Source organism: Triturus cristatus, chromosome 4_1, assembly GCF_964204655.1.
Source record: "Triturus cristatus chromosome 4_1, aTriCri1.1, whole genome shotgun sequence".
In the NCBI taxonomy this organism is placed as follows: Eukaryota; Metazoa; Chordata; class Amphibia; order Caudata; family Salamandridae; genus Triturus; species Triturus cristatus.
Window position 1 is genome coordinate 127353195 of NC_140585.1, and position 72089 is coordinate 127425283.

The following is a 72089-nucleotide window of genomic DNA, read 5'->3' on the forward strand; positions in this document are numbered from 1 at the left end:
TCCCTGACCGGGAATCGAACCCGGGCCGCGGCGGTGAGAGCGCCGAATCCTAACCACTAGACCACCAGGGAGCATAGCAACGTGTCACAGTAACATTTGTTAATATCTCATAGTCACTATAGTGAATCCCTGTGTGCACACAATCCGTGACACTGGTAGCTTTGGTGTAGGTTTTAACCGTTTTGCAAATCACAAAGTTCTATCAACACTCAGCACAGGAGCAACCCCTGTACAGTAAAGAAGGAACAACACGAATAAACAGCCGCCGCACGGATGCCTGCATTCAGAATACCCGAGCAGAAGCTAATAGTGTCCATCAGAGGAACATATGTCTAGAAGTATCCAAGAGTCGCGGAAGTTTCAGACAGATACCACAAGAAGAATGCGCGAAAAACCAAAGCACTCCCAGTAATCAGGTCTCTCGTCTTTTTATTGCAATTTACATCTCATGAAAGAAAAGTGCGTGATTATTATCGCCACTTAAAAGCTCATTTCTGTCTCTAATCTTTTTATTATGAAGCGTTATGCACTTGTTAAAAGAAAAAGCAGCGCCATGAAAACAAACTAAAGCGAGAGCGATAGGAGGCTGAACTACACCGTAAAAGTGGAGGGTAAATGCATGGACACGAAAGAAACACTACAAAGGCACCGACCGTGAGGAAAGTAAGACTCTTCCGGGAGTGCCGGGCCGAGCTCAGGGCTCCCTGCAGAGGGAGACCTGCTCCTTCCTGCAAACACTGGGACGGGTGGTGAGCTTGTTTCATTTCAGCCCTTTGAGGGGTGCCAGGGGGTGTTGCTGTGGAAAGGAAACTCTCCAGTGTGGGGTTTGGAGCTTTATCAAGGCCTTGAGTTGGTGTTTACAAACAGAACGCTGCTCAAATAAGTAAGCTCTGGGCCCACTACTCATGCCATACAGAGCGGTGTTAGGTTTAGTACGTCGAGCCTTCGATAGCTCAGTTGGTAGAGCGGAGGACTGTAGTGGTAAAACAGACATCCTTAGGTCGCTGGTTCAAATCCGGCTCGAAGGATTTTTGCAAACGCTTAAATCTTTTTTTTTTTGCTTTACAATAGAAATCGCCTCTTTCTCAGGCACACACACACCTCGGCTTTACCTGCCTCCTTTCTTCACCTTACAGCCCAGCTTTCTCCTTTGGCGCGGGCTGGTGGGAGCGTCTCCCTCCCCACTCCCGTGTGCAGCCCCCGCTGCAATCCTCCAGCATCAGACAGAGCCAGGGGCCCCTGGGCTGAAGAGCCAGGCCGGCCCTGTCAGAAGCAGCCCTGGGAGCTGGTTGCTGTGACTCTGGCATCAGGTGATGCTGCTGAGAGCGCTGCTGAGAGTGTCTGCTAGGAGGTGAGAAGGTTGGTGTGAGGGAGGAGTGTGTGTATTGTGTCAGGAAGTGTGTGTGTGTTTGTTGAGCCTGTGGCCCTCTATTGGTGGGGTCAAGGAACTGGGAAATTGAAAAGATGCTCTATAGGCGGGAGAGGGCGGGTTATAGAGCTCCACAAGTAGGTGCTCATGACCAAAAAGGTCATCAGTTCCTCGTTAGTATAGTGGTCAGTATCCCCGCCTGTCACGCGGGAGACCGGGGTTCAATTCCCCGACGGGGAGGGTACATTTTTTTTTATAGTCAGCCTATATTTGAAAGCATGACGGTTGGAATGTAATCCTGTTATTGTTTACTGACGCTTTTCATTAGTGACATCATCCCCTATAAGTAAAACATTTACTAATGCGGTCTCATAACTTTTCCAATCAATCACGGGCAATTTTTAAATCAGACACTTTTTGGGAAGGATTCCTGCCTTTTCATTTTAGGCTTCTGTGTACTTCATTGAAAAAAGAAACGTGCACAAGGGTTGTTATTTACATCAAAATCAAAGTACTACATGATGTATAAAATGCATTTACGCTACTGGTTTTTTTTGCAAGCTACATAAATGAAAGGATGGATCGGGCTCTGAATGAGGAATTGTTTTATACGTCGGTGAAACTTTTTTTATCTTTATTTTAGTGTACTGCTTTACAACGTACAGGCACAAAGTGGATGGATGGATGGATGAGTGAAAGGGTGGATGATAGGCGAGTGAATGGGTGGATGGATGAGTGAACTGATGAGAGGATTGATGAATTGATACGTGAAAGGATAAATGGATGGATGGATGGATGAGCTAAAGGGTGGATGTAAGGCTGGATGAGTGAGTGAAAGGGAGGGTAAATGGACAAAAGGGTGGATAGATGGGTGAAGGAGTAAAAGGGTGGATGGATGAGAGAAAGGATGGATGAGTGATGGAGTGAAAGGGTGGATGGATGAGAGAAAGGATGAATGGATGAGTGATGGAGTGAAAGGGTGGATGGATGTTCGAAAGAATAGATGGATGAGTGAAAGGATGGATGAGTGATAGGATGGATGAGTGATAGGGTCAGTGGGAGGATTCATGCGTAGATGAGTAGATAGATGAGGGGATGAGTAGATGGATTGGTGGATGGAAGGCTGGATGACTAAGTGAAAAGAGGATGTAGAGAGAAAGGGCGGATGGATGGATGACTGGAAGGGTGAATGGGTGGAAAGATGAGTGACTGGGTGGAAGGATGAGTGACTGGGTGGATGAATGAGTAAGTGCACGGATAGCTGGATGGGTGAAAGGTTAAATGGCTGGATGGATGAGTGAATGGATGCATGAGTGGATGGATGAGTGTACGAATGGATAGGGTGAAAGGATGAATGGGGGGATGGATGAGTGAAAGTGTGGATGGAGGGATAGATGAGTGGAATGATGGATGGATGGAAGGATAGATGGATAGGTTTGCAAATGGTTGAATATTGATATGGACTAACGGACACCGCTCCATATTCTGCAGGGGCCCCCCTATGATCTTGTGTTATACCACTGGTGACAACTCATTATTCTTTACTTACGAATCAGCTCGCGAGCCTATGACCCGCACAGCTGCTGAGGCACGACCCGGAAGGAGGTTCCGGAGAGGAAAGGGAAAGGAGGTCCAGAGAGGAAGGGGAAGGAGAGGTGCCCCTGCAACGCCTGCCCGGCTCAACGCCAGTGGAATTGCTTGGCGGCGCCAAAAGCTGGAAGATCGTACTGGGGCTGTAACGCCCGATCAAGAAGATCAAGATGATACGCCAGACAGGGAGAGGAGAGTTTGCCGGCTGTTTACTCCGAGAGCGATAAGAGTGACAAGAGGAGCCGTTTGTATAATTTGCCCTCAGTTATTTGTTATTTGGTTCTTTGTCCTGTTGCTCTGTTGCCTTTCGCGCTTGGAGCGCAAGGAGGTTCCTGTTGGCTGGTCCCTTCCGCTGCTGCTTACTGTGCTATTTTGCGGCCGCTGTGCTGGGGAACTACAGCCCCCAGAAGCCATTGCAGGACATCCCCGCTCACTCACGCCCACTTCCACGCCCAGAGGCGCACAAAATACCGGGGTCTCCCTTGCGTCGCGGGCGGCGCCGGGCTAATTGAACAGTGGACTTTGTTATCTTCGGTACTCTAGGTTCGGTAAATATATTTGTAGTTATATTTGTTCTGGCTGTTCATTGTTCTGGTTGTTTTATTGTACTGACCTGTACTGACCTACTGCAAATTTTGTTGTATCTCCTGGCCCACCTGAGGTTTGTCGACTACTATAGGGAAAGGGAAAGTGAAAGAGAAAATAAGCGTGACTAGTAGCATTGAAGGGTCTATTTCAAGGACCATGGATCAGTTTTTTACAAGGGCTGCGGTCGTGCTGGAACGAGAGATAGCGCTAACCGAGAAGAGACTGTCGTTAGATCCCATCTTCTCCAAGCGCTCCTCACTGGGTACTATTAGGGATGCTGTTACCCCAGAGCAGTTGGTCACCGATTCACCCCACGATGATACCAGGCAGGTTATTAGCAGAGATTTGGAGGCTACTGATGTATCTGACGCTTGTTCTTCAGTAGCTCCTATGATCTCGAATTCATTACCAGGGGACAGCTCCATAAAAGCTACTGTTTTACCTTCCAAATGCGGGAAAAGGAAGAGAGGGGGTGAGGCTCATACGGGCAGGTGTCCTAAAATAAAACCAGTAAATATGGAGGGGCCTCAGTCATAGCGCCTCATTTGGTAATTGAGGATACTCTGCCCAATCCTGAAGTTTTGGGGAAACAGTCTACTGAGCTGCCTAAGCGCTGGCCTTTGAAAGCACAGTATACTGATAGCTTCTTTGACCAGATAGAGCATTTGATGAAGTCGTTAATGCTCCCCCTATTCGAAAGAATTAAACTAATTCTCGAAAATTTGGGGAAATTGGGAAAAATAGTTATGGCGAATACTATTGCATTAGAAAAGGTTGTGGGTTGCACTATAGTCCCGAATTGTGTAGCAGAAGGAGGACCAGCGTCGGAGTTGGATGGTTTTCTTGCTGTCAGCTCCAATAATATCCCACCCCAAAACCCCATGCATCCAATACATCATGATAGTAGGGACACTACAGGGGTAATCAAGAATAGTCACCACAATAGTACGAGAGTTGATGTGCCAGGGTGGGAGGGTAGGAAGGAGTCTGAACATGCCAAACTGGCAGTAGAGGTTATCCATAAGGAGAAGGAGGCTGTAGGAACTGTTGTCAGGAAAAGGAAACATCCCTGTATCGATTTCCCCCCCGATTCAGTGCCGTACACTGTGATATTGGCAGGGGTACCAGAGATCGAAGAGGAGAAACTGGAAAATCACAGGGTGCTGAAAAATAAAGTCATTTTTTGGCTTAGTAACAATAGACCACTCCCTGGCCACATTAATGGTGAAATACTTCATGTAAGGAGGGTAAGCTGGTTGGGCAGTAGATGTAAGGACAAGGTAGGGGATTGTATTAATGTAAATTTTAGAGATCCCAGAGCAGTAAGGTTTATCTGTGAAGGGAGGGTCTCTAGAGGAGGGGGTGGGATCCAAACGCTTACTCTAAGTCACTTTTTTCCTCGATCAACTTCAGGTACCCCTCTGCTTACATGGAATAGGTTTGAAACACCCTATAGACATTCTAATCTTGCTTTTAGGGTAGAGAGTCACCTCCCTCGGGCCCACCATTTTGATACCTTATCTAATCACCCTATTTCTACCTATAACCAATTTGCCCCCTTCTACACCCTAGAGGAAAATGATTGACATGGGGATGGAAAGAATCTGGATAGGTTATCGCTATATGGGTGCCAGTTTCAAACCTCTGGGGTAAATGGTTGTAGTTCAGTATCACCGCCTCATGACTCCCTCTCGCTCCAGTTCTCTCCTCCTATCTTCAATAATGTCGTGATGGGGAGTACTACCTCTTGTAATATGCTGGATAGTCAGGCGGCTACTTCTAGCCCTGTTACTCCTTCTGCAAAGGTAGCATCATGGAATATTGCGGGGCTGAAATCCAAATTACATCTACCAGACTGGGCTAGTTTTATTAATAAGACTGATATCTGGTCCTTTCAGGAAACTTGGGCAATAGCTCCACTTTTTCTCTCAGGCTACTTGAACTTTTTTAAACCAGCAGCTAAGGGTACTAGGAGTAGACCTGTGGGTGGTTTGTCGATCTGGGTACGCCAACAAGAGGGTGTGTCAGTAGTGGAGATTCCGATAGATAGCCCAGACATTATGGCTATTAGGGTCTGCTCCACTAAGGGGGTTAACATCATTATTATTAATATTTATTTAAGGAGGCTCCCAGGTGGTAGATGTTCTTCAACAGCCCTTATATTAGAGGATTTCTTAGGAACCATAACTAAAAACGTTAACAGGGTTGTTGTTGGGGACTTCAACACCTGTTTTGAGCCTCTTGGCGTGGATGATGGGAAGCTTACAGATGCTGAAGACTATGTGGGGCATACCTCAGTTGGAGCTGATACCCATTAAAAAATAGACGCAAGCGGCTTTGTTTATTAAGGGGTAAAGAACCAGAACCTTTTGGGCCTGGCGGCGCAGGGTACGCCTTAATCTCCTGGGTTCTCCTGCTCAGCTACACAGAGACACGGGACACTCTGTCAGGCGTAAAAGATCGGATTTATTAGCTGCAGCTAGTACAGTTGTCCTAGAAGTACACACGGTATGTTCTCAGGAGACTGCCACTTCACTCCGTGGCGCACAATCTTATATAGTATAGTACATATATGAAATATACATTAACTAAGAACACACCTAAAACATATAAAAGGAGCCAATAAGAATAGTTCGAAAATAGGATAGAGCTAATAGGAAAAGTTGGAAAACAAAGTATCGAGTAACTCGAAGAAGCCTCTCCTCCATCTGTGTTTGCCACCCCTCCCCACGAGTTAAGGTATTAACCAGGTCTGTAACTGACTTGCAGGTGGCGAGATACATTTGTGTGTTTTGGAGGACAGTTGTGAAACAAGAGAATACGAACAGAGGACAGCGAAGGCCAGATGATAAGATAAAGTCAGAAGAGAATAGTGTGAACCAACAGATAGTTAAGACAGGGATTAGAGGAACCAGACAGGGATTAGTGTACTCGGCCAGTCTCTAACACCAGCTTTGTAAACAGAGGCACAAGGTTATTTCGACACAATATTGCAGGAAAAGCAGAAAAGACTTCGATCGTCGTGCTGCCTGAGTGAGGGCAACACAAATTGGCGGCGGAGCACGAAATGGCGAGTCAATTCGATCACGATCGAAAATTGAATTTTCTCAGACCCTCCTTTTGCCAGAACTCAGGCAAGATACATAGACTCACGTCAATCTGAGTCAATATCGATGGCCATGAGGTCATCGAGTTGTTGCTGTACCATCATTTTAATATTTTCTATTCTTTGTGACTTGGGTTTAGGGATGCACACAGTAGCACAAAAGTCTCAAATGGCGGGGCCACAGTGCATACAAAGGCAACAAGAGAAAATGATGGTCAAAACTACTCCAAGGAATGTCAATACCTTCCAACCCCATTTGGACAGTAGTCCCCAAAACCACTCCAATAATGACCAATCTCCTTCGTCCTGATGAATCGACTCGGAGATTATATGTAACTTAGAGATAGCTTGGTATACTGTCGGAGCGTCATCAGGTATGAAAATACAGCAACTTGACCCGATCAATTTGCACACTCCACCACGGTCCGCAAGAACAAAGTCTAAGGCAACTCGGTTTTGTAAAGTCATAAGACGATCCGCCTGTAGTTCTGCCGTGATATTACTTAAGGATCCTACAGTGATGTCTATGGTGGTTTCTACGACACGAACCAATTGCCTTATATTTCTGCTGTTGGCCATTGGACCCCAAAAAGGAAGAAAACCTTTGAGGAAATCTCCTCCCTCTTGTCCTGCTGTATCTTTAGAATTAATAATCCCTCTGCCATATCTGTTTCGATGATGATTTGCAGAAGCGGTGTATGTAGGGGGAAGAAGAAAAGCTATATAACAGGTACCAGAAAAACCAGTTGGCAACCACGTGTAAGCCCTATCGTGACAGATGAAATATGTACCCTGAGATGGTACTAGGGGCGGCGAGTTCTGAGAGGAGTAGACGTATGTGTGGGAACAGCTATTTCTTTGTACGGTGTCAGCAGACTGACCATTTATTTGTAGACAGAAATTGCCCTGATGTGGTATAGTCCAAATCGGTGGAGATTTTCTCTGTTTAACCTTATCACTAAGGCTAGTGACATAATGGGTGACGTTCCAGTTAGTGTACGCTTTTCTTTCGTCAACGGAAATCTTACTATTTTCCATGATTTTAGCCTTAGCTACCATTCCCTTTATCAATGAACTATGACTAAAATCCGGACCACCAATATATGAATTAACGGAACGTCTGAATTTGCTTTGATAAGCATTGGAGAAGATAACAAAATAAGCCCAAGCAGAACCCTCATAAGAGAACGGGAGAACTAAATACAGCATTCCTTTTTCTGTGGTATGTGGCGTAAGTCCACACACCCAACAGTCATTTGTATTGATCACTAATTGGTGTTGATGTAATAACTGGACAAATGAATTATTATAATACTCGGTTCGTCTGATGAGTTCATGTTGAGGAAGTGTATGAAATAGATGTGGAGAGATAGTAGAAAAAGACGAAGAGGTAGAAGGAGAGACAACTTTTTGCTGCAGAGCATAAATAATCCAACTTATACACGCCAAAAGGATACACAATAATATAATGATACATAAGGCTATACTAAAACGACTATACATTACTTTACAATGATTAATTTTATCCTTTCTTTCTCTTTTGCCTAATGTAGTCTCCATCTTTCTAAGTGGATGCTCACGGCAATCTTCCTCAATCACTTAGTCACGATTGTCTGCCGTCCTATGACACTGCAAGTCCTGCAGGCCTATTGCCACTACTCAGGTCGCAACGAAGACTCCTACCATGACCCTGCAACCGGGATAGAAAAACTACATAGGAGAGAGAAAATCTTAAGTGTTCTTTAGTCTAGGTCTTAGGTTATAGTGTTCTTTATCAGGTGCAGTTTGGTCTCGGAACAATGTGCGCGAATTTGTAGTATTCAAGCGACGATGTGGTGTTATCGCTTCCTGAAGAATGTCGTCGTCCTCTTTCTCAGACAATGTTCCACTCAGGCGTGCATCACTAAAAGGTACAAATCGTGGAACCTTTTCGCTCTCAGAGTCACTAATGCCCTTATGTACCCACTGATCAAAGGGTAGAGGCAAAGGCACTTTTTTACAATGCACGCCATGAATCCAATTTTTCTTTCCTTCGACTCTCACTGCTGTTCTCGTCGCTAGGAGAACCAACCGAGGTTCCTTCCACCGAGGCTCCAAATTTTTCATCCTTCGGAAATTCTTTTCAGGCCCCTGATTCAATCCCTCCAGAAATGGGACGCAGTTGTTTACAACTACGCCGATGATCTTCAGATCATCTTCTCCCTTAACTCCCCTCACGACATCAAAACATTTCATTCCGTGATGATTCATATCCAATCCTGGATGAACCAGAATCAATTGAAGCTAAATCCCGGAAAAACTGAGCTTCTCCTCCCTCGACTCAGTCACATCCACTGGGGCCCACAGTTCTGGCCCTCGGAGCTTGGTCTCCCTCCAACCCCGGTCAAATCAGTGAAGAGCCTGGGAGTGATCATTGACTCCGAATTATCCCTTAAAAATCAAGTGGGTGCGGTCACTTCATCATGCATGTATCAGCTTCGGAAGATTCGTAAAGTTCGTCATCTACTCCCACCTGCCGCGCTCACCCAAGTCGTCATTTCACTTGTGCTTTCCCGGTTGGACTTCTCGAACTCCCTCTACTATGGCCTCCCACAATCTCTGTTATATCGCCTTCAGATAGTTCAGAATCAAGCGGCCCGACTAATTCACAAAACCCCCAGATGGCAATCGGCCAAACCTTTACTTCATAAATTACACTGGCTACCAATAGGCCAAAGAGCAGCCTTTAAGGTGGCCTGCCTCACATTTAAAGCTCTCCATTGCCCCGGCCCCGCGTTCCTCAAATCCTTAATCATCCCTCATCACCCAATACGCAACCTTCGATCTGCTTATCGCCACTGTGAAACGGCGTCCCGACAACCCCAACCGGAACACCGTCTTTCCCCGAATTTACCTCCTTCGCCAGCCCCGGGACTGTATCCCCGGCTTCATAATGCCCCCATAAGGACTTGACCTGAGACGCCAGCAAAACACCGGAAAATCACACCCTTCCTTTCCCCACAGAGACCAACCAGAACATCGGGTCAGACAGCCTCAAATATCGCGGACTCCGGAAGCTCCGCCCCTATGGCAGCGACAGCACCGGATAAAAAGGAGAACCCGGAAGTGTGAAGGGTCGGAGATTTGTGGCAGGAACCTCGGACTGGAGGACGCGAAGGAGAAGAGGCAAGAGACGGAGAGCAGACGACTGAAGCAGACGTGTGGACCGAAGAGTGGTGGAGTCCACAGGAGGTGGCTGTAGAGCGGCCGTAACTCAACGGGAGAGTTACGGCGGACCGCGTGAGTGCCTTTAACCTCACTAGTTTACTCACTAGGAGTCCCCTGTATAGTCCTTGTATACATTCCCCTTCTCTTTAGCATTACGTTCCCTGCACTGTATTATAACTGTATAGCACTGCACTGTGTGCCCTGCCTCGTCCTTCACGTCCCGACCGAACACCCTTTCTTTTTTCCGCCCCGTATTCCTTTCCCCCGGTCCCTTCCTTTCCTCACTGTCTCGTTTTTCCGCCCCTTCCCCACACATCCGGGTGACGGTGACGGGAGCAATGATCCTCCGAAAAGGATAGGACTAACGGTCCCTTTTGTTTCTCTTCTTGCTCCCTGCCCTCCGTGGATTCTCCACGTCGCCGAAACCTCCATTGGAGCCGCCGAAGACCGCAACCAGCATCGCCGGCCTAGAGTGGATCCAGCACCCGGACGTCCTCCTTGTTTACCTTGTGTTCTACCTTTGTGACTCTTCAATAAATCCCTACTATAGCACACTACATACGGCCTCCTCGCTTGCTTTTCCGGCCCGCTGCACACCCAGCCTCACAGCCACCTACTTGTCACCCCCAAAACTAAAACAAAGAAATTCGGTGGTCGCCGCTTCTCTCACTTGGCCCCCAGTCTCTGGAACCCTCTTCCTCTCCCCATCAAATCCACTCCCTCTCTCTTGAACTTTAGGAAGTTATTAAAAACTCACCTCTTCCCTCTTTGCGGCTAACTTATGCGACTCTCGCCTTTTTCCTTCCTCACTCTCTCTGTCTTAATAGCGCCAGGAAGCCTTTGGTGTCAGCGCGCTTTACAAGTCACACTTAAGATAAGATAAGATAAGATTTATGCAAACCCAGTCACCTGGTTGGATAAAATGACCTGGATCTGTGGAAGCCTCTGGCAATGCACTCTGAACCTGTTGATGGAGAACACGCAATTTAGTCGTAAGGTCGTGCAAGTAATCAATTAACATTGGCAAGTCTGAGTATTTCTTAGGGCGAGGGACTCCCCATATATTAGCTGGGCTCCCAAAAACCACTTCGTAAGGGCTAAGTCCCAAACGAGAGTGTACAGCAGTTCTGGTGGATATAAGAGCCAATGGTAAAGCATCGGGCCAATTGAGTCCTGTACTAGCCTGCACTTTCGCTAGTTTTAGTTTTAAAGTTCCATTGTAGCATTCCACTAAACCCGCTGACTGTGGATGGTTTGCCGCATGGAACTTTTGCTTGATACCAAGACCCGCACAAACTTTTTGCATGACTTGGCCCACAAATTCACTCCCATTGTCACTCCAGACAATGCGCGGCAAACCAAACCTGGGGAAAAATTCTTTTAGTAGAACTTTAGCTGTGGATAAGGCTGTGTTATCTTTCAGAGGGTATGCTTCTATCCATCTAGAAAAGGCACATACTACCACCAGAACATATTTGGGGTTGTTGCATCGTTCCATATAAATGTAATCGATATGCAACACCTCAAATGGATATGTCGGAGGAGCAAAGTGACCTTCTGGAGTTGGTGTTCCCTTTCCCGGATTGTACATTAGACAAATAATACATTGTTTCACTACATTGTCTGCACACTTTGGGATTCCTTCGTTCTGCCACACTGGAGCCAGAAGTTTGCATATTCCCTTTGCACTTAAGTGGGCTGGACCATGCGCCATAGTAACTACTGGTAGTACATAAGCGTCTGGTAACAGCCAACGTTGGTATTCAGATAATTCCACCCAACATCCCATCTCATTTAACATTCCTGTACTTTCTTTCCACTTACTCAATTCTTTCTCTGTAGCCTCTTCCTGAATCGACCTAATACTTTCTACTGTATTCTCATACATAACCCAATTCGCAGGACCCGCAACATACATTCGACTTGTGGCATCTCTCGCTGTCTTTTTCGCTACTTCATCTGCAAATGCATTTCCTCGACCAACATCGTCAGTAATCCTTTTGTGCGCACTACACTTCACAATTGCTATTTGGGTAGGCAAAGCAAGTGACTCAAGAAGATCAGTCACCAATTGACCATGTTGTATTTTAGTGCCATGGGAAGTAAGGAATCCCCTCTCTTTCCAAAGACGCCCAAAATTGAACGCCACACCAAACACATACTGGCTGTCAGTGTACACATTCACTCTTTTTCCTTTTGACAACACACATGCTCTCGTTAAAGCTATCAGTTCTGCTGCTTGAGCTGAATTGTGTCTAATGCGTGCTGTTTCCACAACTGTATGTAAAGTAGTAACAGCATAGGCTGTAACTGTATCTCCATTAGGAAGCTTAAAACAAGAACCATCCACCCATAGAATTCCATCCGGATTTTCTAGCGGCGTATCTTTCAAGACAATTCTTCCTTTTGTCTCTTCCTCAGTACGGAAGAAACAATCATGTTGTTTTTGAACACCTTTCTCTACTGGAAGAGGCAACAAAGTAGCTGGATTTAAAGTATTACATCGTTTGATATGCACGTGACTAGCCAAAAGCGTCAGCTCATATCCAGACAAACGAGCATTCGTAAGATGTTGTGTTTTTGTTCGGTTTAATAAGGTATCCACTGCATGCGGCACCATAACAATAAGTGTGTTATCTAACACTACTCCAGCAGACTGTCGAATAGAAATTGCTGCTGCTGCTGTCGCTTTAAGACAACTAGGCAATGCTTTAGCTACTGGATCTAACGTAGCCGAAAAATAGGCACATGGCCGCTGTTTGTCTCCAAAACGCTGCGTTAAAACTGTCAATGCACAACCCTCTCTCTCATGGACATAGAGCGTGAACGGCTTTCTGTAATCGGGAGTACCCAATACAGGAGCAGAACACAGAGCAGAACGCAAATCAGTGAAACTCTTCTGACATTCGTCAGTCCATGGAAGGGGCTGAGGTGTATCTTTCAAAGTGAGTGCCAACAGAGATTTAGCCAACAAAGAAAAGTTCGGAATCCACTGCCTACAATAAGAAGTAATACCCAGCACGTACCTCCCTTTGTGTGGATGGCACAGACATTTGCACAATCGCCTGAATTCGTTCTGGGGTTAATCGTCGTCCCTCCTTTGATAGGAGATGACCCAAATAGGTAACCTCTCTACGAACATATTGTAGTTTGGAAGGTGAAACCTTATGATTCAGATTAAACAAATGGCGTAACAATGCAACAGTCACATTCTTGCAAATATCTTCTGAATCAGCAGCGATTAACAAGTCGTCCATGTACTGAATAAGAGCAGCACCAGACGGCAAATGAAAAGTATCAAGATGACATTTTAAAGCTTGGCTGTAAATAGAGGGACTTTCACAATAGCCCTGAGGTGCGCGCTTAAACCGGAAGCTTCGGCCTCCAAGAGAGAAGCCAAAAATATCCCTACTCTCTTCAGCAATGGGAATACTAAAGAAGGCATTCTTTAGATCGATAACAGAAAACCAAGTCGCTGTGGAAGGTATCATTGTCAACAGAGCAGTGATATCTGAGACTGCAGGAAATTGTGGTACAACAATTTTATTTACCTCCCGAAGATCAATTACGAAACAATAAACAGGGGGCTGAGAAGGATCAGTGTGTTTAAGAACAGGAAGAATAGGACTATTGCATATGTTACCTCTCGTTTCCTCAACCACATCCTTCTGAATCAAATCATGAATGATTTCCAGAAGCGCTATTTCACCTTCAGTGGAAATTCTATACTGCGGAATACGTGGCAATTCAACATTAGGCTTGAGAGTGACAACATAAGGTGGAATCTCAAGACAGCCCACATCGTTCGGACCCGTGGCCCAAAGCGTTGCCGGAAGAGAAAGCAATTCAGGTGGAAACAGATCTTTGGACAAATACATTGGAGAAGTCAGTTTCTGTCCTAAAGTAAGATGTACACCAGAAGGAGAACAATATATCGTAGCATGCATTCTTTTCAATAAGTCCAAACCCAACAGATTCTCACCGCAACCATTCGTCAAAAGAAGCGGAGCTTCCAAATCATAAGGGCCAACTGAAATAGGCAAAGGGCAAGAAACCGGATTACGAACAGGGGCGCCAGAAAATCCTACAGATACATTCGTTAAGCCAGACAAAGGTGCCCCAGGGAGTTTAGAATGAATGATAGAACTTCTCATCGCACCAGTATCTAAAAGAAATGGCTCTGAAACACCCATTGTAGTGACATTAACATAAGGTCCATTCTGATCCACTGGAATCGACACAACTCCCTTACTTTGTCCAAGGCTGTCCTAGTTAGCATGAAGACTTTCATTCTCGCCTTCAATATAATGGTCTTCATTGTAATACTGTGTAGACCTAACATTTTGCTGATCAAAATAGTTCACGGAATTAGGAGGAGGAAAGGCACGCTGTTCTTGAGTCGACACACCTCGACCTCTACCTCTGTTTGTTGACTGGAGGCCACCACGACCTCGTGGAGCAGATAATGCTCCATTTCGCTGCAATAAAACCGGACAACTATTCTTAAAATGACCTTCCTCTCTACAATAGGCACATTGATTAGGTCCTAACAAAGGTCGCGGAATATATGGCTCAGGTTTTTGATACAACCTCTGAAACTGCGGAGGCTGTTGAAACTGAGGCTGAACATAACGAGGAGGATAAGCCTGTTGCAAGAGAACCTTCGTTTTCAATTCTTTCGTCTTTTTTTCTTGCTTTTCTTTTTCTTCTTTATCTCTGTTCTCATAATATTGTGCAGTAGCCTATATCTGGGCAGAAGAAGAAACAGCCCATGAACTTTCAGAATCTTTCAATTTGTGTGACAACTCGGGAAGCAAATTAAATATAAATTTGTCCACAAATAATCGCTGTCCACCCTCTGTAGCCATATCTTGACCACTGTGATCAATAAATGTTTCCTCGAAACGAGTGAAGAAATCAGAGACACTCTCATCTTTCTTCTATTTACATGCCGCTAATTTATCCCAGTTAACTCTCAAGGCAGGCATCATCGTTTTCATTAATGTAATAATCCTACCAGGGAGTTCTGAAACCAAAGCATCAGGCTTAACACCACCCACTTGAGCTGCATCCACGGCAGTTATAGCAGCCCAATCACCACCTAATGCTTGAACATGATTCTCTCTACGAATCTTAGCCCATAATGCTTGTGGGACTACATTTCCCATTAACATATCAATATCGGCTAAATTCATGATGCAAGCATCAACCGTCTGTGATAATTCTTTATAATAACCCGCAGGATTCTTACGAGGATCCGGTAGAGTCTGTTTAAGTGCTAAAACTTCAGATCGTTTCCAAGGGACAGGTACCCATATACGCTGGAAATGAGCAGGAATAGCTGGATTATTACCTTGAGCCGCAACTTCCTCCTTCCACACTGGAGGAACCTCTCTCATGGGATAATTTTTCAGTGTCAACCCAGCCGACGGATCGGAATCAAGGAAAGTCTGAGAAGACAACAAGGATCTAAAGGTAATAAGTGTCCTTACAGCTTTCTCAACCTTAGTACCCTCAATAAGTCCTTTATCGAAGTCAGCCTGAACATCTAATAGACCCTGTGGAATCGAACTCGAATTCATATCCTCCCATTCTTTAGCGAGAATATCACACATTACATTGAAAACATATCTTTGCGTAGGCGCATTCCATTGTGAGAAGGTAGACATAATATCGGGCACACTGTACTGGGGACTCCTTTTGATCCATTTACGTGCGAGAGAGTCCAACCTTTCTCGTTCTTCAGAATCTGGGAACTGTCTTCGAGCAAAAGCCGGAGACATATTTAACGCTTCAAAGAAAGGAGATAAAATACCAGTGACAGTGTCCGTGAGTCGCTTACGCACAGACGGAGAATTGGATATAAGAATAGGGGACAAAGTATTAGGCGAACTAACGGAAGGAGAACGGGTAATTGCAGGAGGAGCAGAAGGCAAAGGAGATCGAAGATCAGGAGATGAGGGCAAAGAAGTTGAAGTTAAAGGAAAAACTGGTAGAGGCGGAGATACTGAAAGGGGCAAAGGCGGAAGAGCCGGAACAGGCGGAGGTACTGCTGGCGGCTGAACAGGCTGTAACAACTGGGGTGCATTGGCACCTTGTGCATAAGGCGGAGGCAATCTCAATAAATGAGACATTAAGGGATCTTCTTCTAAATCTTTCTTGTTGTCGGAAGGGGAAAGAGGCAACACCGGATAGCATTTATCTATCGCCATACGATGTTGTCTCTCTGAAATTATTAATTTCGTCATCTTTGAATTGTTGGGCAGCCTGGATAATTGTCATACCCTGTGCTTTCCTATCTCGATTTGGTTGTTTAATTTCTCTCTGTTTGGCTTCCTTACGCCAAAGGCGGAAAGAGTCAAACATTGCTGGCCGGGCTTTTCTTTTGAATAAAACTGCTTCCAAATTATCTAGCACATTAGAATCGAAACTACCATTTTCTGGCCATTTTAAAACACCATCTTTCTTTGTGTATCGGGTCCATGCTTCATTAAAGGCAATGGGGCCAACACCATGTTTTGAATAGAGCTCATATGTGGGAGTTCCAACCAAAGGAATCGGACAAGAGTCCTCAAGCCGGGAATCCCTATTACAACCAAAGCAACAAAGTTTTCCAAACTTAGTCAGACCAGGCATCTCGTGATTTCACCGGACTGTTCACAAACTTCAAGGGGGTAAAACTCAGTTTACGCAGCACAAATGCACTTACCCCTCGGCTTCAGCTATTGCAATAGTCGAATCTAAGGACCAAAGAAACAAAGGAACAAAGAAACAAAATTGTGGGTGTGACCCACCAAATACTTAACTAAGGACGTCTTCTTACGCCAACAGAGGCCCGTCTATCGTCTCGCCTTACCATACATCACCAAAGGAAGGGCCAAGGCAGGGCGGCAGTCAGGGCAGCAGTCGTCAGTAGCCGTCAGGAAGGAGTAACCACGCTGTAAAAGACCTTCGGACCACTTTCGACATACAGGAGTCGCTTTACGTGGTTCGCGATTCCTCCAGAATTTTCCTGCAGGGTTCCTCACGACCTTCAGGCAGAACCACTACCACTGAAGCCGCCCCACGTTGGGCGCCAGTTGAAGAACCAGAACCTTTTGGGCCTGGCGGCGCAGGGTGCGCCTTAATCTCCTGGGTTCTCCTGCTTAGCTACACGGGACACTCTGTCAGGCGTAAAAGATCGGATTTATTAGCTGCAGCTAGTACAGTTGTCCTAGAAGTACACACGGTATGTTCTCAGGAGACTGCCACTTCACTCCGTGGCGCACAATCTTATATAGTACATATATGAAATATACATTAACTAAGAACACACCTAAAACATATAAAAGGAGCCAATAAGAATAGTTCGAAAATAGGATAGAGCCAATAGGAAAAGTTGGAAAACAAAGTATCGAGTAACTCGAAGAAGCCTCTCCTCCATCTGTGTTTGCCACCCCTCCCCACGGGTTAAGGTATTAACCAGGTCTGTAACTTACTTGCAGGTGGCGAGATACATTTGTGTGTTTTGGAGGACAGTTGTGAAACAAGAGAATACGAACAGAGGACAGCGAAGGCCAGACGATTAGATAAAGTCAGAAGAGAATAGTGTGAACCAACAGATAGTTAAGACAGGGATTAGAGGAACCAGACAGGGATTAGTGTACTCGGCCAGTCTCTAACACCAGCTTTGTAAACAGAGGCACAAGGCTATTTCGACACAATATTGCAGGAAAAGCAGAAAAGACTTCAATCGTCGTGCTGCCTGAGTGAGGGCAACACAAAATGGCGGCGGAGCACGAAATGGCGAGTCAATTCGATTACGATCGAAAATCGAATTTTCTCAGGGGCTTGTGTCTCGAAAAGGGTATGCGGGCTGTTAATGGTAGATCGAAGTCTGATAGATCTGGGGTAGTGACCTTTGACAATGGAAGATCTGGGTCCCGTATTGATTATATACTGGTTAATGTGGAGTTGTGGTCGATGATTGATGATATGGTGGTTGTTTGTAGACCAGAAAGCGACCATAACCCCCTAGTTTTGTCCATGCTTGATAACAGTTTTATTGATATTGTTATGGATGATGTCCCTACTGTTCAGGCAAAAGTTTTCTTAACTAATGATGAAGGAAGGGTACGCTGGCCAAAAATAGTTATTAATGAGGGTTTTATGTCCATGATTAGGATTTTGCTTATTAATACATTAGACAAACTCAATTGTTCTGAGTCCCAGATTGAGATTAATGGAAAATTTCCTGGTATTCATATTGGGTTATCCTCGGAGCTTAAATCCTTCTTTGTTAAGAGTTTACCCCATAACTCCAAAAACAAAGAGTTGAGATCCCGATCCTGGTACGACAATGGTTGTAGACAGGCTCAAAGAGCCTTGCTTGTTGCCATTAAATCTAGATTACCAGATGTTATTCGTAGCTGTAGGGCTATTTATAAACGTGCCCAATTATCAGCTAAAAGGAATTGGGACGAGGATCGCTGGAAGGGGTTACTACAGGCGTGCGATGGGCGAAATATGACTGAATTTTGGTATCTCCTTAAGTGGGGTAACCACCCACAAGATATGGTATCTACCACCCACGTGGAGCCACAGCAGTGGGTTTTATATTTTGAAAACCAGTTCAAACTTAAGAGTAGGACTACAGCTGCGACACCGTCTTTTATGTGTGAGGAACCCTTGGTATTGGTCCCCTGTGAGGTGAAGTCTATTTTAAAGGCCATCCCGAGTGGCAAAGCACCGGGGCCCGATTGTATCCCTGCAGACCTATTTAAACATGAGCAAGACCTATGGGTCCCATATTTGACCATGCTAGCCAATGCCCTTGCTAATGGAGCTTCAGTTCCTGATTCTTGGTTCGGGGCAGAGATATTGCCAATCTATAAGAAGGGCGATCGCTCTGCCCCGGCCAAGTATCGTCCAATTAGCCTTATAGATGCGGTACAAAAGATTGTTGCTCGCCTACTTTTGGGTCGTATACAGGGCTGGATGGCCGATTTTGATATATTAACACCACTCCAGGCTGGTTTTCAGGCGCATATTGGAACCCTAGACCAAGCGTTCAGGGTTATGCTCCTGTATTGGAAAGAGGTAATCCTTGGTGGTGGCATGCTTTTTGCGGCATTTGTGGACCTAAGGTCCGCATTTGATCTTGTTCCAAGGATTAAGTTGTGGGATGTTTTATTGGGGATGGGCATGCCCAAAGAGCTGGTGGCTCTTCTTATTAAATTGCATGAACATACGTATGCTAAAGTTCGATGGGGTAAACACGGGGAGGTGACGGATAGGTTTGAGGTTTCTAAAGGGGTTAGACAAGGGTGTGTTTTGGCTCCCACCCTGTTTTCCCTGTTCATTAACGGGGTTATGAACTACTTTACTAACTTCCCCACTGATGCACCTTCCCTTGCTGGCAAGAAAGTCCCCTTGCTAATGTTCGCGGACGATACGCTCTTAATTTCTAAGACGAGACAGGGGTTACAGCTTGCTCTGTCTCGCTTTGAGCTTTTCTGCCGCGACAATGAGCTGGAAGTTAACGTAGGGAAGACCAAATTCATGGTCCTTCGTGGTCCAAGATCAGTTAAATCAAGGGTTAAAATGGGTGGGGTTATTCTTGACCAGACATCTGTTTTTACTTATTTGAGAGTCACATTTAGTGAAAATTTGAGTTGGAAACCCCAGATAGATGTCCTTACCCTTAAGCACGCCCAACTTGGCGGAGCTCTGTTGAAGGAACATAGAAACTCGCTAACAAAACCATTGGCTCCACTGAATAAAATCTATGGTTCCAAAATTCTTCCAGCCATTATGTATGGGGCGGAGTTGTGGGGCTTTAATGATATGTCCAAACTTAAGGTTGCACAGAACAAATTCCTTAGGTCAGCAATAGGGTTACCGCAATCAACTCCTCGTATTCCCCTATTGTATGACCTAGGCTGTAACCCGGTGGAGGATATGGTACGGTATAGACCACTTGCGTTTTGGCGGCGCCTGTGGACGACACCGGAACTGTCTATGTATGCCGAGGCCCTCTTGGAAGTAAAAGGGCTACGGGGTTCATCGGGGATTCCTTGGTTATCAGCAATAAAAGCTTTCCTGATTGATATGGGGCTAGGGTCCTTATGGGTTGATCCTGTTACTGCTGTTTTCCCCTCAAAGAAGCTTTTTAAAGAAATCTATTGGTGTAAGATTAAGGAAAAGAGATTAGCAGCTGCTCTGGGTGGCCCCATGACAGTATTATTCCTTGTCGTCAAGGATGTCCCCACTTATGATGAATATTGGGACATCATAACAAAGCCACCTGATCGCAAATTGTCTCATCAGTTAAGAGTTGGCTCCCTCCCTCTTCGTGGGGTAACGAGTTCATGGAATCTATGTGGCAGTGATAAATGTCCCTTTTGTGTGGAGGAGGTAGAAACTGCTGATCACTTCCTTTTTTGTTGTCCAATGTACACTCAACCTAGATGTGTATGGCTAAAGCCTGTATGCCGTTCACTGGGAACAAGATCAGCTCAGGTTGCCAGTCGAATCCTAAAATCTGACACCACTAAGTATATTGTCATAGGGGTATCTAAATTTGTTAGTTGGGCTTGGTCAATTCGGACCCGGAATTTGAGTCTATAATTCAGTAGTACACATAATGTTGCAGGTGGTTTAGCATATTGTTCATTATTATTGTTCATTATATTATGAAATTTGTTCTTATTTTTTTTTTTTTTAGCGGCTACTGATTGCATCAGTCGTGAGTCTTTGTATTGTATTTAATAACTTCTTATTTTGTTTTTAGTATGTATTTATTTATGGATTTTATGGACTATATTAGGACAATTTATTATGGATTGTGTTTTATATGTATAGCATGTCTTTTATGATGTAAATCGAAATAAAGACCTTTTGACTGACTGACTGATATGGGTGGGATCACAGATGGAAGGACAGAATGAATGGTGAAAGATTGAATGATGGATGAAAGAACAATTGCACCTTGTAACCCCCATTATCATTTATGAGTCATTTTCTCTATATAAAATGTGTGTGATGTAACGTACTCATACACCCTGTCCTACTTACTTGGGATGAGTAGCACTATAGAAGAAATAAATACACACGAGAAAGGGTCTTTGTGAAGATGAGGGGCACCATTGGCCAGACTCGGCATCAGGCGTTTCCATGGCAGGCTAGAAAGGTGGGGTGTTGGCGGTTTTGTCACCACAAAAAGACCTGCACATTTGCTCAAAGCTGCGCGCATACTGAAAAACCATGAAGTGCGCAATTGGCTCAACCTAATATAAACTTATTTTCACTTGTACTTCAGTGGTTGTCTATTTACCTCCTTATATACTATTCCGCAACCTCCTCTGATGTGTCTGTAAAACATACCTTTTGTCCTGAATTTTGACCCTTTGTCCTGAATTTTAACATTCACTGTCCTGAATTTGCACCCATGCCAGTTGGTCACCCTACCTGTACGTGCAGTCTTCATCATCCTTGTCAGAGATCTTATATTCCCAAGGTCCAGACATGAGTACCAAACTCCAGTCAGGTTATTGCAGTGTGTTCTGGGACTTGTAGTCCTGTTTCTAACACTCTAAACTGAGTGCGAGTAGACTCAGCATCCAAAGAAAACCCCTAGGCTGGGTAAAGCGCTCATGTTCTGATCTGGACTTACTTGAGAGCTTTGTCGAGGCCTTGGACGAGATGCAGGGATCCCCGAGAAGGGCTGCTGCCCTACTGCAGGGGTCCCTTAAAAGAGGCGCGGACTTAGAACGGTAGCTGGTAGTTTTCTGGATGGTCAATTGGTACTTGCTGTTTTTGCTCTCCAGTTAGTTGTGTGTTGAGAAGGTCCCACGCATCTTCCACGCTTGGAAACTCTCCAGAGATCCAAGTCCATTCAAGGTGCAGTAAATTGCTTTCTTCACAGTGTGCCTCAAAGCAATTTGTTTTCTGTGTCTGTTGATGTTTTCCTAAGGTTAGTAAACAGTAGGTTGAGTGTGTTATGTTGTTGATGCGTGTTTTTTTCTACCTACTGTAATTCATGAGCATTCACAGCCTCACACTGTGTTTTGGAGTAGGTGCTGAGAAAGTCTGAAAGTGTTTCCTTGGTGGTCTAGTGGTTAGGATTTCTTGCTCTCTTCCCTGCTGCGCGTGTTTGATTCCCGGTCGGGGACGGTGACATTTTCTGTTTTCAGTGTGGGTTCTCTATGGGTTTATTTTACTCACATCTAAACACACTTTTTATAAATTTTTAAATTACAAGTCTTTTATTACATACATTTCTTCGTTACTTGACTTGCCACCTGGGAATACCAACGTCACCTTTCAGGCACAGAGACAAAACACTGATAGAAAACTGAATGCTGGTTATCAAAGCTTATTCTTCACAAAGGATGGATTACCACTTGGAAGTAGCACTGGCAAATCCAGGATGCCTGTTTCTTTTCATTTGTGGGCTTTGCTTAGAGAAACACCACACTGATGGGCATTTCATTGTAAATCAGTCAAACATGGAGATGTGTAGCCAGAGCAAGACAGAAGCAATCCTCCCTGGACACACATAGCAGCAGCAAGCACGCAGAGGGTGAGAGCCTGTAAGTAAGTGTCCACGCAGGCAGCCCCGGAACCATCCAGGGAGAGAACTATTGCAAAGACTAAGGGTTGTTATTCCCCATTTTCATGTATCTGAGAAGTGCCTGTTGAGTAGTGTGCTTTTTTCTTTTCAGCCCTTTTGAGGGGTGTGAGGGGGGGCGTTGTTTGGAAATGAAATTCCATTGTGGTCTTCGCAGCCTTATGAAGACCTTGAGTTGGTGGTTGGAAACAGAAAGCTCCCCAGATGGGCATGCTCCGGGTCCACTTCTCATGCCATATAACGCCTTATCATCTCCACCCAACTGAGCCTTTGATAGCTCAGTTGGTAGAGCGGAGGACTGTAATGGACTGACTGATATCCTTAGGTCGCTGGTTCAAATCCGGCTCGGAGGACTTTTGCAAACTCTTTACTCTTTTTCCTCTGCTTCACAATATAAAGTGCCTCTTTCTCAGACACTCACACACCTGGGCTTTTCCTGCGCCCTCTCTTCCCCTTTACAACCCAGCTCCCTCCTCCCGCTCTCTCTCCCTCCCCACTCCCTCTGTGCAGCCCCCGCTGCAATCCTCCATCCTCAGACAGAGCCAGGGGCCCCTGGGCTGAAGAGCCAGGCCGGGGCCCCGTTTAAAGCATCCCGGGGAGCTGGTTGTTGTGACGCTGGCATCAGGTGATGCTGCTGAGAGCGCTGCTGGGAGCGCCTGCTAGGAGGTGAGAAGGTTGTTGTAAGGTGTGAGGGAGGAGTGTGTATGTATAAACGTTTTGTGCAAGGGAAAGTGTGCGTCTTTGTTGAGCCTGTGCCCCCCCCACCTTAGCCCCTCCCCTGTTGGTGTAAAGGAGGTGGTAAATGAAAAGGATCAGTCACTGAGGAAGAACGGGCGGTTTGAAGGAAATGATGAGAAGCTGTTTAGCAAGTGAGAATGCGTCTGTCCGTGGGACCCGCAGGGGGCCATCCCAACGGGCGGCCCTTTAGTGCCTGTTGGACCCGGCCTCGTGGCGTGGCCCATTCAGACCCGTAGCGACACCAGGCTACCCTCTACACCCCACACAACACTGACTAGCATAGCCTACCTGACCCAGAACCCGGGGTTACCCCCGTCCCCCCTCCCTCTTCCCGACACCGGGCATCCTTCCCCTTCCATTGGCCTCGCGGCCTCCAGTACCCGGCCCAGCACCCCAGATGGCCGCCCTCAACCCCAGCGCAACCCCGGCCTAGTCGCGCCATGCCGGCTGGGGGGAGAGAGAGCTCCTGGTGAGCAGGAGAGGGAGGAGTGGTTTCATTCACACCTGGCCTCCTCCCAAGAGATTGTTTCGATCGGCCCTCCGGCCACCCTGAGGGCTGGCTCCACGCCTGCTGCGTGTCTGGGATCCCTCCCGACCCCGCTTTGAAAGGATCAAAGGGCCGCGTGGCAGGAACCCCCAACAAACGACCCCCGGGCGCTAAGACCCCTGCCCGTGAGGACTCCGGACATCAAAGAGGAATCGACCTATAACAAGGGGAGCCCGGGGACCCTCAGCAGTTGAATCCTGGAACGAACGAGCCCTGCTGACGTGGTCCCGGCTGAAGAACATCCTCCCAACATCCGACAGAACTATTGGAACTTCGGTGAGCCCTGCAGACAGCGTCACGGCTCCACCTGGCAGAGACGGACTTCTGCCTAACAACATCCGAGCCCTGCTGACGTGGTCGCGGCTCCCCTTGCACCCTAGAGATCTCTGAGCCCTGCTGAGTGACTCGCGGCTCCTGGAAGATTGTCCGACCTCCGACACCCGGACTCGAGTCCTCCAGATTGGACACCCTCAAGAGACATTCCGGTCCGGCTGGACCCCAAAGATCGTCTCGTATCCCCCGGCTCGAGGATTGTGAGGCGTGCGCCGGATACGCTCCCGCATTGACCCGATCCTAAGACTGTCCCGCTACCCCTACCCCCAACCGAGACTTTGTGAGCTCTTGCTCTACTTGTACATACGCCTGCGGATCATAAAGATCCTGATATTGCTAGATAAAGCATACGTATTCCAGAATCTACGGTGTGGTGTCTCTGTGTTGCCTGGTGCTGAATCAGCGTGTACGATCCTAGGTACGAGACCCAGTCCTGAAGGGGTCTCCGACCAGCGCTCGGCTATTTTTTCCCGGAAAAGTGGTGGTCAGGCACATATTCTGTCCGTCCCTGGGGCTAGCCCTTCTAACACCGGTGGCAGCGGTGGGATCCGAGCCTGCAATCTAGAGATCGTACAACGAACGGCTGACGCACTACCGAACAAAGACGGCAGAAGAAGCCACCATGAGCACCACTGAAACCGACGCGAGTGCTACGTTTTGTGTACAGCGGTTAGAAGAATATACACACAAGGAGCTGAAACAATTTTGCAAACAACGGAAGATCGCTACCACTGGTCTGAACACCAAGGAAGACATGCAGCAAGCCCTGAAAGCCTGGGTGGAGTCCGGAGCCTCCCTTCCCCGACTGGACGAACTCGGTGAGGAGACAGAGCGGCCGGATGAGCTCAGGAACTTCCTGAGAACAAGCAATAACCCCCAAGCGCAAAGCGACGCAGCGGGTGGGGGCTGGTCCCCGGAAGACGCCACAGACAGGGAAAGGGACCGAAGTCATGAACTAGAAATGGCCAAACTGAAAATAGAAGGCGAGATAAGGCTAGCCGAAAAAAAGCTAGCGGTGGAACAACTCCGAGTACAAGGAGAGCTAGAAGAAAAGAAGTTACAACGGGAGCACGAGGAAAAGAAACTTCGGCTGGAGCACGAGCACAGCTTGAAGGAAATAGAGTTCTGAGCAAGGAGCGAGGGAGCTCGACCCTCGGGGGGCCAAGAACCCGCACCCCTGGGGGAACCGAAAGTCCACATCCCTAAGGATGTGGTTAAAGAGTACTATCGGAATGATGACATTCAGCAGTGGTTGGAAGCCTACGAGGTAGCCATGACCTCCCACCGCGTTCCACAGAAGGACTGGGGGGCCGGGCTGAGGGGGCGATTCCTGAGCGAAGGACGAGACTCCCTCCTCGACCTACCGGCCTCTATGCAAACATCTTACAGCCACATGAAGGAGGCCCTCCTCACGAAATACGGCCTCACCCCCGAAATGTATCAGCAGCGGTTCCGGGACTGCCGAAAGATCTCAGGCACCACCTGGGTGGAATACGTAAACTTTTACAGCCGAGCGTTGGAAGGGTGGATCAAGGGCAGCAAGGTAACCACCTTCGAAGAATTGACCGACCTCATTGCCTCGGAACACTTGTCCACAAACTGTTTTGTAGAACTTCGCCAGCACCTGCTCGACAGCAAGCTCACAGACCCGAGGAAGCTGGCCGTCGAAGCAGATCGATGGGTAAACACCCGGGTCCCCCGGAACCCCGTAGGAGACTACCCCCGCAGCCATCAAGGACCTCCCCGTCAGAGAGGGGGGGGGATCAAGGGAAACCGAGGGAATTCCCATCCGGGCCCCCGCGTAGGCCCCAGAGGAACCCACCCCCGGGGTTCCCAGCTCCTCCGCCAGGCAGTGCCGCCACCCCCGGCAGACAAGGACCCCGGGTGAACATCACATGTTTCCGCTGTCAACGGCTAGGGCATTACGTCAGCGAATCTCAGTGCCACCCCTCGACAGCTCCCCCAGCCCGACACATGGCCACCGTGACCCTAGGGGAGGAGTTTGAGGACCCTAAGGGATGGGAACCTGCAGCCATGGCCCTAGTCTCTCTAGGAGATCGAGATACGATTCCCGGGGCACCCCTACCCGCAAACACCAAGAAGTACCGCCAGCTTGTAAAGATTAACGGCCACCCGGTGGAGGCCCTTCGCGACACCGGGGCGAGCATCACTGGTGTCCTCAGCCACTTAGTCCAGGCGGACCAGATCATCCCAAATGTCTTTTGCCCTGTGATAGCTTCCGACAACACTGAGAGTTTGTGTAAGGTGGCCTTGGTACCATTCGAATGGGGGGGAGTAACCGGAACTTTGCGGGTAGCTGTCCGAACCGCACAACCTGTAGGCTGCTTCCTGGGAAATGACCTGGAAAGTTCCCCCTGGAGACAGGTCAAGCGCAAGACCCACCTCGGGATGATGGGTCTACCAGAATGGGTGTGCGCAACCACCCGATCCATGGCGGTCCCGACTACTTCCCCGCGGGGGACTCGAGGACGAAACCCCCAGCACCCCCTCCGTTGACCAAACCGGAGACGACCCTGTTGAACCTCATGCCCTATCCCCAGGAGAAGAGCCCCCCGCCGACGACGGGCCCGTCCAGCCCGACCACGCGCAGATCACGGAGTTAGGTGATCTGCCCGAGTTGGCCCAGTGGCGCCACGAAGGGGGCCCCTCCCGAGAGGAGTTCTGCAGAGAACAAGCGACCTGTCCTTCCCTGGTCGGACCCCGGCAGCAGGCCGCCGCCCAAGCCGCGGGCGACCAAACGGGAACCCACTTATTGTATTGGGAGAATGACCTCCTGTATAGCAAACAGCGGGCTGCCGAGCTAGAGTCAATTAATACAAAAAACAATGGTCCTAACTCAGTTATTACCAAAAACAATAATCTCATCCAGTTATGTCTTTTCAAAATTTAGAGCTGAATTGCACAAAAAACTTTTTGGGAAAAGCTCAGAATATTCAATATAACATTCAAACATAAAGCGATGCAACATCCAATACTAGATTCATCATATATTTATTTACAAAAAGCATAAATTATAGCATGTTCGACACATGTTTGCTCCAGAGGGAACGTGTGTGAAACAAAGGTGCTGAGATGTGATGTGTAGAAAGGTAGATTTGAAGGACAGTAGAGCAATAATTAAAATCCTTTACAGAGTACACGGTTGTGATTCACCGTATGAGGTTGCCTGGTCACATTAAAGTTCACACTAACTAGTTTCAATAATTCATACACAGAACTTAATTCATATTGTAGCACGTTTAGAGGATTGCGTGTACCAGGCTAAACAACAAGAGGGATGTCGACGTTTCGACCCGTCTAAAGGTGCAGAGGTAATTTGAGACCTTGACCGTGCGAGTCTTCTTCAGGACAACAGAGGGGGAATGAGGGGCAACCTGGCGTGGTCCTCAACTTGACTTGGTATCATAGATAACGTGTCACAGTCAATCAATTTCCATGTCAGCAGTCCTGTCAGTAAATGTTACACAGGCTGTCAAGCTGCAGTGGTTGAATCGATCAAATCTGCAGTGTCTCGGGCCTCCTAATGAAAGAGAGGGGAACGGAATTCATTTATGTATCTCGTTTCCAGCCGAAGGGCGCGCTGCCTCCATCTAGGTCCGTGCTTCCCGTGGCGTCTCAACCGAGCTAGAGTCAGCCCGGGTCCTGGTGGTACCCCTACGCTTCCGAGACTTCCTCCTGGGCTTGGCCCATGATGTACCCCTGGCCGGTCACTTGGGCCAGGACAAGACCTACCACCGCCTAGTAACGCACTTTTATTGGCCAAAAATGCGAGCCCACGTAGAGGCCCACTGCAAGTCCTGCCCCACGTGCCAAGCCAGTGGTAAAAGTGGAGGGAAGCGCAAGGCTCCCCTCCAACCCTTCCCAGTCATCAGTACCCCCTTCGAGCGGGTCGGAATTGACATCGTGGGGCCCCTGGATCCCAAGACCGCCCAGGGTCACCGCTTTATCCTCGTCCTAGTGGACCATGCCACACGATACCCGGAATCCATCCCCCTCCGCACTGTCACGGCCCCCGTGGTGGGCCGGGCCTTATTGGGGATCTTCTCCCGGGTAGGGTTCCCCCAAGAGGTCGTGAGCAACCGAGGTACCAATTTTATCTCCAAATATATGAGATCCCTGTGGCAACAGTGTGGAGTATCTTATAAATTCACTACCCCTTACCTTCCCCAAGGCAATGGCCTAGTGGAGCGGTTTAACCGGACTCTGAAGAGAATGATCATGGGTCTCGAGGAGCCCCTGCGGCGTAAGTGGGACGTCCTGCTCCCCAGCCTCCTGTTCGCCTACAGGGAAGTCCCCCAGAAGTCCTTGGGGTTTAGCCCATTTGAATTGCTGTATGGGCACCCAGTCCGAGGCCCCCTGAGCCTGGTCAAAGAGGGATGGGAGACAGCACCCCGGAACCCCCCACAGGACGTGTTCCGGTACCTGTTGACTCTCAGGAACCAGACTCGGAAGTTCCGAGAGCTGGCCGAGGCCAACCTCGAGGCGAGCCAGGAAGAAATTAAGTGCTGGTACGACCAGAACGCCACGCTGGTCGAGTTTCAGCCTGGCCAGCAGGTCTGGGTGATGGCCCCCGTGAAGCCGTGCGCCCTCCAAGACAAATGGACCGGGCCCTTCAAGGTGGTCGAACGAAAAGGTCAGGTGACCTATGTGGTGGACGTCCAGTCCCCTCGGAACCCCCTTCCGGTCCTCCACGTGAACCGCCTCAAGCCTCACTTCATGCGGATGGAGTTGAGCTTGCTCCTGGCCGCAGACGACGGGGCGGAAGAGGAAACAGAGCCTCTTCCTGACCTCCTGCGGGCCAAAGAAAAGGACGGCTCCGTGGAGGGGTGATCCTCTCCCCCTCCCTCACACCCCAACAACACGAGGACTGCCGCCGGCTCTTGGGCCAGTTCTCCGACCTGTTCTCCCTCGTCCCCAAGGTCACCGACTGGTGCGTCCACGACGCGGACACCGGGGACAGCCCACCGGTACGGCACCGAGCCTACCGCGTCCCCGACCGAGTCTGGGCCTGCATCCAGGCGGAGGTATCGAAGATGTTATCTCTAGGGGTGATCGAGCCCACAGACAGTCCTTGGGCCAGCCCAGTGGTACTAGTCCCGAAAGCAGCTGCCCCTGGTGTTGCCCCCGAGCTACGGTTCTGCGTGGACTACCGGGGGCTCAATGCGGTCACCCGAGCAGACGCTCACCCTCTCCCCCGCGCAGATGAGCTCATTGACCGCCTTGGGTCTGCTCAGTTTCTCAGCACCTTCGATTTGACCTGCGGATACTGGCAGATTGCACTCACAGAGGGCGCCAAGGAGCGGTCCGCCTTCTCCACCCCGGATGGGCACTATCGCTTCCGAGTGATGCCATTCGGGATGAAAAATGCCCCGGCCACCTTTCAGAGACTGGTGAATAGGGTCCTGGCCGGGCTGGAAGAATTCAGCGCCGCCTATCTGGACGATATTGCGGTATTCAGTTCCGAATGGGGTGAGCACCTCCAGCACCTCCGGAGGGTCTTGAGGGCCCTACGCCAAGCCGGCCTCACAGTGAAAGCGAGCACCAGGTCAGCAGCGGGCAGGTCGCCCCCCTCCAACCTAAGATTGACGCCATCCTGGCCTGGGAACCACCAACCACCCAAACCGAAGTCCGAGCCTTCCTGGGCCTCACTGGTTACTACCGGAGGTTCATCCAAGGTTACGGCAGCCTCGTAGGACCCCTCACGGAGCTCACGTCCAAAAGACAACCTAAAAAGGTGCAGTGGACCCCTGCCTGCCAGGAGGCGTTCGACGCCCTGAAACTCACCATGTGTACAGCCCCTGTGCTCCAAGCCCCCGATTACTCCAAAGAGTTTGTGGTACAAACGGATGCTTCCGAGCATGGCATTGGAGCCGTCCTATCCCAGCTCAATGAGAAGGGCGTAGATCAGCCCGTGGCCTTCATTAGCCGAAGGTTACTGCCCCGAGAGCAACGGTGGAGCACCATTGAATGCGAGGCGTTCGCCGTAGTTTGGGCTCTAAAGAAACTGCGACCCTACCTCTTCGGAACCTACTTCCGAGTCCAGACGGATCATCGACCCTTACGGTGGCTCATGCAGATGAGGGGAGAGAACCCCAAATTGCTACGATGGTCCATCTCCCTCCAGGGGATGGACTTCAAAGTAGAGCATCGCCCTGGCAACGACCACGCCAACGCTGACGGCCTCTCCAGATTCTTCCGCCTCAGCGAAGAGAACCCCCAAGAAGATGGGTAGTTCTCTCCGGCCTTCAGCTGGGGGGGACGCATGTTGGACCCGGCCTCATGCCGTGGCCCATTCAGACCCGTAGCGACACCAGGCTACCCTCTACACCCCACACGACACTGACTAGCGTAGCCTACCCGACCCAGAACCCGGGGATACCCCCGTCCCCCCTCCATCTTCCCCACACCGGGCATCCTTCCCCTTCCATCGGCCTCGCGGCCTCCAGTACCCAGCCCAGCACCCCAGATGGCCGCCCTCGACCCCAGCGCAACCCCGGCCTAGTCGCGCCATGCCGGCTGGGGGGAAAGAGAGCTCCTGGTGACCCTCAGCAGTTGAATCCTGGAACGAACGAACCCTGCTGACGTGGTCGCGGCTGAAGAACATCCTCCCAACATCCGACGGAACTCTTGGAACTTCGGTGAGCCCTGCAGACAGCGTCACGGCTCCACCTGGCAGAGACGGACTTCTGCCTAACAACATCCGAGCCCTGCTGACGTGGTCGCGGCTCCCCTTGCACCCTAGAGAACTCTGAGCCCTGCTGAGTGACTCGCGGCTCCTGGAAGATTGTCCGACCTCCGACACCCGGACTCGAGTCCTGCAGATTGGACACCCTCAAGAGACATTCCGGTCCGGCTGGACCCCAAAGATCGTCTCGTATCCCCCGGCTCGAGGATTGAGAGCCGTGCGCCGGATACGCTCCCGCATTGACCCGATCCTAAGACTGTCCCGCTACCCCTACCCCCAACCGAGACTTTGTGAGCTCTTGCTCTACTTGTACATACGCCTGCGGATCATAAAGATCCTGATATTGCTAGATAAAGCATACGTATTCCAGAATCTACGGTGTGGTGTCTCTGTGTTACCTGGTGCTGAATCAGCGTGTACGATCCTAGGTACGAGACCCAGTCCTGAAGGGGTCTCCGACCAGCGCTCGGCTATTTTCTCCCGGAAAGGTGGGCGCAGGGTGGTCAGGCACATATTCTGTCCGTCCCTGGGGCTAGCCCTTCTAACAGTGCCATTTGGGCATACGCCACCCACTGGCCAAGGGTTGGACTCAGGATTGAGTCCTTCGCTTTGGCGCGTTAGACGCGTCACTTCCGGCGGACAGAGGTCGGGGGAGGGTACTTATATTTCCCCCCCACCTCTCTGGTGTCCTCTTTGCACTAGACACGCCGTCGTGAGGTTCGTTGGTCGGGAATCGCCGTCGTTTGTTAGATCGCGAGGTGATTCGCCCCGTCACAGCCTGGCCCCTGGACTGCTGGTTTCAGTCTGCCTGGGACCCGTATGAGTCTCAGTGACTGTGACCGGGTGCGCGGTGTTGTTATGGGCTGGAGCACGGGGGCCTGGCATTCTCTTTGGCACGACCCTCAATGCCGGTGTTTCGCCGGAGCTGTACCTCCCGGCGGTGGGTCATATCCCCCCCCTCTTTTCAAAATATCAAGGGCATCGCCGTGGCTGCGGTCTGCCACGTGGGGGGGGGGTTGGTACAGCTCCTCGGGCCATTGTGTCCACCGTGCCTGCTGCCATTGGGGCATCTGTTCCCGGCTGTCTTAGTAGAGGCCTTGGCCCGTCCCTTGATCTTTCACCGGTCCTTTTAGCGGGGCTTGGTCAGGCAGTAACTCTGTTCCATAACGGCTTCCTGCGGAGCAGGGGGATTGCACCCGGGCAAGCAGGTATGGGCGGGAGGCCCCAGGGGATATCGTCCGGATGGCAGTGAAGGGGTGTGGGAGCCCACAAGCGTTAGGATGCCATGGGAGCACGCGGCCGTCCCCTTCCCCCAGCGTTGCAGTAAACAGAGGCACTATGTGAGCATGCGGCTGGGAAGGGTGCTGTCGGTTTTGTTCCGGTGAGGGCATGGTCCCCCCACCAAGGTGTTTCCGCCTTCAGGCTGAGGCTCTTACCTCTGGTTGGGGGCTGGTCGCACAGTTTGTTTGGTCGGGGTGAGTTGGGTTTGTCCTTTGGTCGAAGGGCTCGTTGTGGAGCTGTGCAGCGGGAGAGAGTGCACCGCTTAATTGTTTGTATAGTGGTGACCGGAGTTCATTATCCCGACGGGGAGTGTGATTTTCCAGGAAGGGTTATGTTTGTGGATCAACACAAGGGAAGTCCTTAGGTGGTTTTGGAGCCCACCTACTTCGATGGACCAGGAGATATGGTCCATATGCAGTGTTGTACACGCTTAAGTTCGGGGCTCGTGCCGGGTCCAGGGGGGCGAGAGGGACCGCACCGCACTTATGGGGGATGCCGCTGCCAGCGGTTCCGTTTCTGGAGTCGGCCCCCAACACGGCTGTGGCTGGTCTTGTGTCCCTGTAATTGGTGGCCAGCCTCGTCGGTGTTGTTGCGGTCTCCTTGTTCAATGCGGGACACGCTGTGTCCACATCGCACCTTTGCTGCTGATCCGTTGGCTGGCGGCGCGTGGATGTACATGCAGGGTTGAACGGTCGAGCCTGGGGCATTATCAGCACCCCCCCAGGTTTTCTTCGTCTGTCTCGTCGCTCCAACCTCCCGGTCAGCCCAGCCTGGGATTTGCAAGCCAGGCTGGGTTTGGGCATTGGGGCGGTGAGTCTGTTTCGTACTTAATGAATGGTCGTGCGGGGGGGGGTAGCTCACTCTGGCTGCAGACTAATTAGTGTTGACGGTCGGGGGGGGTTTGAGGCGGCCTGGGTTCTGGGTCTGTTGTGTGCAGATGTTGAGGCCGGCGGCTGTGGTGCCGGAGTGCCTACCTGTTTTTCTGGCTTGTGAGGGGCAAGGGGGTTGCAAGTTGCAGGAGGCCGCGGCCAGCTTCGCATTGCCCTGTGGGCCAGTTCATAGACGAGCGCTGTGTGGGTGCAGGCGCGAGCACCTGTAGCACTTTGGCTGGTGCCAGATGGCTCATGGCGCTGGGCCGCTCCCAGTGACTCCCTGGGGCGAAGAGGGAGTGCTTGACCCCGCAAGACTTTCTTCGACAACGCCTAGGGTGGCGTAGGAGGAGCTGTCGTCAGAGTTGCCGGGGGTCCCTGAGGCAGGGGACCTCGACTTGACGATCGGCGTGGGCAGTGCGTGCGAGCGCCAATGGGTTTGGTGCATAGCTGTAGTTCTTATATTTCGATTGGTTAATCTATAGGCTAACCCTATGTAGTTGCCGCCATATCTTAATTGCATTAGGATGTGGCGGGTGGGTGCGCTATGGGGTACCTCTTCTGTTCTGCACGCTCATCACGTTTGGGGGCAAAATGGGCACTTGCTGCCACATGTGGGGATAGTGCTGTGTGCCGGGCCATTGAGTGCGGTCCTTGCGTATGAAGTACCAAGGTATTATGAGGGGCAACTTCGTTGACAGTGTGCAAATTCTTTGTCACGTTGCACGGCGCTTGCCGTTTCCTCCGCTAAAACGCACACACAGATACGGCCGGGAGACTCACTTTCGGTTGGAAGTCGAGTCCCGGTCTAGTCTTCGGCACATCAACAAGGGTCAGGGAAGCACTTCCGGTGGAAACGCTTAAACATCGCGTTTCCCGCCGGCTCAGTGCTTCGTATTCATTTGGATTCCTCCCCGAGGCGTGAGAAACATTCCTGATACTGAGAGGTGGGAAGCGAGCTGGTACGTTCTCTGCTGGAGCCCTGCTGGTTGGCCTTCCTCCTCATGCCGGAAGACTCATCGAGGTACCACTTTTCACCAAACCTTGAGCCCTTGTCACGCTGGCATGTTGAGGGGTTTGCCTAGGGGTTCTTCCTCTTCAATGCGCTGGGGTGAGCCTGGTTGTACCGCGCAGAAGCGCCCTTGCTGATTTTGTTTACCGCGCAGAAGCGCCTTGATGATTTTGTTTACCGCCCTGGAGCGCCTTGATGATTTTGTTTACCGCGCAGAAGCGCCTTGATGATTTTGTTTACCGCGCTGGAGCGCCTTGATGATTTTGTTTACCGCGCAGAAGCGCCTTGATGATTTTGTTTACCGCGCAGAAGCGCCTTGATGATTTTGTTTACCGCGCAGAAGCGCCTTGATGATTTAGTTTACCGCGCAGAAGCGCCTTGATGATTTTGTGTACCGCGCAGAAGTGCCTTTGCGGATTTTGTTTACCGCGCATAAGCGCCTTGATGATTTTGTTTACCGCGCAGGTGCGCTTTTGATGATTTTGTTTCCACCAAAACGTGTAGGAGCACTTTTCCTTTGATTTACTGTACAGCTTACACTGTAGCACCTCACCTGCGTAGCTTCGGTGGAGCTGCACTTTCAGCAGTAATCTGTGGTCTGCCAAGTGCTGGTAGTTCCAAGATACTCTGCACGCCTACCTACTGCCTTCGTTCTGGCTCCTTTCCCTGCGTCCATCTCATCCCTGCTGGGTTCTAGTGTCCACGAGGGTCAGGTGGGTACAGGGGCGGGCGCTCTTGTCGTTTCTGCGCAATTGCTGCACAAGCAGAGGTAAGTCTTGTGGAGCACACGACAGAATACGAAGCCCACGTTTATCATTCCGCCTAGACGACATGGGCGACCCGGAGGTTACCTTGCAAGACATAGCGGCCATGCTGACCGCCATACAGGCAGAAAACCTCAGTTTACGCCACGACATTACCACCCTACAGGGCCAGGTGACTGCTGGGGTCGCCAGCCCTTGGGGAACCACCCCTAGCCCCAGGGTCATACAAGAAGGGCTGTTGAGACAGCCAACGTTTACCTTTGGGGGGGTCCTCCGCTACCATCAACCCAAACACTGCCGTCCAAGTCATCACTCCCCATCCCGTACAGCTGGCACCACCTGAACGTTTCTACGGCGACAGCACTAAGTACGGCGTAATCATCCATCAATGCGACCTGCATTTCATGGCCAGGAACACGGCTTTTCCTGATGACGCATCCAAAGTAGCCTACATCCTGTCATACATGGGCGGAGACGCCGCTCAGTGGTCCATTGCCTTGGTAGAACACGACGACCCCATGCTGCACCACCTGCCGACCTTTAAGGAAGCCATGCGACGTATGTTCGCTCGTCACACCTTTGTGCAAGCCGCTGATAATGAGTTGCTCAACCTCAAACAAGGCAACCAGGATCTCCTTCACTACATCACCACGTTCAGCAGGCTGGTTATCGAGTCCCATTGGCCGGAGGATAAGAAGGTGTCAGTGTTTTATCGGGGATTGCGAGACGACCTGAAGGACCTTATTTCACAGTTACCCAACCCGCCTGATGAAATTGGTCCTTTCATCGATCTGGTGGTAAAAATGAATTTCCGTCTACAGGAAAGAACGACCGAGAAAGGAAGAGGCAGTGACAGCCGTTTCCTGTCCATTGGGGATAAGGATATCCAAAAAACCAGAGAAGAGCCCGCTCCCCAGGGCGAGGCACCCGAACCCATGCAAATCGGAGGTATAAGAGGTCCCTTGATGAGTCAGGAAAGAAAACGGCGGAGGAAACAGAATCAATGCCTGTACTGTGGAAAAAGCGGACATTTCGTCAGGGAATGTCCGGTGAAGCCCACGAAGCTCCGGAGTAGAAGGCCTTTCGCGTTGCCCATCACCAAAGTAGATAGAACGGGAAACGAGACAACCCAGTAGACAAGGGGATTCGTCCTCTGGGTTCTGCGTCTTGCATTTCCGCGATCCCTGCTGTATTCGACGGCAATCACCACGTAGGGAAGGAAGTATCCTTACAGAACCAGGCTGGCAGAACCTGGCAGGTAACGACTATGTTGGACTCCGGTGCTACAGGCTGTTTTATAGATACTGTTTTTTCGCGTGCCTTAGGCATAACTACAGTGTCAAAGGCCCAACCCGAAACCGTCAAGGCAGTGGATGGAACGGACCTAACGTCCGGCCCTATCAGGCATCAAACCGAGAACATGACTATGTCCTTTGCCAATCATCACGCCAAATCCATCAGCTTTGACGTCATCGATGCTCCTCAATTCAAGGTGATATTGGGTTTGCCGTGGTTGGTGAAGCACAATCCTCGCGTTGATTGGGTGTCCAGAATAATACACTTGGACTCAGAGCACTGTTGTAGATCCTGTTATACGAAGGACCACCTCCCCGGGGATCGCTCCATACAAGCGCGATCACTGCCATTACAGGGAATGGGGATGGTTTCCCAAGCAGCCATACCGAAGGAATACCTGGACCTAGCCGACGTGTTCGACAAAAAAGGAGCCAACACACTGCCACCGCATCGCTCGTTCGACTGCCGGATAGACCTAATCCCCGGTTCCACGTTGCCATGCAGCAGGATCTACTCTCTCACGGAGAAAGAGAACATCCACCTTCGATCTTATTTGGACGAATATCTGGCCAACGGCTTTATCCGTCATTCCAGGTCTCCGGTTTCCTCTCCTCTATTTTTTGTATCGAAGAAGGAGGGCGATCTGAGGACCTGCATAGACTTTCGAGCAATGAACACCATCACCGTGAAGAACCGTTACCCCCTACCATTGATCACCAATCTCCTGGAACAGGTAAAAGACGCTACTGTGTATACCAAGCTTGACCTGAGGGGTGCTTACCATCTAGTCAGAGTCCGAAAGGGTGATGAATGGAAGACTGCTTTCCGGACGAAATTTGGTTTATTTGAGTACCAGGTCATGCCTTTCGGACTCTGTAACGCCCCCGCAGCTTTCCAGTTCTTTATTGACGAGGTGTTAAGGGACTACATAGACGTCTTTTGTATTGTCTACATAGACGATATCTTGATCTATTCGCAGACCATCGCAGAACACGTGCATCACGTGCGTTCCGTCCTTCAGCAGCTGGGTAAGCATCGTTTGTACGTGACGCTGGAAAAGAGCGTTTTTCACGTCACCACTGTTGAGTTCCTGGGGCATATCCTCACTCCAGCAGGCATTCAAATGGACAACAAGAAGGTGGAAGCCATCCTGTCTTGGCCTCCCCCAGAGTCCATAAAAGGGGTCCAACGGTTCCTGGGTTTTTCCAACTACTACCGTAGATTCATCACGGGCTTCTCCGAGATGGTAGCTCCAATCACCCGATTATTGCGCAAAGGGGTATGCTTCTGTTGGGATCAGAAGGCAGACAACGCTTTCCAAGAATTAAAGAGGCGTTTTACCGTAGCCCTGGTTCTGGTGCACCCTGACACCGAGCAGACCTTCATAGTGGAGGCGGACGCCTCTAAAGATGCCATCGGGGGCGTGCTGTCTCAACGGAGCACCCGCACAGGACAACTGCATCCGGTGGCCTTTTACTCCAAGAAGCTCCAACCAGCGGAACGCAACTATACGGTGTCCGACAGGGAACTCCTAGCCATCAAGACCGCTTTCGAGGAATGGCGCCACTTCCTGAAAGACGCCAAACACACAGTGACCATCTATACTGATCACAGGAACCTTCAGTTTCTCCCGGTCAGCACGTGCTCTCACCGCCCGACAACTTCGATGGACCCTTTTCTTCAATGACTATAACTTCGTGATCACGTTTCGCCCCGGGAAAGAAAACGCCAAGGCTGATGCCCTATCACGGCTGGGAGAATCCGACGAGGATACCGAAGACACCGAGCCCGTTCACATAATTGCCGAGACACACTTCCAGGGTGTCGTGACATCCTCGGACTTCCTATCTCAAGTAAAAAAAAACATGAAACAGTCCGACCTAGAGGTTCTGGCAGAAGGACACAAAGGGGTGGACGGGTTGCTGTTTCATGGAGAGCGGCTGTACCTACCTGGGGTGCCCAGTCAGCGAGAAGCAGTTCGTCTGTGTCACGATCACGTCTTGTCCAGCCATCCCGGTTTCCATAAGACGCTTGAGCTCTTACAAAGACAGTTCTGGTGGCCAACCATGGTGACTGACACAAGAAATCATGTAACGAGCTGTGCCATCTGTCTCTTGAGTAAGAACAGGTCCGAGCCTCCAGTTGGTCTTCTGCGTTCCATTCCTGTACCGCCGTACCCTTGGCACACCATCTCCATGGATTTCGTGGTGGAACTCCCAATCACCAAGACGGGGCATACCACGATTCTCACCATGGTTGACCACCTCTCCAAAATGGCGCATTTCGTACCCTTGCTGAAAGTGTCCACAGCTGCGGACCTGGCCTTGATCTTCGTGCACGAGGTGATCCGCCTTCATGGCATTCCATGGGTGGTCATAACAGACCGGGGTTCGCAGTTTGTGTCCCACTTCTGGAAAGAGGTGTGCAGAATCCTCGAGATGGACGTGCGCCTGTCCACAGCGTACCACCCCCAGACGGACGGTCAGGCGGAAAGAACTAACCACACCATGGAGCAGTACCTCCGTTGCTTGCTGCTTATGGTTGATAAAGAATGGTCCGATATACTATGGATGGCGGAATACGCCTACAACAACGGCAAGCATTCGGCCATCGGCATGTCCCCCTTCTTTTGTCTCCATGGCCGTCACCCTCGCACCTCTGCCTGGGAGGTTCCCCGGGACAGCTTATTGCCATCAGTACGTTCTTATCATGATTCCTTGCGCAGAATCTGGCAGCATGCGCGATTTGAGTTGGCCAAGGCGAAGGACACCTACAAGGCGCATGCTGACGCTCATAGGCAGAAGGAACCCAATTACTGCTTGGGTGACCGGGTGTGGCTGTCCATTTGACATCTCAACGTGCATGGCCCCAAGAAGCTGTTGCCCCGTTTTGTGGGTCCCTTCGTCATTGAAAAGGTGGTCAACCCAGTGGCTATGAGACTCTCGCTTCCTCCACACATGAAAATCCACCCGGTCTTCCATGTCTCTCTTCTGCAGCCTGTCCGTTCTGGTAGCGCGGCTCCCTCTCCTCCTTCTCCGGTGGTAGTGGAGGACCATGTTGAGTATGAGGTCCGGGCCATCCTGGGTTCTCGTCGTACCAAGGGAAAGTTATTCTACCTGGTTGACTGGAAGGGCTACGGCCCGGATGAGAGGTCTTGGGAGCCTTTGTCCCATGTTCGCCATGCTCCCGTTCTGGTTTGTGCTTTTCATCTGAGTCATCCCTTCAGCCCTCGCCCTGCTTTCCCCTTTTGAGCTCCTGGGGGTGTTGGGGGAGGACCTGTTTTGGGGGGGGGGGTACTGTCACGTTGCACGGCGCTTGCCGTTTCCTCCACTAAAACGCACACACAGATACGGCCGGGAGACTCACTTCCGGTTGGGAGTCGAGTCCCGGTCTAGTCTTCGGCACATCAACAAGGGTCAGGGAAGCACTTCCGGGGGAAACGCATAAACATCGCGTTTCCCGCCGGCTCAGTGCTTCGTATTCATTTGGATTCCTCCCCGAGACGCGAGGCGTGAGAAACATTCCTGATACTGAGAGGTGGGAAGCGAGCTGGTACGTTCTCTGCTGGAGCCCTGCTGGTTGGCCTTCCCCCTCATGCCGGAAGACTCATCGAGGTACCACTTTTCACCAACCCTTGAGCCCTTGTCACGCTGGTATGTTGAGGGGTTTGCCTAGGGGTTCTTCCTCTTCAATGCGCTGGGGTGAGCCTGGTTGTACTGCGCAGAAGCGCCCTTGCTGATTTTGTTTACCGTGCAGAAGCGCCTTGATGATTTTGTTTACCGCGCTGGAGCGCCTTGATGATTTTGTTTACCGCGCAGAAGCGCCTTGATGATTTTGTTTACCGCGCAGGAGCGCCTTGATGATTTTGTTTACCGCGCAGAAGCGCTTTGATGATTTTGTTTACCGCGCAGAAGCACCCTGATGATTTTGTTTACCGCGCAGAAGCGCCTTGATGATTTAGTTTACCGCGCAGAAGCGCCTTGATGATTTTGTGTACCGCGCAGAAGCGCCTTTGCTGATTTTGTTTACCGCGCATAAGCGCCTTGATGATTTTGTTTACCGCGCATTAGCGCCTTGATGATTTTGTTTACCGCGCAGGAGCGCTTTTGATTATTTTGTTTCCACCAAAACGTGCAGGAGCACTTTTCCTTTGATTTACTGTACAGCTTACACTGTAGCACCTCACCTGCGTAGCTTCGGTGGAGCTGCACTTTCAGCAGTAATCTGTGGTCTGCCAAGTGCTGGTAGTTCCGAGATACTCTGCACGCCTACCTACTGCCTTCGTTCTGGCTCCTTTCCCTGCGTCCATCTCATCCCTGCTGGGTTCTAGCTCCTGGGGGTGTTGGGGGAGGACCTGTTTTGGGGGGGGGGGGTACTGTCACGTTGCACGGCGCTTGCCGTTTCCTCCACTAAAACGCACACACAGTGTGAGAAGTTGGCCTGATATGTAGTGCTCACTATTCTAGTGATCACTGTGTATCATTCCAAACGACCCTTATTGATGATTGGTTGTAAGTCAACCTTTTAGACCAGCTATCCTAGTAGCGTGGATACGAGCAGTCTTTAGGCTAAACTCTAGAGGGCGTGTTAAGCCAGCTGTTTACCATCACATATACCCCTTGAACACCAAGTGAAAGGACACCACACAAGCTGTTATGAAAATAAATGATATTTATTTATAACAAGACTACCCTGGCTCTTTATGAGTCAGGGAGCTAAGCACAATACAAAACTCTTAGGAAAATACTTCTGGTTGCACAATTTACACAAGTGCCCGGAGGGCACGAAACCATATACACTGCAAGTGGAATGGGAAAGGTTAGATAGTTTAAAGTTACTGATTCCGGAGGAATCAGATCAGTGGGACTAAACGAAAAAGGAACTGGACACTTGTAGAGCGAACCTACGATGGAGCACCGAGATGCTCGAATTACCTAGCCCAGAGGCTGCGGCTGCGTGGGGTTCAGCAAGATGTCGGGAGTCCTCGTTGTAGTCTCAGGAGCCTGAAAGAAGAAGTTGCTGGCAGGCGACCAGTGTCGATGTTCAGAGAGATCCAAGCCTGGATCGGTGATGAAGGAAACCTGAAAGCAGAGGGGACTCAGTTCTCAACCGCTAGCCAGTGATCGTGTGGGTACCAGGAAGGTACCGGCTGAAGTCACCTCGACCAGGTGAGTGGATGACGTCGGACTCGGCTGTTCCTCGGACCAGGAGGCGCGGCGGCGACCAGGATGGAGGGCGAGCTGTCCCACGAAGGTGTCTGCTGTCGATGATGCTGGGCCCAAGAATGGGACAGCAGGTCTTGGCAGTGGCAAACCCACGCGGTGGAGTCAAGATGTTATGTTATGTTATGTTAAATGAAGCTTGTAAAGCGCACTGACACCAATGGTTTCCTGGCGCTAATGACAGAAGGGTGAGAGCAGCGACAGAGGGACAGATGGCAAAAGGTAGGTTAGCAAGGAGGGGGGAAGAGGGAAGTCTTTAACAGTTTCCTGAAGTCAAGGAGGGAGGGACTAGATTTGATGGGGAGAGATAAAGAATTCCAGAGGGAGGGGGCCAGAAGGGCGAAAGAGCGGGCACCGAACTTTTTAGTTTTGACTTTGGGAACAGTCAATAAGTGGAGGTGGGCAGAACGTAGATTACGTGATGGCTGGTATGCCGTGATTGAGGATTGCAAGAAGGCAGGGCTAGTGCAGTGAAGTGCTTTGTAGGTGATGCACGCCATCTTGAAGGCTGCCCTTTGGCCGATTGGCAGCCAGTGGAGTCGCTGTAGTAGTGGTTTAGCCGACTGCCACCTAGGGATTTTATAGATAAGACGGGCCGCCTGGTTCTGGACAACCTGAAGGCGATGCAGAAGACACTGAGGAAGACCGTGATAAATGGAGTTGGAGAAATCCAGGCGGGACAGGACCAAGGAAATGACGACCTGGATTAATGCAGGTGATGAGAGTAGGTGGCTGATCTTACGGATCTTCCTGAGCTGGTACATAGAGGAGGAAATGACAGCCCCCACTTGGGTTTTTAGAGAAAGTTCAGCATCGATTATCACGCCGAGACTTTTCACTGATTTCAGCGGGACCGGAAGAGGGCCCAATTCAGTGGGCCAGAACTGAGGGCCCCAGTGAGCAGAACTGGAACCAGGGAGAAGCAGTTCAGTCTTCCCCGGGTTCAGCTTTAATTGATTAATATTCATCCATTCCAAAATGTGGATCATGACAGACTGGAAGGTAGTAGCAGCATTAGGGGAGTTCAGTGGGAAGATGATTTGCAGGTCGTCGGCGTAATTGTACACCGTGATATCCCAGTTCCTGAGTGACTGAATGAGTGGACGAAGGTAAAGGTTGAACAACAACGGCGAAATGGAGGAGCCTTGGGGGACTCCACAAGTAGTTGCAGTTCTCCCGGCTGTGTAAGGGCCTAAGCGCACGGCCTGAGTTCTGCCGGTTAAAAAAGACGTGATCCAGTTAAGGGCGGTGCCCTGGATGCCAGATGGCGTCGGGAGTGGACCAGGAGGGTCCGAGGTACTCCTCTGTTGAAGGGGAGCAAGAGCCAGTCTGGAGCAACCAGACCAGTGATGAAAGTCTGTCGTGGTGCGTCGTGAAGAGGGCCACAAGCCGGTTGGCGAGTGGTCGGACAACGCGGTGAGCAACAAGGAGCAGAAGGGCCCCCACGCAGATCTCGTGGATGCTGGGGAGGCAGACTTCGGTGCTGGAGCTGCTCAGGGTTAGGGCTTCTCAAACCCTAGGTGCACTCACTCGAGGATCCCTCGGTGGGCGTGCTAGATAAGCGTCGTGCAGGTTCTGAAGATGGCCGGTCCCGCAGGTCTCGTCACACCTACGAATCTCAGCTGGGCTGATGATGTAGGTAGAGGTCAGAGATGGCAGGGAACCCGGGTCTCGTCGAGCTGGGCAGTCTTGATCCGTGGGAGAGACGTACAGCAAACCGCAAACGCTTAGGTGGTGCCTGCTGGTGCAGGGTGGCTACTCCTTAGCCACAAGGGAGAGTCTTCAGAAATAGTCAAGAGTTCCTTTCGTGGAAAGTAGTTCAAGATTCAGAATTATCCAATTTGGGAAGGGGACCCGCTCCCACCTTTATTCTAGGAAAAAGGGGCTGGCCCGTGACTAGGTCCTACCTATGGGTGGGACCAGGAGGGGGGTGGTTACACCCCTATCCTTTGTCCGGCTTCGCCCCAGCTCAGGGGCTGGTGTGCCCCCGAAACTGGTTTGAGCTGGGCTATGCACAGTGAGCACCGGGGTGCCACTTGCAATCACCTTCCTTTCAGCCCTGCCTACCTGGGATACACAAACCCTGTCTGGGATGGTGCTAACACCGCCCTTGACAGGAAACCCTTTGTCCAAGCTCCCCTCGCTGGAAGGTCTCCCAGCAGCAGGAGGTCAGACTTGTGTCTGGTGGCAGCATCCATTTTGTGATGCTGAGGCTTGAGTCAACTTTTAACCGGGGTTCAAGGTTACTTCCATGTCGTGTCCCTCTAGAAGGGTGGAATGCTAACCCTGTCGCCAGAACTGGCGAGGGGTTCGTATTCCAATTCGTATGACACCTTACTCGACATGTTTAGGTGACGCGATGCCAAAGTTAGCAAATAACCGCGAGGATTATAATGCACTTTAAGGTAGTTGGCCCGCGTCACCATGGAACGGCTATTAGGATTTGGTTCCGCAAGCCGTCGACGGGCTCAGCTCGCGCCAGAGCACCATCTCACATGATTCCCAGCACTCTGCCTTCAGGATTGATAAGGCCTGCCATAGGAGTGACTGACAGGAATCCATGCGTCCATTTTAGGGTTAGGTATAGGAATACTACACCTACAGCAACGGGTGATTACACCACCTTGCCCCAGCTGTCGTGCAGCCAGTTGTGTCAGATTTGGGCGGCCATCCAGGGGTGGCACAATACATGCTGCAGCCCCTGGTAGGCCCTGGGTACACCGATGCCCTGGATACCTGTGGTATGCTGATACAGGGACTGATAAGGCGGCCCAGTTCCAATTAGTGGATGCACCTAATGTACATGTGTGTTAATTTCGAGAGAGAACAGCTAGGCTGTGGGTCTGATTGGCAGGCGCGCAGCCGGGGAAAGTCGTAAACCAATGAAGCAAAAGCAAAAAATCTGGGTGATCATAGGATTGCAGACCCTACTCTCCTACATGACCCCCCCCCCCCAAACTTTGGGACAATAAGCTAACCTTGACCAGGTGAGTCTTCTTGCTCTAAGTGGAAATACCTGGAGAGCCCATCTGCATTGCCATGATCAGTGCCAGGTCTATGCTCCACTGTGAAGTCCATCCCCTGTAGGGAAATGGACCACCTAAGTAGTTTGGGGTTTTCACCCTTCATTTGATTTAGCCACAAGAGGGGCTTATGGTCGGTCTGAATCTTGAAGTGAGTGCCAAACAAGTATGGCCTCAACTTCTTCAGGGCCCAAACCACAGCAAAGGCCTCCCTCTCAATAGCTGACCAATTCTTCTCTCTGGGGGTCAGCCTCCTGCTAATGAAAGCTATGGGCTGGTCATGACCATCAAAATTCAGCTGAGATAGAACAGCTCCCACACCCAACTCCGAAGCGTCTGTTTGGACAATGAATGTTTTGGAGTAGTCTGGACTCTTTAGGATAGGCGCTGTGCACATGGCCTGCTTTAGGTCATCGAATGCCTTTTGACAGCTGGCTGTCCACTGAACTTTTTTTGGCATCTTTTTACTTGTCAGGTCGTTTAGCGGGGTCACAATGGATCCATAATTTCTGACAAATTTCCGGTAATAACCAGTCAGGCCCAAGAAAGCTCGAACCTGAGTCTGGGTGGTTGGAGGAGCCCAGTCCTGTATGGCCTGTATTTTGCTCTCCAATGGCTGAACCTGGCCTCCACCTACAAGGTGGCCCAGGTATACAACCTGTGTCTGCCCTATCTGGCACTTAGTGGCCTTGATAGTGAGTCCTGCCTTTTGCAGGGCCTCTAACACTTTCCTCAGGTGGACCAGGTGATCCTCCCAGGTGGAGCTAAAGACAGCGATATCGTCCAGATACGCCGCACAGAAGTCGTCCAACCCAGTGAGAACTCGATTCACCAGCCGTTGGAAGGTGGCAGGTGCATTTTTCAAACCAAAGGGCATTACCACGAACTGATAATGCCCACCCGGGGTAGAAAATGCTGTTTTGGGCTTGGCCTCCTCAGCTAACCTGATTTGCCAATACCCAGCTGTCAGGTCAAACGTACTTAAGTAGTTGGCCGAAGCCAACCGGTCTATAAGTTCGTCTGCTCTCGGTATCGGGTGGGCGTCAGTCTTAATGACTGCATTGAGGCCTCTGTAGTCCACGCAAAACCTCATCTCTTTCTTACCGCCCTGGGTGTGAGGTTTCGGCACGAGAAATACGGGACTAGCCCAGGGGCTGTCCGAGGGCTCAATGACTCCCAGCTCCAACATTTTCTGCACCTCTGTCTTGATGCAGTCTCTGACATGATCAGGCTGTCGATAGATTTTACTCTTTATGGGCAGACTGTCCCCAGTGTCGACCTCATGGGTACACCAATTGGTCTGACTGGGTGTCAGAGAGAACATATGTCGAAAGGATTGAAGAACCTGTTTACAATCCTTTTGTTGATGTCCAGAGAGGCTGCCGCAAAAGACAACACCATCTACCGACCCATCGTCAGGGTTCTGAGAGAGCAGGTCCGGGAGAGGGTCACTCTCCTCCTCCTGTCCCTCATCTGTGGCCATGAGCAAGCCCATGCCCTCCCTGTCGACATATGCCTTGAGCCTGTTTACATGGAGCACCCTGTGGGGGCTCCGGGGAGTTCCCAGGTCTACCAAGTAGGTGACCTCTCCCTTTTGCTCAATGATCGTGTGGGGCCCAGACCATTTGTCTTTGAGTGCTGCTGGGGCCACTGGCTCCAGCACCCACACCTTCTGCCCAGGCTGATACACAGGAGTTAAGCACACAGGGGTAACCCTATAACCCAAGGAACCTGGGCCTCATCAATATATATGAACAATGGTTCCGTAGGGAGAACAATTATTTACAATTGGGATAGATCAATTAAACATAACACACAGCATGCGATGATCTAGCAAACAATTAATCCTAAACAATGAATAATAATTCAAAAAACGTAATAATTTATTTTTTGTATTTCATGTGAATTTCAAATCATTCATCAACTCCTTTGGGTATGTACAAGAAATGAAAAAGGCTGTATATACAATAATATTTGCAAGAAAGCGACGCAGTGACAAAGTGAATGAGGTGACTCGGTGTGATAGTGAAAATGTGAATATTTACAATATATGTACGTGATTGTCAATAAAATACAAAGAAAGTTTTGCAAAGATTTTTTTACAAAAAAAGTCCTCAGCTGAATTACGGATAGATAGTAACCCTTGTAAGGCACAGGTCCTAATTTTTCTGTATATACAAGGAATTCCAATTAGTACGGGACTGTGGAACCGTCAACGTTTCGACCCTATATCAACCAGTTGTTCTATACAGTCATATCGGGTCTTCTTCAGGACACGGGAGGTGTATAACAGCCTAATTGTAGGTGATAGGGCAAATGTCCAACAGTATGACGTGGTTGCCGCTCAATTTCAGTCAGAAGAGACTACCAGTGTTGTAGAAGATCTAGATTCGTCTTCGTCTAGTTATTTAATCATTTTCTTCTCTTTCCATTCAGATTAACGAGCCAGATGTGAATCACTGACTTCCAGGTAGATACTCTGTACTGCGGGAGGCACGGTTATCAGGATGCAATTTCGACTGATGTTTTAGTATATTTTCTCGATCTCGGGGAGTCCGTCCGAAGCACGCCGCAAAAGACAACACCATCTACCGACCCATCGTCAGGGTTCTGAGAGAGCAGGTCCGGGAGAGGGTCACTCTCCTCCTCCTGTCCCTCATCTGTGGCCATGAGCAAGCCCATGCCCTCCCTGTCGACATATGCCTTGAGCCTGTTTACATGGAGCACCCTGTGGGGGCTCCGGGGAGTTCCCAGGTCTACCAAGTAGGTGACCTCTCCCTTTTGCTCAATGATCGTGTGGGGCCCAGACCATTTGTCTTTGAGTGCTGCTGGGGCCACTGGCTCCAGCACCCACACCTTCTGCCCAGGCTGATACACAGTCAGGACAGCCTTTTGGTCGTGCCAAGCTTTGTGTAATTCTTGGCTCGCCTCAAGGCTTTTAGATGCCTTTTCCATGTACTCAGCCATCCGCGAGCGGAGACCGAGCACATAGTCCACAATGTTTGATGCCGGCTTTTTGAGAGGTCTCTCCCATCCTTCCTTTACCAAACAAAGGGGTCCCCTTACAGGATGTCCGAACAGAAGTTCAAAAGGGCTGTAGCCAACCCCCTTCTGCGGGACCTCTCTGTAGGCGAACAAGAGGCAGGGTATCAGGACATCCCATCTCCGCTGAAGCTTTTCAGGTAGTCCATGAATCATCCCTTTGAGGGTCCTGTTGAATCTCTCAACAAGCCCATTGCATTGTGGGTGATAGGGTGTGGTGAATTTGTAGTTGACACCACACTCCTTCCACATAGCAGTCAGATATCCCGACATGAAGTTTGCACCTCTGTCTAAGACAACCTCCTTAGGGAAGCCCACTCTGGAGAATACTCCAACTAGGGCTCGTGCCACAACAGGTGCTGTAGTGGTCCTAAGGGGAATAGCTTCAGGATACCTGGTGGCGTGGTCCACCACCACCAGTATAAACTTGTGCCCTGATGCTGTCTGGGGTTCCATTGGTCCGACAATGTCGATCCCCACTCGTTCAAAGGGTACCCCCACCACCGGTAGTGGTATAAGGGGGGCCTTTGTCGTGCCACCTGACTTACCGCTGGCTTGGCAAGTGACACAGGAGCGGCAAAACTCCTTCGTATCTTCGGACATGTGGGGCCAGTGAAAGTGTGGAACAATCCTGTCCCAAGTCTTATTCTGGCCTAAGTGACCTGCAAGGGGAATCTCGTGGGCCAAGGTAAGGAGGAAACCTCTCAGAGACAAGGGGACGACCAGCCTCCTGGTCGTGCCAGGCTTGGGGTCTCTTGCCTCGGAGTACAGGAGTCCATCGTCCCAGTACACTTTGTGGGTACCTGTGGCGTTCCCTGCAGCCTCAGCAGCAGCCTGCTGTCTGAGGGGTTCAAGTGAGGGGCAGTCTAACTGTGCCTTCCCCAGGTCTTCCCTGGAGGGTCCCCCTGAGCCCAGAAACTCAACCTGACCAGGTTCAAGCTCTTTCGGCTCAGTTTCCCTCAGTTCTTTAAGGTCAGCCCCCTCAGAGACTTGATCCACGACCTGGGGCAAGGGGGAAGGCGAAGCCTTACCCTTACTGCTCCTTTTCTTGGAAGGTGTCTGGTCCGTTCTTCCAGGATCCAGCACCTGTTCAGTGGGGCATCTTTTGGCCTGTGACCTGGTCACAGCAAGGACATGTGCTGGCAAGCCTAACATTTCCATGTGAGTCCTCTGCTCCACTTCTGACCATTGTGACGTTTCCAAATCATTGCCCAACAGACATTCTACGGGGAGGTCTGAACTAACCACAACCTTTTTCGGGCCACTTACCCCTCCCCAGGAGAAATCAACAACTGCCATACTGTGATTGGTAGTGACATTGCTGGCATTGGTCACTAGGTAATCGGTACCTAGCATGATCTGTCCAGGGTCCACAAAGTTAGGCGTCACCATGGTGACACTGGCACAAGTGTCCCTGTAGGCCTGAGCCACTTTTCCATTGATCAAAGGTGTCTGTCTGTATTTGCCCAAAGTATTGGGACTGGCACCAGGGGACATATCCATATCCCCTGTACAGACAAGGACGGCCTGAGTGAGCGTGCTGACTAAGTCGTCACTCCCCTCGGTTCCCAAGGTTAACCCAACTAATGCCTTGGGAGGCGCACTACCACTGCTGACTGTACTAGGGGGTGCAGGTGCCTTAGGGGCTGCAGTGGCAGGAGTTTGCCCTCCTTTCTTGGTGCACTCACTAAACCAGTGAGTCTTACTTTTACAGTATTGGCACCACCTTTTTGACTGGCCTTCTTGAGTCTTCTTCTTCTGTGAAGCCTGACCCCCACCCTCTTTAGTTTGTTGGGGACCTGTCGAACACTTCTGGTCATTTTGTTCGTTCTTGTTACTACCCTTTTCGTCTGCTTTCTTCTGACCACCCTGGTTCTGAGTCTGGTTCTGCTTGACCCTTGTTCTGACCCATCTGTCTGCCTTCTTTCCCAATTCTTGGGGAGAGGTCAGATCCGAGTGGACAAGGTGCTGATGCAACAATTGGTTCTGACAGTTGTTTAAAATCTGTTCTCTCATGATAAGATTGTACAATCCTGTGTAATCAGTAACCTTGCTACCCAGCAACCAGCCCTCCAAAGCCTTAGTGGCACAATCGACAAAGTCAGTCCAATCCTGAGACTGAATTTTCTGGGTGTCCCTGAACAGCACCCGGTACTGCTCGGTGGTTAAGCCGAACCCATCAATCAGTGTATTCTTCAGGACTTGGTAGTTGTTCGCATCCTCAGCTCTAGTAGTGAGGAGCTTGTCTCGTCCTTTACCCTAAAAGGAGAGCCACAGTATAGCTGCCCACTGACTTTGGGGGACGCACTGGACAGTGCAGGCTCTCTCCAAAGCAGTTATCCACTTGTGGATGTCGTCCCCTTGTTTAAAGGGGGGCACTATTTTACTCAGGTGTCTAGTATCTATACCCCTGTCTTTGTCTCTAATGAGAATGCTGCCACCAGTGGGATCTAACCCACTTAATTTCTGCTCTCGGGCTAAGGCAAGCCTTTCTTTGGCGAGGGCAAGTTCTTCCCACTCGATCCTCAGATTGACTTCCCTCATCTTCGCTTCATGCTCCCTTCTCCGAGGGGACGTCATTCCTCTCTGAGAAGATGCCTGAGAGACATGTGTACGAACAGATCTGTTAGAGCCTCTGGTGAGAGACCTAGCTCGTCCGTTCCCAATGTTAGGCCTGCTTGAGCGTGGGGCCGGGGCTCCCCCGGTTCCATTCTCATGCCTGCTTAAGTTGGTCCTCGTAAGCCTGCCGACTACCACTGGACCTTTGTTTGCCTCGTCTCCTGATAACTCCTCCTCGTCTTCCTCCTCTGTATGGAGGTCGAGGTCCGGGTCACCAAGGGTTCCCTCTAAGGGAGGCATGTTCCCATCAGCATTGGGGGGACCTGTGTTAGAGGACCTCCTAGCATCGTACGTCTCTAAGAGACCTATCAGAAATGCGATGGCAGGGTTAGAACCCTGGTTTAGCTTCCTGGAGGCACACAGTTGTCTCATCTCCTTGAAGCTAAGAGCTGCATATCGTGACACGACCTGTGGAGGGTCACTGACCACTAAGGGAGTCTCTGCAGACTCTCCGTGGACCGACATGCTTTCTAGTGAGGTGTAAGTGATGCACCTACCTACACTATTTGTTTACCTACTCATCCCTTGCTAAGAGTTGTAGTCAGGGTGTGCTAAGTCCTGTTACACTACAACAGCTGGTTCAGTAGAACTCAGAGTATTCTAAGTTAAGTTATATGTACCTGGGTACTTATGTGATCTTTCACTTTGATATTCTTAGGATACGTGTGTGGTAACCAATGATAGAGATCAGGGTGTGTACAATATTCCCACTACCACGGATAAAGTAATCTCACAGTTACACGCACATGCATACATCATACGCTAGGGCCCATTTCACAAACCTGTGGAAGGAAAACACTCCTGAACACCCTGCATCTATATCGAGGTCGATAAGACCTGGTTTTTGTGACTGTCCTTAAGCATAATCTATACAATATATACAATAATAATCAATAATGCAAACCCAATAATTGACAAAAAAGAATATCCAACACCATGTTTAAAATTATATTGCTTTATCTAAAATTAGTCAAAGAAAATCAATCAGAGTAAATCATTTCTCATAGTTACCTATTCTAGCTAAATGTCAGAACGGGTCAGGACAAGTCTCTCGGTAAATGTTTCTCAAGACAAAGTCCCGTCAGCATCAATCCTCAGCAACGCAGATTCGGTACGCGGCAAAGGCAAAATGGCAAGTGGCAAAAACCCTCTCTAGGCTAACATCTTATAGTTTCTAAACAATAGAAAGATACATTGGGAACATAGAAAAAACTATAATGTCCGCCGGACTTGCTGAGCAGAGCGAGAAGGAAAGGATGTAACATTGCTACATTTGAGAATCTCCGCTCAGGAAAAATACACATAACGAAAACTACGGAACAGGAACCAAGAAAATAAAACATGTATCACAATTATCCTGCTTCTCCTCGGCCATCGAGCCACAGTTCAGAGCTTCTCTCTAAGGCTCCTTTGTTTCCCAAGGCTGCCAAGGACACTTTCACTTCTCTTGGAGACTTCCCAAAAACTGCTGCTGTCCTCATGGAAAGTTTTTCAACAAGGACCATGGTCAGTTAGCTTCAGGACCATTTCCAGCAGGGGTCTCCCTTGTCACAGTTTTCATATTATAAATCACAGCCAGGCTCATAATTCGGCCATCTTTTCTTAGGCCAACATAGGCCTCAATAGACCATCTTAATTAAAAGAGACAAAACAACGTTACCACAGCATAGTGATTAAACAGTGTTAACCCCACTAATACCCTTATGTGTATGCATTTATCTAGCACTTGCAACATAGAAAAGCATTAATTCAGAAAGCATTTTGTGCTCAAAAATAAACAGCACATAGCAACGTTTAAACATGAAAACACGCACGTTATTTTTTTAATCAGCATATATATGCACACTCACGTGTAACCCTCTCCTCTCTTGTTAGGACAAACGGATTGATTAATATAAACGCACTTGCACAAGACAAATAATTAATTATTAATTATTAATAATTAGTACAACGAATAGACATGCCAGAGCTTCAAAAAGCCCCAGAATTTTCAAACTGAAAACTCTGCTCCAGCAATCCCCCCTTTGGTGATTTTATCACCAAATAAACCCAAAAAAAAAATTCGTGAAAATTTAGCCCCATTTTAGGAGAAATTGGAAATGTCTTTTCCCCTTTACACAACATTAAACACCAGTCACTCTTTCATCATCCCTCTTTGTCTCCAAGTAAACACTCTCCCTTAATTCTTCTAATTCAATTTCTTGAGGTTCTCTCTTCAACCTCTTGTTTTTCTTTTCTTTATTCAATTTCTTCCTCCCTGCCCTGTTTTTACAACACACACACACCAATCTTATTATTAATAAAGCCACAATTATACAAGACAAGGGAAACAATATTCTACCTATAATAGTACTACCTATTTTTGCAATAAAATCCTTAACAGCTATCATTGTATTAGCTATTTTAGTCCATAAACTCTCAGCTTCAAGTGGTACTAATTCTTCATGCAAATCAGTAATATTTTTGATATAGACCTTTAGGTCTTTGCTTTCGTCTGGAATGTAAGTGCAACAATGTTGAACTTTCAGCATTCCACAGACTCCACCCTCCTTGGCCAATAGAATATCAAGGGCAAGTCGATTTTGCATAGACATGGCACGTACGGCACTGAATTCCGTATTCACCAAAAGAAACCCTCCAGCGGTATTTGTCGATAAGCGATCAACCACTGTGGACAGTTTCCGAATTCCATAAGCATTCAAAGAAATTCCCACTGCTGGAATCAAAACCCCAAAAATATCACCCACTATTTCAGACCAAGTTTCTCTCTTAAAACGCATTAATAAGTTAATATGTTCTACATCTGTTACTTTATCTATATGAAAAATCTTTGGAAAAACTAGGCCCACATAACATGTGCCATACCAATGGTCAGGCAACTTGTAATAAGCCTTATTCCCACAAACATAGTATACTCCTGGAAAAATTGTATCTTCTCCACCTCTGAAACCCCAACCTGTTGCAATGAAGTATGTATCATGGCACTCACTAGTCCCGACAAAATATGTATCATATTGGGATTTCCTTCTTGTAATACAAAGTTTACCCTTCTGTGGTGCATCTAGAGCTAAAGTTGGACTAGCCCCATTCTTCAACTCTTTTCCCATCTCAATGTCCCAAATTGTCTCACTCACTTTATATTTTCCTGCTTTCTCATGCATGTTCAATCTCCTTTCCTCTACCATATTCAGGAAAGCTTTCTCCTCACCTTTCAAACTGCAAGTTAAATTATTCTTAAAAATGTAATCTAATGTTAATCCTTTTTCTTCAATAAAAATCTCACCAAAAGTGTTAGCTTCTTTAGCTGAATTCAGCTCTTTGTTCATTGGCAAGTGCCCAAAAATACTATCTCTGTTAGACATCTTATAATCTACTTTCCCTAACAAATAAAAAACACTACTTAAAATACTACAAGAAATACCATATGTAGCTGGTAAATGATGATAAGTAACACCCTCTGAAACGGATGCAGGTAATTGCATACAGACGTAGCAATCCCTTACTTCCATTGTCTTCACATATTCATATAACAGTTTCGAAAAAACATTATTAGAAAAGTTATTAATTGACCTATCTTTGTGTATGTAAGTATTACTAATTCTAATTGGAACTACTTTTTGTGAATTCTTCTCTACATTCGTCACATTCTCTGTATGCATTTCAAACTCTACTTTAAAAGTAACTAATAAAACTAAAACACCCCATAGAAGCATTAATAATCCAGTACAGCAGCAGCACATCCTACACCACCTCTTAAGGAAGGCACATCTATTTCTATTATCCTCTATGTTAGCCATTTAATTTAGCCTCTACTACTCCACTACTGTTTGAACTTTTCAATTTCAATTCTTCAGCAATTCTTCAGGTTTCAGTTTATCCAAATGATGTCTTTGTTCACTCAATCCAAGTGAATCCTTCTTTTACTCAGTTTGGATACTTGTCATTCTTCACTTCAATTTCTTCAACATCAAATTGTATTAGATCTCCAACATCAAAATCTTCAGTACTCGACTCTTCTCCAATGTCAGTCAAGAGTACTTTCAGAATTTCACCAGTATCTTCCTCAACCACTTCTCTCAAGACCTCTTCCGGATTATCTCGAGTCACTGCTTCTTCTTTTCCTCCTTCAGACAGTGCCACATAAGACCATTCCGGTGATCTGTACTTTTGGTTGGGTCTTCTTACTCTTTTTATTTCCACTGGTTCGTTCGACTCCTTTGATTCTTCTCCTTCAGCTTTTGAACTTTGACTCGAAACTTCATTCACTTGTTCAGCTTTCGCCGTATTTGCTCTTATTATTTTGTACCTCAGCCTCTTAACTCTGTTGTTAGGCCAACGGTCTCCTCTTAACACCTTTTTCGGCTTTATTTCTTTATTACTTCTTTCTCCAATCCAAGTTCTCTTTCTCAGAACTCGACCCTCTGTTTGTTCATCTTCATCATCTGTTTCAAGTGCCTCTTGTTTCCGTTTTCCAGCAGCTCTCTTCTTTTCCACAGATTTTTTCACCACTGTTTGAGACTTCCCTACTCCTGTCCCTCCTCGGGTCTCCGACACGCAATCTTCTTGCTGTCTACTTGTCCCTTCACCTGGCTCATCAAGAATATTCCCTACACCTCCTCGGGGTCTTCCGCAATCTGTCCCTCTCTATCTTCTTCTGACCCTACTTCTTCAAGTATAATCTCAAGTGGTTCTTCAATCTCCTCCTCTTCTGATTCAGGAGTAGTCTCTGTGTGATTTCTCTTTTCTTTTCTTTTTCCTTCACTGCTGTTTGAAACTTCAGGCTCTTTTACAGAATTTGATCTCTTCTCTGATACTCGCAGTGGTTCATTCGAAGCTCTTCCTACTTCTTTACCCACTGATTCTGTATCTTCATCATCGCTGGAATCTGACTCTTCAAAATACTCTTTACCAGTCCCTTCTTTTGGGTTTGGAACTCTCAGAGTATGACTTGCATGTACCCAGTGCTTCACTCCAGCACACTTTACTGCAGTCGTTGTAGTCAGAATAACTTGTCTTGGCCTTCCCCACCTTGGAATCAAGCAATTTCTTCTTCTGTGAACTTTTATCCTCACCCAGTCTCCTGGACTCAGATCATGGGCTTGCTTCTTCTCAAGTGTGGTAGCTTCTTCTCCAACCTGGTGAAACACAGAATGAACTGCGTCAGCCAGGCCTTTACAGTAATCCAAAATCATGTCATCAGTTATTGTCACCAATTTATTGACAGGCACGAATGCATGGCGCATAGCACGTCCCATGATTATCTCGTGCGGACTCAAACCAGTAGTTCTATCTGGAGTAGATCTCATTGTCATCAGAACTAGAGGCAAAACATCTGGCCATTTCATGCCAGTGGCTAAGCACATTTTTCCAATTCTATTCTTAATTGTGCCATTAATCTGTTCAACCACACCAGAAGCCTCTGGTCTGTATGCACAATGTAGCTTCTGCTGTATTTTCAATGCTTCACAAATCAAACCCATGAGCTCATTTTGAAAATGTCCACCTCTATCAGACTCAACTGTTACTGGAAACCCGTACCTAGGAATCAACTCCCTTAACAGTAACTTTGCCACTGTTAATCCATCATTTCTTCTAGTCGGGTAAGCTTCCACCCACCTTGAAAACAAACAGACTACCACTAGAACATACCTCAGTCTGTTTACTTGGGGCATCTCAATGAAATCAATCTGCATTCTTGTAAAAGGACCTCCTTCTCTGCCTATTGTTCCTAGACTCACCACTGTCTTTTTTCCAGTGTTAAATTGCTGACAAACTAAACACCTCTGACAGATGCTTTCTGCAATTGTCCTGAACTTTGCATTGTACCAGGTCTGCTTGAACGACCTAACCATCGCGTCCCTCCCCAAATGTCCCTGGCCATGATACATCCTTGCCATTGACGACAAGATGGAGTTGGGCATCACTGGTCTGCCATCTCTGTAGACCCAAACATGGTCTGTTTCTCTTGGAGCACATCCTGCCTTAATCCAATCTTTTTTCTCTTCCTCTCCTGCCTCATCTTGCAACTGTTTCACTTCATCCCAGGTCTCTAAGACATTAGTAAACATCACAGAGAGTAAAGACATTTCCCCTTCTCTGTCCCTGTTGATGGATTGATTTGTTTTTGCACAATACTGTGCAACATCGTTTGCATAACGGTTTCCGACCGTTATAAAATCCTCCCCTAGTCCATGGGCAGCACATTTTACAACTGCTAACTCCTTAGGCAGCTGTATCGCCTCAAGCAATTTACCAATCATTTCAGCATTCTTTATTGGAGTTCCACTCGATGTCAAGAAACCTCTTTGTAGCCAAAGTTGGCCAAAGTCATGCACAACTCCAAATCCATACTGACTATCAGTCAACACAGTCGTCCTCAATCTTTCCCAATTTCGCAAGCTTTTGTCAATGCTATCAATTCAGCAACTTGTGCAGATTTCACCCCTTTCAATGGTGATGCTTCCATGACCTCTGAAACTTTGCATACCGCAAATGCTGCACATAGCACACCATCATCATTTCTCAGGCATGATCCATCCACAAACAACACATGATCACTCTCATCCAAGGGTAGATCTCTTATGTCTGGTCTTGGTTTTGTACAGTACTCAAGCACATCCAAACAATCATGATCATCTTCCATCTTCACACCCACATTTTCAATATCTGGCAAAAGCGTCGCTGGATTCACATTCACACATCTCTCGAGAGTCACATTTGATGCTCCCAGTATCACTTTTTCATATTTAGTCAGACGACTATGTGACATGTACTGAGTTCTGCTTCTTGTCAAAAGAATTGCCACATTGTGAGGTACGAATACCCTTACAGGATATCCCATTATGATCCCTTCACTCTGTTCCAGGCTCCTGCATGTTGCAGCCACAGATTTCAGACAACCTGGTAAACCCACAGCTACAGGGTCAAGTGTCGATGAGAAGTACGCAATAGGCCTTCTCAGTAATCCATGTTTCTGAATTAACACTGAAAGTGCACATCCATTTCTTTCACTGCAGTACAGCTCAAATTCTTTCTCATAGTCAGGCATACCCAAAGCTGGAGCCTCACACATTTTACTTTTGAGCTCTTCAAATGCTGCCATTTGTTCTGCATCTAGATCCAATGGATCTGTCATTTCACTTTTTGTCAGTTTAATCAGTGGCTTTGCTATCAAGGAAAAATTAATTATCCACTGACGACAATAACCCACCATACCCAGGAACATTCTCACTTCTGTGGAAATATGGATTTTTCTGGTCAGATATGTCCCCTATCTTGGACCCCAACGGTTCTATGTGCATGTTACAAGTACATGTATGTTCCCTCCAGTTCCAGTTATGAAGACGCAAACACATGTGCGTCCACCATCAACATGTCCTCTGTCAGATCCGCCATGAATAGGCCGGATATTCCATTCCTAAATATGAAAAGCCACCGGCTTTATATGGTTCACCTATGCCATTTTACAGTCCAGGCAAGTAGGCCCTGATTCTGTCGTCAAACTCTTCTTGCCTTCTGCCTCTGAAAACTCCAGTCTGAGCCTGCATCTGTGACCATGAACTTTGTCTCATTCTCTGCGCGGCTCACGAAGCCTGACATCAGCCTATTCTCTGCCAAGAACTGTATTTCACCTTCGAGTTATCTGCTTCCCCCTCAGCCAATGCATTCCTGCCTAGTAGTTTAAGTAAACATTCTTCCAGCTACCGAGCAAAGGGCCCGGCTTCTCTGTCTTTATACAAGTAATTCATAGTCCTGTTACCATGGAATATTCCTACCCCCTCGCATTTAGTGTAGACACTTAGACGCTTGTACACGCACACACAGTCAGTATAGAATAGATTCTGTCCGAGAGTCCTTCTTTTGTGGATAACATAGTTCTTTAAACATAGGATGTTAGATATGATTTGGGATTAGGTTGACTTGACCCCCCAGACTTTTCGTCTCCACATGTAGAGCTAAATGTCAAGTCCCCTTCACCCCCTAGTTGGACGTCAATCACACGTCATGCTGCTGCGCGCGCATCTATGCCAAGTATTATCTTATAGATCCACCTATATATGACATCATAACCAATTATGTTCCTTTTTACTCCTTATTACACCCATTTTTCGGTTACGCATATGAATCGTCATTTTCCTTATCAATTGTTACGCCTACTGCATTTGCTTCATTGTAATGTATGTACTATAAAAGTCATTTCTTGTCAATAAAGTATGTACTTCACTTCCTGAACCTCCGTGGTGATGGAACTTGGAGCAACCGATTATAATCGATCATTGGAATAAAGCCCATTCCGAACCTCTAATACCACGGATTCTGCCTCTCATTTTACTGAGCTAATTTTATTATGTTTCCGTATCAAATTAAGTCCCGGTAATGAATTTTATTTACCACATGAATGGCGCCCGAACAGGGACACTTTCTCATCTCACGCGCCGGCGGTGAGTTGCAGGCCCGGTCTCCTGCCACAGCTGGACGGACAATAACGCGTACCAGCAGGATTTCCTGTATCTCCCTCCGGTCAAGCGGGGGCGACTGAGGCTGCGATCAACACCCAGACGAGGCGGTGAGAAGTGCGAAGTATCCCGACCAGAGCCTAGCTGAGAGAGCAAGATCCGAGGTGTACAGAGGCCCACCAGTTCGAAGTCAAGTCCAGTTTCCAACGAGTCGAGTCGAGTCCAGTCCGGTCCAAGTTCAGTCTCCGAGGCCTTCCGTTTCCGAAGCTACCCGGTGAGTACCATTACTGGGGAGGCATTTCTGACGTGCACATAGGTTGTGCCGGTCAAGACGGGTTTGGGTACACAAATCCGGTCTGCACTGTTTTAGCAGTGTATATGTACTGTTTAGCAGTATATCAAGTATTCCGAAGTATCTAGTTATTGTCAAAGAATTATGCTTGGTGATTAGTTATGCAGACGATCATCATTGTTGGTTATTTTAAAGGTTAAAAAATGTTTAATGTTTAATGTTTAATGTGTTAAACGTCCTGCATATTGTGGTATGAATGGTTGTTCATTATTGTGCTTTTGTACTAAGTGTGTTCAAGATTAAGTATCAGATCAGTTCTCAATATGCCACTCTTTTCGAAACTAAGACAGATCACTACAAGAAAAGGGGTACTCGAAGAAGCCGTTCCTATTCCTCCTAGGGACACTCCAGGGTACTTCATGTATCATAAACATGGCTTAGACGCTATATTATTTCTTGATTTATGGGTAGACTACACCAAGGAATTACCGGAAAGTCAGAGGTGGCCCACAGCGGGAACCTGGGATGCAGAGTGCATCATGAAAGTAGAAGAAGAGTTATGGAAAAGGAAAGTCAGACAGTCACAGAAAGATGCCGTTGAGTTATGGCGTAAAGAATCTCATAGACGTACAGAAAAAGCACGTAGACAGGAGGAGAAGAGTAAAGAGAATTCCAATAAAGTTCGAGAAAATCTATTAATTGAGGAAGGTATCCGAGTGAAATCAGAACAAGTAGACAGACAAAGAAATGCCCTTATGAATGGTATGTATCCCCTTCTGGCCGAAGGATTACCTAAAGCTACTCCCGAAACACCGAAAGACTTGCCGCCCCCATTATTTCCAATAAAGGTACATCCTAAGGGGCATCCTAGAACCGCAGAAGATGTTTTTCTTTCCTCATATTTAGATGACGCAGCTCCCGAGTATGCTAATTCCGCCCCACATAGACCGCCTATCAGGGAGGTTCAACGCCAAGACCCAGTACCCGTATCCCTACAGCAACAGATCGTGTCACAAGTTCCGGCAAGCACATCTGTTTCTACATCTGTTCCTACAGCTGCTTCTATAGCTGTGTCCACACCTATAGTTGCTGTGTCACGTTCAACGAATCCTTTCACACCCGACACCCCAGATGGGGCTACGGGAGGTGCTAGTAACATTTTTTCTACGCCACCCAGAATAAATAAACTTACTTTTCAAGAGTCAGCACATTCACGTACCCCCAAACTCATAAATGCCCGTACGCTTAAGGAACTTCTTATAGATTGCAGATATGACCCTGTGCCCGGCAAAGAGGACGAAATGATCATGGCATCATTGCGTATCAGACGAGCCGCAGTGTACTTAGGGAAGTTACCAGGAATGACTGCGCATCTAGATAAAATATACCATTTTGTCCAAACAGGGCGAGATCCAGAATGTATTAACAGAGCTATGGAATACCAGAAAGTGGAGATACAGGGGGAACTGTTACGTTTCCTCATAAATTGTGTGATTAGAAATGAAGACCGACCGGGGGTAGACCCGGAAGCAATGCAAATTCTTACCAGATGGAGCCAGAATATATCAGAAGGTAGACATGATAAACAAAATTGTATAATAGCCATGTGCCGAAAGATCCGTAAAGAAATAGAACGCCTACACGAAGAAAGATTAGCGGTAGACGAGTTCGAACAAAACGAGGAGGAAGGATCAGGACTGCCCACAGGACAGTCAGACACCATAGCCTATGTAGGTAAAGGAAGATCTTGTAATAGTAATAGATGTCCTATTGACCCGATACGTCCGATATGTCCAGATAATAACAGGAATTTCCAAATACCTATAATTAACATCAGGTCTAACGAGCATTCGTTCCAAGCCGCCGACAAACTACTCCGAGAACGAAGGGGTTATCATTTCCTCGATTCTATGGATGAACAAGATTTAGCTAGGGCAGCTGTCCATTGGGTGGACAGTCCCGGAAAATATAGTGATGATACAGTAGCACGCGCATTTTTGAATCTCACCCCAGATGAACAGCGGTTAGCTGGGATTTATATGATTCAACAACTCATTATACTATATCAGAGTCAGCATTCGGACCCTGGTCCCTTGCCTGACATATTGACTGAATTGCTCATGAATAGATGGAGAGGTTCAGGTACTAAATTAATTAAAGAAATTCTAGAATCAAGAAAGCAGTATATTCTTTTTGTATGTTCAGACCGTGTCTCATTGCCCATCAAGGAAAGAACCACGTATTACATGGATAGACAGAATCCCTTACGAGAAGTGCACCCAATAAAGGGCGAGGACAACGAGTTTAAGCGCGTATTTGTATATACGCCCATATCGAAAATAGAATTGTTAGAAATGAAGAAAGTGGTACCCAGTCATGACAAAGATCCAGCGGGTTTTCACCGAGAAATTAAAGACATGTTACTCATGGGAGAGTATACCTATCCCGACATTATGACGATATTAAAGGTATTGATGCCTGCTGGCATTTATGAGAAACTCAGGGAAAAAGAGTGGGAGGTAGGAGACCAAAAGATAGAATGGTCAGTATTAGAAGCAGAAGAAAAGGCCCGAACTGCAGGAGCAGGACTTGGGGATAAAACTAAAGCACTACCAGGTTTATTAGTACAGGTACTGCCACGTTTATTAACTACGAAAAAGGAAGATTGGGGTACAATTTCAGCCTGTAAGCAGAAGCAAGATGAAGACACTAGTGATTACTATGCCCGATTTGAAAAATGTTTTGGTATAAATAGTGGCCTAAAAGCAAGTAGCGAATCATACCCACATCTGTTCGTAACAAAATTAGTAGAAAATGCCCTGCCCCAAGTAAAGAATAGAGTATTAAAATTCGAGAGTACCTGGCAAGGTAACACTCCATCACAAATGTTACAAATGTTACAATACCATCACAATAGAATTAGAGAAGAACAAGAACATGAACACAGACGCATGAAAGACACGAAAATGAAAATGCTAGTTTCTCAGACAGTTCCAGCTGAAGGACATAAAAAGGGTATGACACATTCCGGTGATTCAGCCGGACCTGTAAAAGGGACATGCAATTATTGTAAAAAGCCAGGTCATTACGTACACGATTGTCCAGTTTTGAAACATAATATCACTATAGGTAAAACACAAGAAAGACCACGACCACCTAGACAGGATCAGAATGAACAAGGAGCTCCGCAGCATGCACAGTCCATGCCAGCTCCACCACAGTCTGTACAGTTTGTGCCGGCTGCACCAGCGCTGCCCGTTGCTGCCACACAAACCACGACACGACAACTGTACCAGACCGCACAGTATGACTATCCTGATTATCAACGATATGCATGAACCAGCCTAGAGAGGGAAGTTGACTTACCCCTTATCGAGATTCCTGTAGATCAAGAAGGACCTTATGTACATAGTGAATTATTAGGCCAAGACAGAAAATTTTTACTCGATACAGGGGCAAGTCGAACAACCATAAAACGTAGTGAAGTTCCAGGGGCACCCCTCTCAGGCTCTCAGAATATTTCCCTTGGTTTTTCAGGAAAACCTATTGTTAATGACGTATCACAGCCTCTCCCACTTACGATAGGACCTTTGACCCGAACTACAGATTTATTGCTTACTAAATCATGTCCAGAAAATCTGTTAGGAATAAAAACACTGAAAGCTCTAGGAGCTATAATATGTTGTTCTCCGGAAGGAGTAAGGTTGTTTTTACGTGATTTTAAAGGTCATTATGTGTCTAGAGACATGGATCCCCGACTACAGACTTTACCAACACATCTATGGGCACAAGGCCCTACTGATGTTGGATGCATGAATATTACACCATATCGAGTCACATTAAAGGCAGGAGTGGTGCTACCACGAATGCGACAATACAAGTTACCACCAGATGCTGTAGTGGCTTTACTACAAATCATTGACGAGCTCATTACCCAAGGAGTAGTTGTAGAAACAGACTCCAATGTATGTAATTCACCGATAATTCCGATTCTTAAACGAACAGATCCAAAGGCCCCGCCAGTATATCGATTGGTTATTGATCTGCGCGAATTAAACAAATGCATTGTGCCACAATTTCCTGTGGTCCCAGATATCTCGTCATTACTGACAGCTATTGATTCCGAAGCGACATTCTTTACTGTAATCGATCTCAAGAATGCCTTTTTCAGCGTCCCAATAGATCCGGAAAGCCAATATTTGTTCGGATTTAGTTTAAATGGACGTAGCTTTAAATTCTCACGCGCACCTCAAGGATTTACAGAAAGCCCCAGCATCTATAGCCAAGCACTGAAACGAGAACTCGACAGTATCCACATGCCAGTTAACACTGCTCTGCTTCAATACGTCGATGATCTGTTGATCACCGCGAGAAGTGAACCGGAATGTGAAAAAGCATCACTGACAGTTTTACAATTTCTAGCCGAAAAGGGGCACAAGGTGTCCCCTTCTAAGCTGCAATTCTGTGTCCAGCGAGTTATTTATCTTGGACACTCGCTGTCCAAGGAGGGAAGGCAGCTTACACCCGACCGCATTCAGTTAATAGCTAACATGCCAATACCCAAGACACAAAAGGAGGTGCGGGCTTTCATAGGCCTCACGTCATATTGCAGGCAGTGGATCCCTCAGTACGCATTTCTAGCAAAACCACTCATTCAGTTGACAACACAGGAGGCAGCCACATCGACTGTTCTCCCTTGGACCCAGGAACATACACAAGCTTTTGAAAGCCTAAAGAAAGCTTTATGTCAAGCACCTGTTTTAGCAACGCCATGTTACAGAAAACAGTTTACACTCTTTGTTACAGAACGCGAAGGTACTGCCTTGTCAGTACTCACACAGGAACAAGCAGGAGCACACAAACCATGTGCTTATTTTTCTAGTACATTAGATCCCGTAGCTCAGGCTTTGCCTGCATGCCTAAAATCAGTGGCAGCGACAGCTTTAGCAATCAGACAAAGCGATGCCATAGTGTTAGGACATCCATTGACAGTTCAAGTACCACACGCAGTAGAGGTTCTTGTAAATAGAACGCAAACACAACACTTGACTATAGCGCGACTTACAGGGTACGAACTTACATTGTTTCAGCCACACATAGAAATCAGACGCTGTAACACATTGAATCCTGCCACACTTTTGCCAGTAACCGGAACAGACCCACTAGCCCATGACTGTATTGAAGTTATTACAATAACGACGAAACCTAGACAAGACTTAACCGATGTCCCATTGTCAGACCCAGACCTGACATTGTATGTAGATGGTTCATGTATGAGAACAAATACAGGAGAGTTGGTGGCTGCTTACGCAGTCACAACAGATACTGAAGTCATTGAAACTAATCGTATAAATACTTTGTCAGCTCAAGCCGCAGAGCTTATTGCTCTGACACAAGCCTGTATTCAAGCCACAAATAAAAAAGTCAACATATACACTGATTCACGTTATGCATTCGGAGTTGTACATGACTTCGGCGTGCTATGGCGAGAGAGAGGTTATTTAACTTCCCACGGTGCCCACATTCAGCACGGACCCCTCATTCATGCCTTATTAGATGCAATACATCTACCTACTGCAATATCAATTATGAAATGTAAGGCTCATACGAAGGTTACTGATATCATTTCTCAAGGCAATGATCTAGCCGACAGAACAGCTAAACAGACTGCTCAAACCCAAACATCCGACATGACAAAGACAATAGTCCCGACGCCAACACATTGTATGACAGTTAAAGATCCTACCCTTGACGTAATTGACATACAGACACATGCTACACCAGACGAAATAAAGAAATGGACTGAATTAGGAGGGATCCAAACGGACCAAGGATGGATGATGAAGGAAAAGTCTGTGTGGTTCCTTCCTGATTCAATGGTCCAAGTTATAGTTAACACTATACATAGTCCAGCACATCTAGGAGAAAAAGCTATGCTAGACAGCATTCAACACATTTGGTTCAATAAACATTTACGAGCAGCAGCCAAACAAAAGGTCCGTACCTGTATGATCTGTTGCCAGTTCAACCCAGGAAAAAGTGTTCCCGTAGAACAAGGTGGATTTCATCCTCCTAATCACCCTTTTGAAGTACTCCAGATGGATTATATCCAGATGGAACGATGTCGAGGATTCAAATATGTTCTCGTAGTTGTCTGCGCTCTGTCCCGCTGGACGGAGGCATACCCGGTTTCAGATTACACTTCCCCGACTACTGCCAAACAGTTAGTTCGAGAATTCTTCCCACGATACGGTTTACCACGTGTTGTTCACTCAGATAACGGCCAGCCGTTCTCATCCGAATTAATGAAACATGTTTCACTTCTGTTAGGTTATCAGTGGAAATTTCACTGTGTCCGACACCCCGAAGCAGCAGGTCTCGTAGAAAGACATAATCAGATACTGAAAATCAGATTGTCCAAAATATGCAGAGAGAAAGGTGTCGACTGGGTAGTAGCGTTACCAGTTGCACTCTTCTACATGAGAATGGTAGCACACTCTCGAACAGGGCTATCCCCGTATGAGGTGATCTTCGGCAGACCACCAAATATGTGGGGGACGCCTATACCACGCAAAATAACTGATATTGACTGTAATATGCTGACAGATTACTTGGCTTCCTTGATGTCTGCACTACAATCTTGTCGTTCACAGGTAGCTGCAGCCTTTCCCGACAACACTGAGGTGAAACCCCATGACGTAGTTCCGGGGGACCTTGTGCTTGTGAGAAATTTCGACCGAAAGACTCAGCTGGAGCCCAGGTGGAAGACACCCCAGCTGGTCCTGCTGACCACAAGGACAGCCGTGAAGATCGAGGGCAGGAAAGGATGGGTGCATTCAAGTCATATCAAGAAATTTCATGGACTTCCTTCAGATGTAAACAGCCCACCTCGTGTGTCCTCACCAATTGACTCAAAACTACCTCTGGCTGAGGCCGACAGTAAAGAACTATATAAACTAAAATTAAGGCCTAGACCGTCGGACGATTTGATTGTTTAAGTCCTCTCCTAGGTGAAGCGGTTGAATCTGTCTCCGACATGTATCCCCTAGACCTGAATCATGGACAGTCGCGAAAAATAATGAAACGACAGGCGTATTGTAAATCACTGCGTAGCCATTGCATAGTGACATTATTAATCTTGTTTTTCTTAAGTCTTTTAATAATTACTGCAAGTATATTGTTGCACATATATTACCCTATTGCCAGAAACGTTTACAATGTTACTGCTGAACATTCTTTTAGTGACTTACCCCCGCATGAATTGTCTTATAGACTTGCGCTGCGCAATAACACTTTCATTAGTATGTTACATCATTCCCATCAGACTAGTAATGCAACTAATTGTTGGGTGTGTGGCCGGCTCCCTCCCTATCAGAATTATGAAGGAGTCCTGCCTTTCTTTCCACATCCGTTTACACATAATGGCTCCTGTGGAGCATGGTTTAGTTTAATCAATTCCATAGACTCAGATACAGCCGTTTACCAAGACCAGTGGGTATGGGGAAATCTGAACCTCGTTTTATTCAAAGTCTGTTACCCTGACAAGGAGGGTCGCCCCAAAGGAACAGGAACTGATCTAGAAAATGAAGTATATGGATTAGGTAACTTTACTCCTAATCTCATGGTTCTAAATGTCGAATCCGAAGTTGAACTAGTTTTACCCACCATGTCAGTATTCCCAGCGAAAGGTGAATTGTGTGTAAGAAAAGTTGGCTCCATACATATGGGCCATAGTAAATGCACTACTATAGTAGAATTCAGTGATCAAGGCAAATCCTCATTTAGAGCTTATCGCCACTCCTACTTTATATGTGGTCAGACTGCATATATGCGTCTACCCCTAGATTGGGATGGTACCTGCTACATTGCATTTCTTTTGCCACCTGTTTTCCTAGCTCCTCCTGATTATTATAGAAATATTCATTTAGTACACAACAGAGAGCGGAGAGATCTCCCGATAGTCGATTACACTGAAACAGCATGGGAAAAATACACAGATTTCAATAAAGGCATCTTTCCCTATATAGGTACTGTTACTAATAGTAAGCTGATACGTAGATTAACTAGAACCCTTGAAGCGGTAGTGAATGAAACTATTTCCGCCTTAGGCAATTTAACAGAAGAGCAGTCTGCTATGCGGATTGTAGTGCTTCAAAATCGTCTTGTCCTTGACGTCATCCTGGCTGATAGGGGCGGAGCTTGTAGGGTCATCGGATCAAGCTGTTGCATTTTCATACCAGAAAATTCGCCATCTGTATATAAGGCCATAACTCGCCTTCATAAGATTGTAAGCCAGATACACCAGAACCCAGGCACTTGGACTTGGTCCGGTTGGTTTTGGAGTGTGATATCAGCCTGGGGATGGAGAGTTCTATCCTTCCTAGGTATTGGCCTTCTCATACTATTCAGTTGCTGTCTATGTCTACAATGTGGACCAGCGATCTGTGGTCTGTGTGCCACATCGTGCATTCCACATCAAGATTTTCATTCAAGATCCCGGAAGAAGAAAGAAGAACAAATGATGCTATATGAACAGATCAATGGATTAATGAAGATTGATATCTCTTGACGGGCAAGTAGGGGACAAGGAGGGAATGTGGAAATATGGATTTTTCTGGTCAGATATGTCCCCTATCTTGGACCCCAACGGTTCTATGTGCATGTTACAAGTACATGTATGTTCCCTCCAGTTCCAGTTATGAAGACGCAAACACATGTGCGTCCACCATCAACATGTTCTCTGTCAGATCCGCCATGAATAGGCCGGATATTCCATTCCTAAATATGAAAAGCCACCGGCTTTATATGGTTCACCTATGCCATTTTACAGTCCAGGCAAGTAGGCCCTGATTCTGTCGTCAAACTCTTCTTGCCTTCTGCCTCTGAAAACTCCAGTCTGAGCCTGCATCTGTGACCATGAACTTTGTCTCATTCTCTGCGCGGCTCACGAAGCCTGACATCAGCCTATTCTCTGCCAAGAACTGTATTTCACCTTCGAGTTATCTGCTTCCCCCTCAGCCAATGCATTCCTGCCTAGTAGTTTAAGTAAACATTCTTCCAGCTACCGAGCAAAGGGCCCGGCTTCTCTGTCTTTATACAAGTAATTCATAGTCCTGTTACCATGGAATATTCCTACCCCCTCGCATTTAGTGTAGACACTTAGACGCTTGTACACGCACACACAGTCAGTATAGAATAGATTCTGTCCGAGAGTCCTTCTTTTGTGGATAACATAGTTCTTTAAACATAGGATGTTAGATATGATTTGGGATTAGGTTGACTTGACCCCCCAGACTTTTCGTCTCCACATGTAGAGCTAAATGTCAAGTCCCCTTCACCCCCTAGTTGGACGTCAATCACACGTCATGCTGCTGCGCGCGCATCTATGCCAAGTATTATCTTATAGATCCACCTATATATGACATCATAACCAATTATGTTCCTTTTTACTCCTTATTACACCCATTTTTCGGTTACGCATATGAATCGTCATTTTCCTTATCAATTGTTACGCCTACTGCATTTGCTTCATTGTAATGTATGTACTATAAAAGTCATTTCTTGTCAATAAAGTATGTACTTCACTTCCTGAACCTCCGTGGTGATGGAACTTGGAGCAACCGATTATAATCGATCATTGGAATAAAGCCCATTCCGAACCTCTAATACCACGGATTCTGCCTCTCATTTTACTGAGCTAATTTTATTATGTTTCCGTATCAAATTAAGTCCCGGTAATGAATTTTATTTACCACACTTCTCTCTGGGTTTTTGGAGCTTTCATTTCTCTGATTATTCTGATCCTGTCAACAGTCACTTTTCTCAGACCCTTTTCAATATTGTGTCCAAGATAATGCACCTCTTTCTTGCAAAACTGTAATTTGGCTGGAGATACCTTTAACCCTCCATCTGCCAGATGATTCAGTAAAGCTATAGTATCTACTTCACAAGCTTCACGTGTTTTTGATGCCACCAGTAGGTCATCAATGTACTGCACTAACACTGAACTCTCGGGCATGATCAAACTTTCCAACGATTTCTTCAATAACTGATTGAATATCGAAGGACTCTCCGTATACCCCTGTGGGATTCGACACCATGCTGAGATACGCTGGCCAAACCTAAATGCAAAAATTGGCTGGCTATCATGATGCAATGGAATTGAAAAGAACGCATGACACAAATCAATCACTGTATACCACTCAGCATCGTGTGGAATTTGATACAGAATCACTGATGGATTTGGCACAATAGGACAACATGCCACAACAATTTGATTAACTTTTCTAAAATCCTGTACGATCCTAAATTTCCCATTAGGCTTTTTTAGTCCCATTATCGGTGAATTACACGGACTACTCAATAGTTCTCTCAGGACTCCTTGCTGAATCATTTTCTCAATTATAGGAGTTATCCCTTCAATTACTTCTGGTGTCATTTTGTATTGAGGAATGTTAGGATATGTAATTCCCTCTTTTACTGCAATTTTCACTGGATCCACATTATTCATCAATCCCACATCCTCTCCAGTAAAATCCCAAACTGTCCTTTTCACTGTGTCTCTCAACTCTTGAGGCAAATCCTCCGGATTAAACACAGCAAATGCACCAATTAACTCACTTTCTCTATTTTCTAGAGTCACTCGGTACAAAGCATCTTCATCTGGTGTTTCAAAGGCTATTCCATCCGGTGTACAAAAAATTGTGCAGTTCATCTTGCACAACAAGTCCCTACCCAACAGGTTCACTGGACTCGTGTCACAGACAATCAATCTGTGCATGTCTGAAAATGTCCCTATCTGTACTCTTACAGGTTCAGTAAGACGTGTTTTGATTTGTGTATTGGCTACACCAACTACTTGGATTGCTTCATACGAGAGAGGAAGATTTCTAACATCTGTTGACCTGACAGTTGATCTTGTCGCACCTGTGTCTACCAAAAAAGTAACACTCTCCTCATTTATTTTCCCATCCACAAATGGTCCTGCCTGGTCTATTTCTAGAGTTGCACCAAGTATGCACTCTTCTTCCTCTCCTCGGCACCGTCAATAATCACCCTCAGACTCACTCCCTTCACTCTTTAACAAGTACTGCTGTACTTTGTTAGAACGTCTTGGTTTGTTTACCTGCTCATCATTGTAGAATCCTGAATCCTGATTATACTTTTGTAACCTTCTATTCTGCGGCAAGGGCGGTTTTGGCTCTTGACTCTGCTGTCTCACAACTTTCTGTTGTTGCTGCTGTTGATTATTTCCTTCGTTCTGCACCTGTTGATTTAAAGTTTTATTTTCATTACTCACTAATGGTGGATTAGGACACTCCGATCTCCAATGCCCCAATTGGCCACAGTTGTGACAAGGGAACTTTTTCTTCGCTTCCTCAAGACTTCCTTTTCCTTTCCCTGCATATCTGGGTCTATTCCCTGCATTATTTCCTGGATTATTCGCCTGTTCTACTAACTGTGCTTCCTGTCTCTCCGCAACTTTCACTTGTGCCCACATTGCTTTCTCTTTCAGCTTTCTTTGTTTTGCTTCAATCTCATCACTGAAGTATTTTGCATGTCTCAGGATCTCATCTACTTTCTTACTCTGCCAATCCACTGTGTGCTCACGAATTCTTTCACCAATTTCAGGTCTAAGGCCATATACAAATCTGTATACAAAATGACTCAAATCTTTGTCACCCAAGTGTTCATCTCCACTGAATTGTTTAAATGCCAGTATCAACCTCTCGTAAAAAGCATGAACTGATTCTTTTGCTTACTGTTGTGTTCGATCTATCTTTACCCAGTCTGTCTCTTTTGCAGGTACTTTACTCTTCAGGTATACCATCACCTGATCATACTTCCTCATTACCTCTGGATCTGGTGCCCCTGTTCTTGGGTCTCTTGGATATTCCTCAGTAGGCCAACTCACAACTATTTTACACTCAGTCCACAAGTCTGCTGGAACAATTATATCAAACAGACTATTCAGGTCAACCCACAGCACTTTTGACAATTTCACAAACCTATCTACCTGCCTATACCACTCGACGGGCTTTTCTCTCAATCGAGGGAAATCATTCGTAAATGATAAAATATCCTGTCTGGTCCATGGAACATGTACATATCCTCCTCCAGGTATTTCTCTCATAGGATAATTATCCACTGGTTTCTCCTTTTCTCTCACTGGAAATGCTGAATAAGTTGTTCTATCTTCAGTCTCATCTCTTTTCTTGTACCACCTATCCTTCCACTTTTCAACATCACCCCATCTTCGCAATAATGCTACCATTTCCTTAATCTGTCCTGTTCTACCAGTAGCATTCAAATTTTCAATATCCTTCTCTGTAAAATCCATCCTGTAAGTTCTTTGTAAAGCCTTCACTTTATCAATGTCAACTCCTTGTTCATTTGCTATTGCTCTTAGCCTATCATATGTATTCCTTGCTCTCCAGGTAACACTTTTACACATAAACATTAGTTCACCATCATGATGACTCTTCAGAATCTCTGTTGGAACTGTTCCTGTGACAAGCTCTTCTAGTTCTACACGTAACTTAGCTACATCAATTACTTGTGAATCTTTATCCTTTTTCTGTAGAACCTTCATCCAATCATTCAAATCATCAACTGTTATTTCATCAGTTTTTCTCACTGGAACCACTCTCTTTTGCGGTTCTAAAATCGGCATCCCTGAACAACTAGCTTCACTAGCATCCAATATTTCACTACATGTGTTATGTTTTGATTGTCTCAGGTCATTTCTTTCTGCTCTTTTGCCTGAATCTCCTGAAGGACCAACTGAATTTGTCAGATTATTCCCAACATATGGAATCACCAGTCCATTCTCACCTGTCCTCTGTTTGTCAAACACAGGCATAACTGGACCTATTGTTACAGGCACCGTAACAGCTTCTAGATTCTTCGTTAACTCCCTAATCTTCTCTGTCAACTCTGTTGTAGTTCTGGCTAATTGTCTGGCATTCTTATCAAGGTAATGATCACTTCTCACTTCAGGTGTCTCATTTTCTGTCTCACTAACGCAAACTGTATCTCTTATCGGAGAAACAACTGGTGTACTTTTGTCCGGTTCTGGTCTATATGGAGGTGGTCTTTTGTAAATCATGTCATTCAAGACCTCATCCTCATACTCATTAACTCCATATTTCCTCATTTCTGACTCAGGAACCCTTTCTGCTCCTCCTTCAACTGTTCTCATCGGATATAATCCCTCTGACATACTAACATCTCGCCACCTTTTCATTCGATCATGATGAGTCTCACGATCATGTCTCCTCCCAAACATATACCTGTAGTACCCTCCTGATCTTTGTTTCTCTCTCTCATGTACTTCCTCTTCCCATTCCACTAAAGCCTCGAACTGTGTAGGTCTCGGTTTCGGGTCAAGACATAACATCTTTTCCCGTAGATTTCTCA

At 47.6% G+C, this 72089-nt stretch overlaps 2 non-coding genes across 2 annotated transcripts in view; one reads left to right on the forward strand and one right to left on the reverse strand.

The window, feature by feature from the left end:
- The window catches only part of TRNAE-CUC (transfer RNA glutamic acid (anticodon CUC)), a 72-nt gene extending 1 nt beyond the window's left edge, over positions 1–71 (reverse strand). The window contains exon 1 of the tRNA in view: positions 1–71. This exon is cut by the window's left edge and continues 1 nt beyond it. This is a non-coding gene — a tRNA (tRNA-Glu).
- Positions 72–1537: 1466 nt separating this feature from the next.
- TRNAD-GUC (transfer RNA aspartic acid (anticodon GUC)) lies at positions 1538–1609 on the forward strand. The gene has a single exon. It is a non-coding gene; the product is annotated as a tRNA-Asp (tRNA).
- Positions 1610–72089: the final 70480 nt, after the last annotated feature.